Raw genomic sequence first — 60,948 nt, 5'->3', positions numbered from 1 at the left:
TGGAAAAGGACCTTTAGAGATCATCTAGTGCAAATCCCTCCTGTCAAAGCAGATCCACCTAGATCAGGTCACACAGGAATATATCCAGGTGGGTTTTGAAAATTTCCAGAGAAGGAGACTCCACATCCTCTCTGGGCAGCCTGTGCCAGGACTCCCTCACCCTCATAGTAAAATAGTTTTTTTCTTATATTTAAATGGAACTTCTTGCGTTCCAGCTTCTTTCCATTACTCCTTGTCCTGTCACTAGATACAATAGAAAAAAGTGACAAACTCCTGACATCTATCATTCAGATATTTGTAAATATTAAGAAGATCCCCCCTCGGTCTCCTCTTCTCTAGACTAAATAGCCCCAGTTCCTGCAGCCCTTCCTCATACAGAAAATGCTCCAGTCCCCTGATCATCTTGATGGCCTTGTGCTGGACTCTCTCCAGAAGTTCTCTGTCCCTCTGGAGCTGGGGAGCCCAGAACTGAACACAGTACTCCAGATGAGATTTTAAACTATTATTCATGTAGTACAAAGAGGTCAAAGACATCCAATTCAATAAAAAAAACCCCAACTTTTTGATAATTAGTTCTCAGAAGTAACATTGGATATTTGCTTCATTCTCCTCATTTCTTGAATATATGCCTTGTTGTTCTCTTTATAATATTAAAAACTCCTACTCAGTAAACTATAACTTCCAACAAAGAAACCCAATTACACAGAAACAATTTTTTACTTGCATAAATAATTCTGAGATAGCAAGAAATTCAATGATGGAGTTGTAGAGATGTAGTTATTTTCAGCTATTCAGTTGTCTCTCCCTTAAGCTCTTACAGCCATTCAAGCTCCCTTTATCAACTTGCAGTCAAGTTACTGTTTCTCCTAACATACAACTAATGAGCCCAGAGATTGTTGGCTCTTAACATGTGCCTGCCCAAAGATCAGCTATTTGTCTTAAATTGTTAATGTTTTGAAAATGGTCTGCATCTAAATTTCACTTAAGTTCAGTCAAGATGTTAAAATCAGAATACTCCTATGCCAAAGTACTCTGAAGTCCTTTCTCCTTTCTGTTCTCCAGGCATATTTAAGCAAAAGCAGGATGGGTCTATTCAAACGCAAAGTCGCAGCTACTACTTTCTTTTAAAGTGGCAGTCCAGAGCATCGACTAACTAATAAAAAATGCTACATAATGTCTTGACATCAGATATATGTTTTTCCCTATAAGAGTCCAACTATCTGGGTTATATCTGTGTTATCTTTATATCCTGCTAAATCTTAAATACTTTACTGAATAATGGAACCCTAGAGTATCCTACTGGAGTGGTAGAAAAATTAATTTCCTTTTCCTCCAGTGGAAAGAGAATGAAATTCAAAACTATCCCCTGAATGAGTAACACAGTGACTACAGAAGAAAGGGCAAGCTGGAATCAAGCTTCAAAGAATCAAGCTTCATTCACTCTGCAAAGGAATGATGTAAAAATCTATGTTCAAAGATTGATTCAGTGCAATGTATTTTAAGAAGGAAGCATTTTCCTGAAAAAACAGGTGACTGAAAGGGGAGTTTTATGATTTTCACCTACCCTTCTATTGACTGAATAGTCACAGGTTTTTTTGGTTTTTTTAAAAAGGTTATAAGTGTTGGTAATTAATGTTAACTACTTTGCTTCTCATTATGATCACAGATTCTCTGCACATGGAAGCTAGTTTTTTTGCACAGGGTTCTGGATACTAAGCTACACCTCAGATGATCAACTTTCAGCTCCCACAACCCATTATTGAATCTGTCCTCTTATGCTTGATAACATTTTGCAAATAATAAAATCTTGCCATTTTTTGACACTGATATATGAGGCAGTGTGTTCTACTTTGAAGTCAGAAAAACTGTGTTCCTATCTTCACTCTGCCTTTTCTTCTTTCTTGATAACCTTATCAAGTTGCTAAAATCTACCTGTAAAACAAAAACAACATCTCAACCCTGAATTAGTTCCTTTAAAGTATTACTAATCCTCATAAATTAATGTGTGCAAAATTTGTGGTTCCTTTTGTATCACTACATTATGTTGACATTAAGTTCTCACACCTTTCCATTTATCATATTGCTACCGTGTCCAATTGGCTCAGCCCCAGATATGGGTCTGACTTAAAGAAAGATTTGGGGAAAGTTTCAAGTAGCTTCTTACAGAAGGCACTATTACAATCCCTTCCCCATTACCAGGAATGGCTCCACACAAACCCCTAATGTTCCACCCCTTTTTAAAGAAATTATAGAATCCATTCCTTGTCCCTTCACCACAGCTAGAACTACAGAAATGACCCTCAGTCAACATAGCACAGTTCATGTTTTGCCTGTTACCTCTCTCAGTCTTTATCTTGAATTTAATCTGCAGTGCTCCAAGCCCCACTGCCTTGAGCCCTACGTTGGGCACCAAAAAGAGCTGTCATGGTTCAAACCCAGCTAACAATGGAGCACCACAGAGCCTCATGCTCACCTCCCACCCCCCCACCTCCCATTCCCACCTTTTGTAAGATGGCAGAGGCCCCAGCAAAATGGGAGGAAAAAAAGATAACCAAGGGCCTTGAGACTGAGACAAGTGCAGGGAGGGCTCAGTGCCAGTTACAGTTCTGGACAAAACAGATTCCACTACTCGATTTACGGAAGAAAATAAGAGCAGAAACAAGAAATCTACTACCAACTAGAAACAGGACAGAAAGTAAAAACAGCAGGATGATGAGAAAAATACAACTAGCACTTTAAGATCTCCTTCCTCTCCACTCCATTCTTCCCAGGTTCGGTGACCTGCTCCTCATATCTCCCGATTCTCAGCAGCACAGAGGGGCAGGGAAATGGGGGTTGTGGTCAGTCCCTCACAGATAGTCTCTGCTGCTTCTTCTGCTCAGAGGACAACTACTCACATTCTTCCCCTGTTCCAAAGTGAAGTCCCTCCCACGGGGTACAGTCTCTAACGAACCTCTTCAGCATGACTCCTCTGAGGCTGCTGCACCTCACAAAATCTTCTAGTGTGAGAGTCCTCTTTAGCAGCAGAACTCTAGACACCTCCTGGTCTAACATTGCCTCCCACAAAGTCACCTGGCATGGGGTCCTACATGAGCTGCCAGCAGTTCTCAGCTTCGCTGTTACTCTCCATGAGTTGCACGGGGAAAGCTGCCTTTTCACCATGGGATATGGGGCAGTCTCTGCTCTAGCACACCTTCTCCTCTCTTCCCTGGGTCCACATGGTTGCTTCTCTCTTCTCCAGCTCCTTTCACCATCTCCCAGAAAGAACAACAACCCTCCTCTTCTGGCTTAAAAAGTGATCGTGGAGGTGCCCAGTTGGCTCAGCCACAGAGGTGGGTCTGACTCAGAGCTATGGAAAGTTTCAAGCAGCTTCTTACAGAAGCCACCATTATAGCTCCTTACTCGTTACCAGGAATGGCTCTACACATACAGAATCACATAGAATCACAGAACGGTAAGGCTTGGAAGAGATCTTATGACACACATTTACATGAGTATTATTAGTACAATAAATAAAACCAAACTGTAACTGAAAGTGAACAAAACTGTTTGTGGCATTAGTTATGCTCTAGCAAACATGCATTTGCATTTGTTCATTGATCTTCCAGTTAGTGAAGCCATTAATTCACATTTGTTAACATATACTTCCGAGACCAAAAAAATTCTCAAGTGCTTCAGAGCAGTGACGAGGCTGTTATCTTCTGCCATTCAAAAAAACAAAAAAAAGGAGCTCATGAAGAAACCACGGGAAAAGTTGTCCCTCTTTTTATTCCTCTCATTAAGGTAATACACATAATCCCAGTGCAGATGTTAGTGTTCTGTTAAGTTGATGAATGAGTTTTGGATGTGATAATCTGACCAGAACAGGCAGGTCAAAATGTCCCTAATTAGTCTCCTTGCTCCCAAATGTAACACAAGCATCATGAACTTACAAAGCTGAAATCCGGAAGAGACCTCGGGATCTTCTACTTTTACCTACTCTATGTAATGGATCATTAAATATGAGCTGTTGATTACTATAGTGAGCCAAACAACTTTTTTCTAAAGCATAACTTGCAGAAAAGTATCAAGTTCTAATGTGCAGACACTAAAAGATGGAGAATCCATTGGGTTTTTTTCTAACAGTTAATTGCTCACATCATTAAAATTTAAGCCTCCTATTTGAATTTGTGTGGTTTCAGCTTTCATTCAGAAGCTGTGGGAATGTGTTCACTGATTTAGTGTAATAGTTTGTATATTCTCCTACTAAGACTCTTTATACCTGAACTACTTCTCCATTTTTCATTCTTGTTAATTAAAATAGACTGAACTCTGCTTCCTACTGCAACTCTTTCCTTCAGGATTAAAAATAATATCTGTGATTTTCCACATTTTTCGGGATTTCTGTATCTTTCAAGAATGCTGATGATATGTTGCTGCACTCTACCATAATAAGCAAATTGGTACCTTGATAAAGAATTTCAGTTATTTGTTAAAATATTGACTATTTAACTATTTGTTAAGCTCACTTTTCACTAGATCATATTTATCAGGTTTTCGGTATTGTTTTTTAGCTATTGATCTACAGATCAGGTTTTCTGTTACTTCATACAACGCTGACGTCAAGACTTTACTGAACTTCTGTGCATGGAGTCTCTGCTCTGTGGAGGCTGAGAAGTAGAAAAGAAAGAAGAAATTATACCTTACATTTCTTTGTGGCTATCTAAAGGACTGATATCAATCAGCTATGTTTCAAGAATATAAAAATAATTTCTTCAAAGAAACAGATAAAACCATAGTCTTCACGTACACTTGAGAATATCATCTAAACAATATTTTTTAAACATATAGGGAAGACAATTTGATATTAAACAAAGTTCCTATAAATAATGCATGTGTGTCTGCATGAAATAGTTATTCAGGGAAAGCAGTGTTTCCAGACATGCTGCCTAATATTAGCAATTGAACTGCTTGAAGATAATTTTCACTGAGAAGACCTCAAAAGTTTGATTAGAACAACGAAAAGCATTTGACATAGAAAAGAAGCACTGATTCCTGGAAAAGCAGGGAATAGGTTGAAGACGCATTTTTGATAGTTCCAACAATAATTCTCAATGAAAATGTTCCCCATGTGTGTCAAGGTACTCAGTGGTTTGTTAGATACTATATTTCGGTATGAGTTATGGTGCATTTGATATATTGCTTCCAGATGAATCATTGTTATGTAGTGTTTCCTGTTGATTAATTTTTCCAGACTGTGTCATCCAAGCCTGTACGACATCAGGCTGTATTATCACTTCCCACTTAATGACAGTGGTTTAAGGTTTGTAAAAGATACTCACATCTGTCCTTGGAATGGAAAAGTTGAGAACAGAAAGCCATGCTTTGAATTCTTGCTATCACTCATGAATAAACTTCATGTTATCCAGCATAATGAAAATACATGGAAATTCCAAATAAGGAATCATTGCTTTCAGTACTGAATGATTCTGTTGTCTTTAACATCAAAACTCAAAAAAATGTACAGTACAATTTCAAAAGAAGATGTGATGACTGAGTGAACTGGCATACAAGAGCAGATAAGATAGAAACTGCATTAGAAGATAAGCCAAGTCTATAAGGGAAACTCAGTATTAGATCGATGACTAACAGGAAGTCCTTGCATTATTAAGTCTTCAGTAGCGTTAACTGAAAGAAAAGCATTTACTTTTATGTCTCCCTTACTGATACTGTGAAAAGCATTGGATATGGAATATGGCACAGTTAATGTTACGTCCCATCTCTCCTCTTCTTGCTATGTAATCATATTAGTGTCAGTTATTGGAAATTCTCAAACCAGTACAAAGTTGAGGTATAAAGAAGAACAAAAGCAAGCTCACTGCAGGATCAGCAGCTCATTTGAAAATTCAATAATTTTCTGTCTTTGTCTCAAGAACTATCATAAGACTATGCAATTTTATGTATTAAAATTCATTTGGCAGCTCATAACAAAAATCTGAAACTTATTGCAGAAGATAAATCAGCGAAAGGTAATAGAAATTCTTTCCTGCCTCTACCAGGTTGCCAGTCACCCTTTCCAGTAATCTCTTTGAGAGACAAAATGTCCACAAGTAAAATGATGGTTCAGAATAGCCCAAAGATATAGATCTAAAAAAGCCTTCATTGTCCTTAAAGAGGCCCTTACACATAAAAGGCCTTGGTTCTAACTGATTTTCGATGGGATCAAGCCCAGTCATTGAAAAAAAACCAGTTCCTGAAGCTGCCTTGTTTTGATGAACTAAGCTACTGATCCTTTGCTGTTTCATCCTTTAATCTTGGCTGTGTTTGCAGGTGAACCAGGACAGAACTGCTTGAGTTCAGAGCAGCTGAACTCTGAGTGGTATGGGGCTGGGCAAATTAACTCATCATTCATTTTAGCAATATAAAAATTAAAGTTCTTGAATGAAACAGGGTTGAAGAGGTGCTATCGAGTTCACATTTTCATGAACTCACTCTCTTTTCTACTGACTTCATTCTTCACCCTGCTTTAAACCATATATTTCTTATTGATTCATTTGTTGGACTCTGGAAAATGACAACAGGCTTGTGAATTTGTAATCACTTTTACTTCATATTTATCACACTAAAAAGAAGCTGCAAGGTAGGAATGACCTCCTATGAAATATTATTCCCTTAAAATAAAACAGTTTATATCACAATCAGATTTCACAAGGTTATTGCTGCAAAACCTGGTGTTACTCGTCTTTTTTGCAGTGTGTTTATGGCCCAAGATGCCCTATGATCTGTCTATACAACAAAGGGAGATAAGATGCCAGTAGGCACAAGTATACAAGTATCATGACTTGTTTTAATCTTAGCAAGAAATAGGTGAGGCATCAATATGCATCTGCCACCTGAGCATGTATTACAGTTCCATACAGATCTGTACTAACAAGATGAAGTTCACCTCACCTAACTTAGGCATCAAGAAGTTAATCATTCAAGCCACCTTATATGCCAGTCAATAACCAACTTTAATTACATTATTTAGGTGCGATGAGTCAGATCTGCAGGTACTGCAGCTATTATTAGTATACATGGCAGGTATACTAGAGCTCACATGTCATGCTACATGCTGCAGCGAACTTCCAACTGTAGCACAGATGTTCTCCTCCCTGCTGCAATCACTTGTGCTTGCCCCAGTGAACCATGTTTGAGCCAAACACTTTTCTTAATCTAGAATATTCTGAGATTCTTGCAACTTTTCCACTTGGCCTACTGTATGATCTAAAGTTCACATCCCAACGTGGACAGCTAGGATTACAAACTTTGCAAGATCAGTCCCTAATGTTGAACTGTTGGCATTTGGCTTGTGCATTTTTTTTCCTTACATATTGCATTATCAAGAGACGCAGATCTATAGTAAAAGCCTTGTTTTAATGTGAAGTGGTTGGGAACAGATGAAAGGTTTCTTCTGTCCTTAATCTCTCCCTTGTTCTATAGAAACATGCTGCAGCTATATATAGATAACAGTGAATGATCACTTTTATCTGCCTTTAAGGCTGAAGTATAGCAAAGAGATCATGTAAGAAAAAAATGCTAGGAGAAGGTTGTAAAAATCCATATTAAAAGCTGAAGCTTGATAGCCAGAGGTTTGGGTGGAGTTTGGTTTGGTTTGTTTTCTCTCAGAGGACTGCAGTCTGGCTGTCTACCACTCACTTTGAAAGAGCAAGCTTTACAAAGTTCAAATCAAGCAACAAAACCTGCATCAACTGATTCTTGAAACAAATGTATTGAGAATGGACGAAATGTTTTATTTTCTTTTTTGCTAACTCTGTTTGTCAGGCAAGATGGGAAAGAGTCTGTGAACTGAAAGGCACACTAGCAAAAGACAAATAAGAGAGAAAATGAGTGAAACCAACATGCAAGTGAATGGACAAATGGAAAATTAAATCGGTCTCTCAAATGCATTAAAATACTCCTTTTCCATCTGACAATGTTCTCACTGCAAAAGCCAAGATATTTTTGACAGTATAGTTGTAACTGGGCGTCATGGTCTGTGGTTCGAACTTCTACACAAAGCTAGAGAGTAGCACAGACATTGGCACTTTATTTACCCTGTTTCAGATTCTTCAGCTCTAATATGTGCGTGACACTCAATGCTCTGATGTCCTGAAACATTTCAAATTACTAAACACAGTAAAGGCAACGAACTTTTGAAGACAGTCCCCTATATCCCCAGATTATCCAACTGATTATTATTATTTCCAAGGCTGGTTTTTAAGTTTTTTCTTACACAGATGTAAACATATCTAAACACACAAACATGTTGGTCACCTGAAATTTTACAGTTAATGCTTTCTTCCATCCCATATAAATTGTGCATAGCAGACAAAAGTTTGAAATAACTGTTATAGAAGTGATCTTAGAAGTCCTTAGGAATTTCAAGGACTGTTTTTAGACTACAGGACCATGGACCTTGTATTCCAGCTTTTTGTAGTCCTGTTTTAATCCCATGAGCTCAGCTACATGTACATTTAGTACTCTGAGACAAACTTTCAGTAAGTCATAAACATACACTTTCAGAAACACAAATACTGGGTTGTGATTTCTTCTTTCACGCAGCTGTAAAAGTAAAGTCCTTTTTGCAGCATTTCCATTAATATGCATGCATGTTTGATGAGCAGAGTCTGATCCAAACATAAAATGCTGCAAAAATAAAACATTGCAAAGAGATGTCTGGGTTTCTTAAATGTTTTAGGTTTTTAATTGCATGAAAAGTTTGAAAAGGGTTGGTCAATTAATTATTTAGAATATTAAAACCATAGCTGCATTGACTAGACTAGACTGTGCTAGGTAAAACAGGTGCTGGACTATGATTAGGAGTGAGAGTTCTCTTTTCCAGCTTTGCCTTTGGCTTGATGATACAATAACACAGTGTTTTTCTTGTGCCTCAAATGTATAGTAACACTGCATAGAAGACAAATGGAACTCTGCTTATGAAGTGTTCAGAATGACTTGAATAATGTTAGCAATTTGACAGTATCAATAACGTGACCACTACCAAATCAAGCATCAAAGAGACTGCATATTTGTGCATCTACTTTATTTTGCTATGAAAAATCCCCAACCAGCAATTCTGAGATATGATCTTTGCAAAAAAAAAAAAAAAAAAAAAAAATATGGGTTCTCTTTCTCTTATTTTCTATAAATCCAAAAGACATCTAGAAGGAGTGTTTCTGACAGGTGCTGTAGTGAGAAACTGCTTAGAAACCTTGAGTATGTAAAGTAATGTGCCAATGGACAATACATTGTCTAACGTACACTACTCACTAGATTACACTTTTCCTCTGTTCTTTCTTAACAACTTTTCTGCTTCTTTAATTTTGCAGGGATAAAAAAGGTACATTAATTAAGACTTTCCTTTAAAGGCAGAAGATAGAGATGTCCTCTTCCCATTAATTTGGCCCAGTCATTTCTTATTGTTAGACTTTCACTATGCAGCAATTGGTCCTAAACCAGCTGTGTATTGACATAACATTTTTGCACAGTCTTTCATGTACAGGTAAATCTCTTTGATGGAAAAGAAAAGATAAAAAATTTTATCTTCTCTAAAGCCAATGCTTAAGTACTAATAGTCTGTTACTGGAAATTTTGGAAGGTCATATGTTCTATTAATCCAGCTTTTTACATGAGGAAAATGATTTGAGAAAGGCAGCTGCTCCTGCTGCCTTTGTAATGAGAAAAAAACCAGAAGACCAATGATGAAGAAATAGACTGAACTAGCTTTTAAAAGTAGGTTTCAGTTATTTATTGAATCATATTTGATGGATTTGAAAACACAGATTGTAAATAAAGTTAACATTTATAAGAATAGTTACATAATCAGTGTTTTATCTTGCCCATTATGTTTCTTCATTCCTAACCTCTGTATTACAGCAGTAGTTTGGCATACAAAATGCCATACCTTGGCATAAAAGGAGGCTGTAATTTGTATAGAGATATGTGCTTCTCAAGACATCAAATCTACCTTAACAACCCATGTTTTCAGTCTCAGTCCACAAGGTATCACACCCTCTGTGTAGCCCTTTTAATATTATGTGTAGAAGAGAAGAAAAAAACCACAAGATACTGTTTGCCAAGACACATGTCCATGAGTTCTGTTGCTTCCACGGTTGATTTTTTTTTTTAAATCTAAATGGAGAATTTTATTTAGACACTTGAGAAGGCTGTTACACATCAGTACATTATGTGGGTCAGCTAGTAAAGCAAATAAACCTTTTTCCTTCCTGCAAGGAAGACTGATGTTTGGACTGGTGAGGCTTTTTAGGCCTAAAGCCATGCTGAGCAAAAGCCACTGTGATACATTCAGGACCACCTGATCAAAACCAGCTAGAGCTGTACACAGACAGCTAGGGCATTCCCGTACCGTTTTTACACAACACACACTGGAAACAAAGGTATAAAGATAGGTGATTTCATAGTATGAACTTTGACCTCTTACCTGCTCTGTGTCTGACAATAAGGTGTTCACCTGCACCACAAGTTTGCCTGGGCCATGCTGCTGCTGCTGGTCACTTTGTGAGGATGCAACTACTAGATCCACTTCTGAGCAGCAAACAAACAACTACTGGAGCCACTACTGAGTGGCTCTTGCAGAGGTACTGTGGACTGCACCTTAGATGAAACTATTATCATAATAGGAGTTTCCCTTGCATGATAGCTGGTGAAGAAGTCTAAATGTTTGTTCAGCAGCTTCTGCCTCTTCCCAGAGCAGGGCACAGAGGAGATCTACCCAAATGATGCTCTGCAGACGGAAGGGTAGCTGATGGCAGCTGTATTTGGCCAAAATGAAGAGAGAAATTTGAGGAAGAGGAGATGGCAGCCACATCCCAATCATGACCAGGCTGCTCACGGCACCAAGTGCCAGGGCGAAGTGCGGCATTTGTTGAGGAGGAGCCACGCGACACTGTCACGGGCGTTCTGTAGTGGCCAAAAAACGCTCGCAGGCAGCCTCCGGCTGCCCGGACCAAGGCCTAGAGCGCCGGGCAGAAGCAGCGCCCGCCCGAGGGCAGTCAAGGGCGAAGCCACCGGAGGGCGCGCCCTCCGTGGGCGGGACGGCGGCGGGGGCTCCTCCTCCTCACGCTGCCGGTCTGCGATGGGGCTCGGAGCAGACGGAGAGGTTTAGCCCCGCTCCATTCGGGCTATGAAGGGTGAGCCGTGAGCCATGCACTTGGAGAACAGCACGGACACGACGAGCAGCCCGGACCTTGCAGTGGCAGAGCAGGAGGGGCCGGGCGAGCGGCCCCTCTTCAGTGCCAGCACCTACGAACTGCTGGCGCTGCTCGTCGCCACTATCGGTATGCTGGGCTTGTGCAACAACTTGCTGGTGCTGGTGCTCTACTACAAGTTCAAGCGGCTCCGCACGCCCACCAACCTCTTCCTCGTCAACATCAGCCTCAGCGACCTCCTGGTGTCCGTGTTCGGCGTGAGCTTTACCTTCATGTCCTGCCTGAGGAGCCGCTGGGTGTGGGACGCCGCCGGCTGCGTCTGGGACGGTTTCAGCAACAGCCTCTTCGGTGGGTGACGGGGCCACTGTCACCTTTTATCTCTCCTTATCCCGCTGTGTCCCTCCCTTCAGCTGCCCTCACTGCCTTTGTCCGCTTTTCCGCGGCGGTTCCGCGCTGTCCCCGATCCCCACCTGACCCCAGGCAGTACGTCCCCTAGCCCCAACCGTCGCCTCTTTCCCTTCCTTAAGCAACCGCCACGTCCCTCACAGATTCGTCCCGGACGAGTTTCTTGCCTTGCTCAGTCCTTCATCCCGTGTCGGCTGGCGACCGCCCTCCCGGGCGGGGCGGGGGAAAAATGCACTCACAGCCGGGGCCCGGCGGTCGGCTGCGGTGCGGGGCGGTGGGGTGGGAGCCGCCGGAGATCGCCGGCGAATTTTGGAAAATCGACGGTGCCGAGGGAGATGATCCAGAGCAAGCAGGAGACTCGTCGGGAATCTGTTTCTCGGCTTCCCGCCCTTGCGACGGGAAACCCCTGGGAAGGGACAAGCAGCGTTGTTAAAAGGGGTCTTCGAGTTGCCCGACTGTTGCACAGAATCGATGAGCATCGAAGATTCTATTTTATATGAGTAAGCGCTGCGTTCCGTGGGTAAGGAGCAGGGACGAGACTGGCGATAGGGACAGCAGAGAGGCACAGGTAGAAAACTGGCCTTGTGCTCTTGGCCCGGGGAAATGGAGGGGGGTGCTGCTGCTCAGTGTGTATTTTGGGGAAACCACCGGTTCCTGGAAAATGGAACTTTTAGCACTTTCCACTAAGGAGTACTTCTGCTATCTTCGTTTGCCAAAAATGTAGGTTCTTTACTGTTTTCTTTCCTGAAATCCTTACATATCCTGTACAGAAATCTGCAGGAGAATACATTGTAGTCATAGAATCATAGAATGGTAGGGGTTGGAAGGGACTTTTAGAGATCATCTAGTCCAACCCCCCTGCAGAAGCAGGGCCACCTAGATAAGGTCGCACAGGAACACATCCAGGCAGGTCTTGAAGACCTCCAAGGAAGGAGACTCCACAACCCCTCTGGGCAGCCTGTGCCAGGGCTCCGTCACCCTCACAGTGAAATAGTTTTTTCTTACATAGTCCAGCTATGTAAGTGCAGGCTGTTAGTACAGTTTTGTTTCTACTGATAAAAGATGCTGCAAAAGAACAAGATCACGTTTCTAATAGTGAAAGTGTTTGTCTAATCAGTAACCACATGCACTAGATTATTACCACATGTAATTCATGAGCATTAGGTCATGTCAGATCGTTGCTTGTGGCAGAGGTGTACAAGTCATGGGTGCATCACAATGCACACATGCAATTTGTGTGCACTGAGAGCTGAATCTAAAAAGGAAAATTAAAGTCTTTACTAAGTTTTGTAGCTTTCCTGTGTAATATTGGTTACACATGGCAGTATAGTTTGCCTTTGATGGGCTGCTGGGACAAAGGTGATGATTTATTTGACTGCTGCTATGTGGTGCAGCAAAAATTTTATGTCTTGGAAGCTGTGGTGAATACAGGATGTTAGCTGTTTGTGTAGTTAGCCATTGGATGATTTCAGCAGTGCATAGCTCTCAAACATTTATTGCTAGTGTTATCGGGTAAAGTACTAGAGCATCTAGCTAAGATAAAGCTATCTGCATCACTTAGCAAATTCAAATACTTGAGAAGCTCAAACATCTGCCAACCAGATTCTGCCAGGCAGCTGGATGTTGATCTTACAGAGGAGAAGTGTAGTTCTGTTCCTATTGTTATGCCTTATATATTATACTTATTATTTTTAATAAAGGCATCTTCTGTATATGGGGTCAAAATATAAGGTGTATAGTAAGGATCATGCTAAAAAAAGCAGCTAGTAGTAGTAATCTCTTAATCATCCTCTAAAGATGGAACAAATAGAAACAATGAGGTGTAAATTGTCAAGCAAATTGCTTGATCACATGTGATTTTAACTTCTGTTTATTTTGGGGTGTGCTACATAATTTGACACTAAAAATGTATTCAGTGTGGATGCTTTTCTGTCTCTGTTTTTAAAAAGAAATTTGTTCCCAAAGATGTAAGCAAATTCATGGGCCTTACCTGTAAAGTAGTTGAGCTAGTATCGTTGGTTTGCAAATCTACATCTTCCCGCATTTGGTCATGTTATTTTCCCTTTCCCTAGTGCACTTCAGTGGGAAGCATTTTTGTTTTGATGTGTCAGAAAAGTGTGTGTTTATGTGTAGATTGTTATATGAAAGTGGTGGATAAATGCACAATTTAATGTTCAGGAATAACCAATGCCTTATTTTGCTTTGTTTAGCTTCCATGTAAAGTAATAGGAAATATTTAACTTACATGTTATAATTTGAGGCTAACCTAATAAAGTTATATGGAATCTTAAGTTTGCCTTTTGTAGATATTATTGTAGTTGTTTTCTCAGCTAACAATAGAAAGATTATTTTCTGTTTGTGAAGTGATTCCCCACCTGAGTAGGATAGCAGGGGCATGTCAATACTGAGAGAAAAAAAAAGGACCATTATGCCCTGCAGACAGCATCACACTGTGTTTGCCATCTGGACTATTGCCACCCCAGCTTCTATTTTCATTTTGTAATGTATCTATGAAGCCAGTAACAAATTGAAGGGATTTGTGTTTGGTTTTTTGGTTGGTTGTTTTTGGGGGTTTTTTTTTTGGTTGGTTGTTGGTTGGGGTTTTTTCCTCTACTGGTGCTGAAGATACTGATTGAAGATTTAATTCAGAATAACCAGGTACTATGTATATATAAATACATTAATTTTTTTATAGAAAGGCCCAAATCAGCTTTTACTTGTGGGGTTGGTGGTGAGGAAAGTAATGTAATGGAAGTCTTATATGTGTATTATCTAGCAGTGCATCTTAAAATGTAGCAGGAACCCCCAGGAACTTTTGTGAAAAAAAAAGTACATCTATTGATCAGAAGACATACAGAATTGGCAGCTTTTAAAAGTTAAATCCTCATTAATTAAGTAGATTAGTTACAACTTCGCAGTTTTCAATTGTTCAGTAAACCAGAGTGACCTAATAAAGACATTTCTATAATGGAGTAGTGATAGTTCTGATAGCATGGATATAGAGTTTACTAAATCGTGACAGATACTGTGAAGTAAGTTTACTGTTGTGGATATGTGCTGTGATTGGCTCCAGTCCAGCTCATTTGACATGAGATGACCAAAACCTGTTTTTTTGCAGCTATACAATTACGTTCTTGAGTATAAACTTGAACGTTGCTAAAGGAGCTTTCTGTACCAGCCCTTCAGGTCTACAGGCTATTCAATCTTAAACTCAAATAAGAGAATCCTTATGTAATTTTTTTTCTTGGAAGAACAGCCCCTAAGCCCCCGTACTCGATGTAAACTGTCTTCTGCAATTGTTGACCTATAAATGAAAGGTTCTTGTGACCATAAACAAGTTTGGGACACGTGATTAAAACTGCTTTTTAAAAAACATGCATTTTTCACTTTAAATTCAGAGTTAATTTTCAACAAGCTTTAAAAATCAGGTTCTTTACAATTGCTGTAGTTAAGAAAATCGCTTTGAAAATCATGATCATGCAGCTTTATTGTAAATTGTCACTTCTTGTTGTGAGATTTTCACTCATACTATTTTGAAAACCAAAATCAAGGTATGTCTATATTCCTCTTAAAAATGTTAATATTATTAAATACGCAGGTGGAATGTGTGCTTAAAGTAACTGACATAATCTACATTTTCATAACTCTTTGTTACGTGATGATAACCATTTTTCCCTCCCACAGCAACAAGGAGTACCTTTTCTACGTTTCCCTGGAACTTTGCATTGGAGAATCTGAAATTTCCTTTTACAAAATTACTTTTCATTTTACCAGCTAATGCCATGGTTTGGAGGAACTTAGAGACTGTAAGCAGATGTTCACAGTTGAGAAAGTGGAAAGAGAGCTGCAGACTGCCTGTCTAGGAATAAATAGCTATTTTTTGTGTTCCTGGCAAAAGTTACTTCTGGATTCTATTACCTTTATCATTAGGCAAGCCCACGTAGTAATATGTGCTGCTTCTGTTACAAGCACAGAACTTGCCATTTGTGCTACTGCTGCATATTTTTGGGGGCTTTTAGTTGAATCTGTGGAATGTGCAGAGATTTACTTGCTACAGTGCAAAACTGATCATTTTGACTACTGAATATCTTTCCTTGTCACACAAGTAATAATCCCAATTTTCTTTATTCATTAAATTCCGAAGTCAAGATACAGTTTAGGTATGTTCATCTTCAGAGCAGGGATCATGAAAAGAGCTTCTCTTTGCTATTACAAAGCCATTCTTAGCAGTTCATATACTAGTGTGGTGAAAATGGCATAGTTTAGATGACTGACTAACAATTTTTAGTCTAAGCTTTGATGACGTGGTTGTCTGCTTAGACTGTAATCCCCACTTAATTTAGTTATACTGAGTTCCAGTACTCATATTTGAACAAGTAATGTATCCTGGTGGAATCAGAATCATAGAATGGTAGGATTTGCAAAGGACCTTTAGAGATCATCTAGTCCAACCCTCTAGCAGAAGCAGGTTCACCTAGATCAGGTCACATAGGAACATGTCCAAGTGGGTCTTGAAGACCTCCAAGGAAGGAGAATCCACACCCTCCCTGGGCAGCCTGTGCCACTGCTCCGTCACCCTCACAGTGAAATAGTTTTTTCTTATATTTAAAAGGAACTTTTTGTGTTTCAGCTACATCCCATTACCCCTTGTCCTGTTGCTAGCTGCTATAGAAAAAAGGGATGCCCCAACCTGCTGACACCCACCATTTAGGTATTTGTAAATGTTAATAAGGTCTCCCCTCAGTCTCCTCCAGATTAAACAGCCCCAGTTCCTGCCGCCTTTCCTCGTATGAAAAATTTTCCAGTCCCCTGATCATCTTGGTGGCCCTGCACTGGGCTCTCCAGAATTCCTCTGTCCCTCTTGAGCTAAGGAGCCCAGAAATGGACACAGTACTCTGGATGAGGCCTCACTAGGGCAGAATAGAGGGGGAGAAGAACCTCCCTTGACCTGCTGGCCACACTCTTCTTCATGCATCCCGGGATTCCATTGGCCTTCTTGGCCACAAGGGCACATTGCTGGCTCATGTTTATATATGATATGCTGTTTTGATGCTAATATGATAGCTGCTTCAATTAAGTGATGTATTTAAACTGTGAGGGTCACCTTTCCATGGAGGTTTGAAGTCAACTCAGTCCCGGTGTCACCGAATCTATCACCCTCTCCTTATGTAAAAGCTTATAGCTCTTTCCCTGTCTGTAGTAAACCAAGCTGCAAGTAGTAGAGATCTGTATAATCGCTTTATCAGATTTAGTAATATAACTTGTGCCTGGGGAGGTTTGCTGTCTGTCACTGAGAGCATAGGTTTTTGGGGATAATTGCTAGAGAAGATACATGGCCACCAAACATACTCAAATGTCTTTAACTGACGTGGATACTCTTTTACCTGAAGCAAGAATTTGTTTAATTGTGGAATACAGGTTCAGGGCATACAAATTTTTGTGTGTCTGCTTGCTTTTCGCAAACATACAAACAGGATTTTTTATAAATTACAATGATTCTTTAAGAACTTGATGTACACAAGAGAAGTGTGTGTCCTGCCCATCCACAGGGAGTGGATATCTGCTTTAAGGCCTTCTGTTTGTAGGAGTAGACCCTGAGGGTTCAGAAATAAGCTAGTCTGATCATGTGGGACACACACACATATTTCCCAAGCATAAATCGCTTCAGGTACAAGTAATGGCAACCAAACCTGCCAGTAGTACTCTTTTAACTTTTTCTGATGTGTTTAATTGAGCAAGGGAAGAAAGGAATGGAAAAATTGGTTAATAACAAAAATAGTCATATGGAACAGCAACCAAAATAATGTCTGATGCAGTCTTGTCAGAAGATTTCATAGTAAGAATGTACTCTAGGGTAGGCTTTGTATTATTAAGTCTTAATTGTTTGTGATTGAAAGGCTAGTGTTACTAAAGTGTGATGAGAGACTTCCGTCTTTCCTAACATTGAGCTGTTCTTGTAACGGTAAAGAACCCCACTGAAGTAATTAATTGCCAGAGACTGTCCTGTGAATCTGGCTTCAGTTGCAGCCTATTATAAAACAAAGCAAAACCATTTATCTGCATGTAATTGCTAGCTATATCATCTAAGGCTCTTCTCTACTGACTGAAAGATACCCTGTGCCACCCTCTTACATTACTGATGTCTGTTGTATGCACTGATTTAATCTCAGTAAAAGCATTTTCTAGTTACTCGGCAGACAGTTTTAGGATCTTGCGTTACAGACAGATGGAGATTCAATCAGCATACTTTCAGCTTTGGCAAATTTTTTTTTAAGTGAATTAAATCACTTGAAGGATTGAACATGGAAGAGGTGATTAATTCCACTGCAGATTATAGGAGAGGTGTATATAAAATATACTTGAAGTCTGTTGTATCTAGGAGAAGCGATTTTATCTGCCTAAATTTGACTGGGGATGCTAAACTTTGAAAACTTAGAAGTGATACGTAGCTGTCACTTAAAATATGTTGTAACACCTAATTGCTAAATTAAAATAGACTGGTTATATATTTTGCAATGCAGAACAACAGACCATAATAGCTCCTTGTCTTGCCATGGACAAGAAGTTGTGTCTACTAAATCGCTGCTGTCTAGCTTTTCGAATGTGAGAGAGGAGAGGAGAGGAGGGACTTCAGGTCTTTCCCCTCTGATAAGGTATGCAAAATAATAATTCAGCACTTGGATTTAGGTCAAGGATTAATTGACATAGAAAATAAATCCTTGGATAGAAGTCATGGCCTGTCTCATTTGCTATATTATGCTATAGTTGCTCTATAGAGGTGCTCAGTCTTCAGGAACACATTTCTGATATCCACTCTATGTGAATTACAAGCTGTGTTTTTGTGGGGGGCAGTATGGGCAAACCATGCAGGTAAATTGTATATTGCATGGAGAAGGCAGAAGCGATTGTGATTCTTGGAACTAGTTAAAACTAACTTCTCTTCTGAAGGCATTGCAATATTTCTGTTGTAATTAAGGATTATAAAGTGCATGGAGAAGGCAGAAGCAGTTGTGGCTGGCTACTGGCGAAGAGGAAGAGCAGCAACACAGAAATTGCATGCTGGTGGCTGAAACAAGATGACATTTTTGTTTTTCTGCATTTGACCTATGTAGCTAATTCCTAAGTAGGAATGACCCCATTCATACTAGGGTAATTGTCCAGGCTTGAATGGGAGCTAAAATTAGCATCTGTAGTTTCTAAACACCAGAGTGTTTATGTTCATAATCAGTAGTGACAGATAGGAGCGTTCCCTGAGAATTTTTTCATCAGCACCTATTTCATCACATTAAAACATGTAAGTAAAAATAGAATCTAAATCATTTCCAGAAAAGCTTCTTAAGGAGTTAGGGGAGGGAAGTAACATTCAGTCCTTTCTTGTGTGCTGGGCCACAAAAACTGAATTGTACGTGGTAAATGGAGCCATCCACATGCATATGAGGTAGTTGGAAGCAGTGCAAGAACATGCATGATGTGAATATGTAGTGGGCTAAAAAAGGCAAGATTTTTCCAGGTAAACACTTCCACCAAAGTGTATGGCATTATGCAAAGCACTACATTTCTGTGGGGACAGCACAAGAAGCCTTGCATCTGGGTGCTCTTGGCAAATCTCTGACAGCATTTGACTTAAATCATGCTGTTATATTCTGTTACCTGCATTGTTACTTGCTATTTGCTAGCCAACCAAAACTGACCCAAAATCAGGGGTGCCGGGTGGTGGGGTGGGGGCATCAAGGAGGGGAAAGGAGACAGAGAATGTACAATGGAGACCTCTTTAACTTATAATGGCTTGAAACTAAAGATTCATGGTTGCTCCACAGGGTGATAATAGGTCAAAGGACTAGCAGCAGAAAGTGGCATGTGGGAGTAGTGATAGATACCTCGATCAACATCTGTATTAAATGCTTCAAGTTTCACTATCCTTGGTCTGTAGTCTCACATCTTTAATGGTAGCTGTGACTTGAGATCTTTTATGGTCATAGATATGCCTTTCAAATTTGTTTCTAAACATATGAAGAAGAAAAGCAATAGTTTTATTTGCTACTGCCACATATTCCCGTTGTTTCCCACTAAAAAATGCACTATGAAAGAATGTGTTCATAGGCAGCGGGATTGAAAAAGAAATAACAAAGATGGAGGAACATAGGATATGGGACAGGCCATATGTGTAAATAGAGACATGACAGGAATGGCTCTGAAAACAGACAAGATAATCTTTGAGTGTGACAAATCACAAAAACACATATTCTACTTTTATGAGATTCTGTGTGTGTGTGTCTACTCTAGGTAACACTGTTTGTGGGGTTCTTTTTTTTTTTTTTAAAAAAAACCAACTTCCTGCCATATCAACTAAAAATTTTGGGAGTCAGCTCCTGCCACCCCACAAAGGTATGGCTCCACTTGGAAAGGGCAAGCTCAGTGCTATGGGGGATCTGTGGCTTCAGGCCAGATATGTTACATAGCTGAAGGATATTCGGCCTGCCTATATGTGAAAAATCCAGGATCTAGCCTTGCAAAGAGATGATCCATACTAGAGTGACACATAGGAAAGAGAACCTGAAGTCTGCTCACTTAGCCAGCATAAAGCTAAACACCAAATGCATGCAATCATTCATTAAGAGGTAACATTAAGGACAACACGCAACCACTGCCTTACCCTCCTCCCTTGCCTTGCAAAGCTTTGATCTCACAGAATATGCAGTCTTATAAGTTGCTTAATTTCATGACATGATACCATTGATGCTAGGGATAGTTTCCACAGTGTTGTCAGGTACATGCTTACCAGCCTCTCTGCTTTATTTAACGTCTGAATAGTTAAAGAACACTTACATCTGTTCTTTAGCAGTAAAGTTCTGGGATTGTTTTGAAGTTTGACATCACAGCTAGTGTCAACATGGAGAAATTAATGTTAAGAATCGATCCATATTGGGAGAGCAGAAATCTGTATCTCGCTCCGTGGAAATCTCTAACAAGTCGGTTGTGTTTTTCACTCTTGATAATAAGTTGTTTTCCACACTTGTCTGTAGTGTGGAATTCCAATTGTTGCTAATACATATTTAAACCTTGTTTTTACTTTTGTTTTGACTTGAATTGACTAAGGCAGGTTAGCGTGATGAATTTATTGTTTGTTTTAGTAGAAGCAGACTTTCAAGTTTCTTTGTAATTTTTGTTCTGAATATGCAACTATGACTGGAAGTAGAGAAAGTAATACTGCTCAAATTTGCCTACGAGTTCAATAAGTAGACAGAAAAAGGATATAGCCAGTAAAGACATTTTTTTCCCTCTGGTTTAAGTATGAATGCAATCCAAACTAAATTGCAAACTCTCTGGAGGCTTTCATAATGTTTGAAAATCAAAATGGCTACAGGTATATGCAATCTCTAATTGTTTTTAAATATAGACTATGCTAAGAAGGCTTTTATTGACCACAGGAAAAGCAGACTCTTCAATGCCCAGCATAGATATCCCATCAGATCGACCAAATGCATCATATTTCAGATGTACATCTAATGGAGATGAATTTAATAAGCTTATCCAAACCACAAATGACAATGTTTTTGGTAGCTTTGTACACAGACCTGCATTTAAGCCCCTTAACTGTGATCATCTAACTGTTCCTGATGTCAATATTTAATGTTAATATTAGGCAACAATACAGAACTCTGAACTAGCCATAAAGAATGACCTGTTAGGATGTAAGATAAACTTTATACTAAAACGATGTTTTAAAAGAAGAAATCACTAACAGTGGAAAGATGATTGAGAGATGTTGAAATGGAGCCTAATATAGGACAGGAAGATTTTTAGAATCAAATAATGCTGGAAGCTTTGGATTAAAATCCCAAGTGAACAATGGATTAAGTCCTCATATGCATAGGCTTTATTAATGTTTAATATGAATTTTGCTTGAATGAAAACTTCAGGATTCAGTCATGAACCCTTTGCAATGAACCATAATAAATTTCATTTAGCCTTCTCTAAAGCCTCATTGACATTTACTGGGAAAAATCTGGAAAACACTACGTCTAACAAAACTGTGACACAAGTGAATTTTTATGTACTTTTTTCAAACTTTATCTGTCTGAAACCGTTTTTACACTTTTGCAAGTTATCTCGCAGAACAAAACACAACAGTCTAGAGGATTAGCTTTTATAGAAATTATTTTGATATAACAGCTTTGGCTTTAAGGACAAATTAGTAGGCATATACATTGTAGGCTTATTTGATAGTTGTTATTGATTCAGAAACAGTTTTGTTTAAAGATGGAAAGTCTAATTAAACATTGACTTCTAGACCTCTGCAAATAAATCTGCTAGGAGCAGGACTTTATTAGAAGCAGGCCCTTTAAGAAATGAGTGCTTAAATCCATTTGTGGGCAACTTCAAGATGAATGACTTCTTATTTAACCCTGTGAACTGTGCATCTAGGTAGGTCTTGTGAAAAGCTCTTATTTATTTCATGAAAGCTATGATTTTATATGGGATTTAACAATTAATTTGTAGTTACATATTTAGATGTCCTATTTGTTGGCTATCTTGTTAATGGTATTAACAGGTTAATAGAGTAGATTTAGTAGAATCCTGGATTACTATAGAGGAAAAAAGTAACTAACTTCAAATAATCTCAAAAGGAAATGCAACTCTTTCATTTGTTAATTATATAAGAGCTATAAAATGTCACCAGTACTCTCCAGGGTGTTGTATATGTCACAGAAGATGTTCGAAACCATCCCTTGACATCAGAGCTGTTCTACAATTGAATTGATTTCGCCTACCAAAAACTTACAGGTTCTGTCTTTCCCACTTGTCATTTAATTATCATTTGAGAAGAAATTTTCCATGCTTGGGTTAAGTGCAGCAGAGGTGCAGGTAATTACCCAAATTAGATATAACTAACTTTTGAAATGTTTGGGGTTTTTTTTTAATTTTGTCTTGTATAGAAATTGTTGGAACTTGTCAGTGCTATTAGCATATGGAAAAAAAACCTGAACTGTCAAAATGCACATTGCAAACTGTGCCATGTTGAGTTTGAACAGATTTCAAGATTTCGCTAATGTATCACTAGCTATGATGGGGGCAGCCATGTTCCAGCTTTGGTACTGAGGAGTTGTACAGAACTCTTGAGCATTTTCTGCTTTTATGGCTTTGCAGCTTCATAATAGAATTTGTTGCCAGAAAGTTTGCACGTGGAATAGCTAAAATTCCCAATAGCTGGGAAACTGAAATAACATAAAATTTTCCCACAGATATGAAAGTCAGTTTATACTTTAATGATTAGTCCAGAAGGCTATTCTAGTTACATGAGCTGCTTCTTTCCCACAGTTTTTGTTACAAATATCAGATATACTTTGATTGCAAATTAATGAAGAATGGAAAAAAAATGCATTGGGGGGGGACAAAAGTCCTATTAAAAACTAAGGATCTGCCCTGCCCCACAGAGGAGAACTGTGCAATCCACTGACTTTTAGTGGCATATAAGGTCCTAAGTAATTTTGATGATTTTGAAGATTCTGCCTGTTGAGATTTTTTTTTTTTTTATGGTCTACAGTTAGGAAGAAAAGAAATAGTTGAGATTTCTACAAACTGGAAAATCATTGCTAAGAGTTATGCCCATTATTTCTATCCAAAGCAAGAGCTTCCCAGTTTACTTGACACAGCAAAATCAAAGTAAGTTTTATCTTGTACAGATTTTTGCAAGCTTTATTTCATTTGGAAAAAAGACATAAATCATACAGTATGCCAATAGAATACCAGGTTGGAAGGGACCTCAAGGATCACTTGTTTCAACCGTTCATGGAAGAAGCACATTCTAGATCAGATAGACCAGCACCTCTCTCAATTAGTATTTTTATCTCAAATTTTATCTCCAATGCCCAAAGCTCCATTTCCTTGAGCCCCACGTTGGGTGCCAAAAAAGACTGTTGTGGTTTAGGCCTAGCTGGCAATGGAGCACCATGCAGTCTCTTGCTCACTGTTTCCCATCCACCTCCACACTCCTTAGCATGGTGGAGATCCCAGCAAGATAGGAGGAAAGTTAACCAAGGGCCTTGTGGATTGAGACAAGGGCAGAAAGGGCTCACTGCCAATTATGGTTCTGGGCAAAACAGACTTGGACTGCTCTTAGTAGAGAGTAAGAAAAGTTTATTCTACCACCTATTAGAAAGAGAACAGATAGAAGGCAAAAAGAGAGAAGGATGATGAGAAAAATTACAACCAAAAAAATACAAGATTTCCTTCCCCTCCTCCACTCCTTTCTTCCTGGGCTCAGCTCACTGTTCCCCATATCTCTACCTTCTCCCCCTCAATGGCTCGGGGGGGTGGGGCAGGGAATGAGGGTCGTGGTCAGTCTCTGACTGGTTCTTTCTTCTCAGAGGAGGATGACTCCTCACATTCCTCCCCTGCTCTGATGCGGGATCCGTCCCACAGGCCACAGTCCTTAATGAACCTTTCCAGTGTGAATTCTTCCCAGCTTTGTGGCTTCTGCTCACAGACTCCTCCAGCATGGGATTCCTTTGCGTCAGCAGCATTCCAGACACCTGCTGCTGCAATGCCACCCTCCCACAAATTCACAGCTTCTTCTGAGCACAGTCACCACCCCTGGTGTGAGGCCCTCTATGAACTGCCAACAAACCTCTGCTTCAGCACTCCTCTCCACAGGATGCAGGGGGATGGTTGCCATTTCCCCACAGGATGCTCCGGCACACCTCCTCCTCTCTTTCTTTGCTGACCTTGGGGTCCACATGGTTGCTTCTGTCTCCTCCAACTCCTTTCACCACCACTAGCCAGAAAAGAAGGAATAACAGGAAGAATGTTTCTCTTCTGGCTGCTTCTTCTTAAGAAGTGATCACAGGGGTGCCCAATTGGTTCAGCCTCAGAAGTGGGTCTGGCTCAGAGCTGGGGAAAGTTTTGAGCAACTTCCTACAGGAGCCATCTTTACAGCCCCTTCCCTATTACCAGAAATGGCTCCATACAAATCCATGATACCAGCTGAACGGATTATTCAGTGTCCAATGTTAGGGAATCCACCACTTCCTGAGGATATTATTCTGATGGCTGATTGTTCTCATTGTGAAAATTTTTTGTCCAATCAGAATCTCCCCAGGAGTAACTTGTACCCATTATTCCTCATCTTTTCCATGTGACTTCTTGTAAAAAGGAAATCTCCATTTTCTTTGTAGCCACCCTTTAAATACTGAAATGTAGTGATAAGGTCTTCCCCAAGCCTTGTTTTCTCAAGGCTGAACAAACCCAGTTCCCTCAGCTTTCCCTCATGTCACAGGGTTCTCAGTCCTTTGATCGCCTTTGTGGCCTTTCTCTGCACCCTAACCAGCTTGTCCACATCTTTTTGCATAGCAGGGACCAAAACTGAACACAATATTCCAGATATAGCCTGAGAAGTGCTGAGTAGAGTGCAATACTGACTTTATCTCTGCTAGTGATGCCCTTATTTGATGCAACACAGCATCTTGCTTTCCTTGCTGCAGCAGCACACTGTTTGCTTATATTGAGCTTCTTGTCTACCAGGGACCCAGATCCCTGCTCCCTAGCTGGGTTGGTCTCAGCCTGTACTGCACACCTGGATTATGTCTTCCCAGATGCAAGATCTTACACTTGTCCTTGTTGAACTTCATGAGGTTCTTATTAGCCTGATCTTTTAGCCTATCCAGCTCTTCCTACAGGATATCTCTCTCTTCCAGTGTCCACTTTCCCACTTAGTTTGGTGTCATCATCAAACTCCATCAGGGTACACTTGATCCCATCATCCACATCTCTTATGAAGATATTAAACAGCCTTAGGACCCATATTGATCCCTGTTATGTCAGGTTCCCAGTTTGGAAGTGAGCCATTTGCCACCACGTTCTGGGTGCAGCTTGTCTGCCAGTTCCCCACCTACTGCGCCAACCACTTATCCAGACCGTAAGGCATCAGTTCCTCTAGGAAGAGGCGGTGCAAAAATGTATTGAGTGCCTTGGAGAAACCCAGGTAGACAATGTCCACTGCTCACCCCACATCAACCAAGAAGTTTGTTTTGTTGTAGAAGGTGATCAGGTTTGGCAGGCACAATTTGCCCTTGGCGAATCTATGCTGGCTTTTCCCAGTTATGTGCTTCATTTGACTTGTGATAGCCCACAGGAGGATTCATTCCATAATCTTCCCAGGGAATGAAGTAAGATTGATGGACCTATGATTCCCTGGGTCTTCAAGCCCTTCTTGTAGATGGGAATGACATTAGCTTCCTTCCAGTCTTCCAAGAAGTCCCCCAAACTTTATGACTTTGCAAAGATTATGGAGAGCATCCTCGCAATGACATCAGCCAGGTCTCCTAATACCCTTGTGTGGATAATATTAGGGCCAGTTGAATTGTAGGCTTCAAGCTCCTGCAATAGTTAACACAACAACTCTTCCTTCACTGATGGTGAGTCTGTGTTTGCATCAGCCTGGATTTTTGTTTCCAAGGCCTGGGATTAATGTAAACTATATGGAAACTGTTCTAAAAAGACCAACTACTAGAGTGATATATACGTTTAAGTTAAGTCATGAGAGTTGCTTTATAGAATTTCTATATTAAACAGACAACTCTAACAAAGATATTTGCATTCTGTGTAAGTATAGTAGTATTTCATACACTTTAATATCTTTTTGGGGAGTAACATTGAAGGAGGGAAGAATAATAAAAGCAGTGTAATTGTAGAGATTCCTGTGATTAAAATAGCTTCTGAAATGCCGATGGCACTGCTCAGAAGTTGTTCCTTTGGCTATTTCTGTTCCACTCAGCAGTGTCTGGATGATGAGAAATACTGACTGTAGTTCAACTCTACTCGTTCAGTAAAAGTAATTTATTGGTAATGCCTCATTGGAGAGTTAAAAGGTGCTTATCTGTGCATTTAAAAACATGTTTACCCAGATGTGATGCTTTCTACCCATTGAACACATGAAATTTTGTTCTCTTAAGAATTCCTCTGTTATGTAGCCTACTGTGGAAGTAACAAGAATGGCAAAACCCAAATAGCTGTTAAAACAGCATTACAGCCCACTCCACCAGAATTAATATATTTTTTCCCTAGTTATGGAATTTGTCTTTCTAATACACATTTTAAAACTCATCTCCTTAGGGCAGGTCTCAGTATTCTTCCTCTTAGAGGTTTTTCTGCATGTCATTTACTACAAATAAGGGGAGAGCCATGGCTCCACAGCACATAAGGGTTTTTTTTTTTAACAAAATTCCCTGCAGTTTGTCTTGTCCTGCAAAAGCATTTTGTTTCCAATATCCATTTTAATGGTTAACTACTTCAAACTATACTTTTGCAGCAATGACCTTGTTACAGTAGAGATCCCACATCAAGGAGGAATTTGATATAATATGCTGTGACCTGTATTTCTTGTCTCATGCCTGCAGGCTACCTGACGCTGCTTCTTGAATACCAATGGAACAGGAACTTGCATTTCAGTACATACTGCCCAATAGGCTAACCAAGACCCTTTTTATGATTAAGGTAGAGAACTCAGGTATCCCTTTAAAGAGCACTGGTTTCAGACTGAAAGGATCTTGGTGTAAAACTGTTCAAAGATCTCTGTGTAAGTACCAATTTTAGATACTGAACTTCTAATGACTTCTTTAAGAATGTCAAGGACTCAGTGAATTATTGCTTCTGAGCACCTGTGCTTTCAACCAGGCGTGTGTGCTTTACATTACTTTATAATGTCCAGAATTCAGTACTCATATATAAAAACTGATGGGAAAATATTAAGAGTACAGAGGGACGTTAGTCATTGAATACCATTGTAGCAAGAAGGAAGGTGGTAAAGATCAAGATATTAATTTAGGAATTCTGACTTGCCATCCTGAGGCGCTTCCCTTTCTCCCCACTGGTCACAGACAAAACCTCAGTGCACTATATAAGCAAATTGTGCCTACAGCTGAGTGATGTGGATTCTCTTCCATAAACATATCTATGGATAATTTTAATAACCATCAGGGAAAATTTTGCACTCCCTAATGCTTGGGCGCAGAGAAATTGGCAGTGTACTTCTTGTCTTATCTCATCTTTAGGCAGTAGACTGCATTTCGTTGCGTGAAGCATTTAGCTGAGCTAGTGTAAGCGTAAAATAATACCTATACAATTCTGTAATGATACATATTTAAATAAATAAATACATGTAATTATTTAATTTCAGAGAGAGTCATGACAATGTGGCACATTTTTCTTTAGAGTGGGAAATCCTTTCTGTTAATCAAGAAAGCTTTCTAAACTCGTTACCTGGAAAAAGTGATCCTTTAATACTTGTGGGATAAAGAAACTTTCTTAGAGATTGCCTTGATTTCATGAACTTATACAAGTGTCTGGATAAGGTAATGCTGACAGCTGAAAATAATCTGGGATTTCTGTTATAACATATTAATAACATAACCATATTAATAGTGGGATTGAGGTGGACAGAAAAGGAAGAGAGTGCATAAATAATTGGAATGAAAATTGTGATATTTTACGATAGCAAGAAGATAGGAAAGTGTAGGCACAGATGTAGCTTGGACCAGCCAGTTTGAATAAAAATGGTAGGGATAAGTTAACGCAGCTGGCGTGCTACTTCAGAAACAGGTGCTGCAAGTTAATCAATTGGGCCCTGGGTGATCTCATGGGCAGAAGCAGCATATAAGGAGGTAGCTAGCAAGGAAGGGTGGCTTCGAGTCAGCTCTGGTGGTTGTACTATGTTGCCCCTGTACGTCTCTGCATGTGCATTACTACCCTGATTTTTTAGGGATAGTAAAAATTTGTGTATTCCATGGACTGGTGGATGGCTTAATATGACCCTTCTCTAGTTGTTCATTTACTAATTCATGAATGTGGGCGAGCTTTTCTTTGCTTAGCGGCCATTGATCAATCCAAACTGGTTTATTTGTGAGCCAGGTTAACTTCAGGATTGGTCGCCCATCAATGGCCGCCATTAAAAATTTTCATTTGACAAACGAAAGCCCATTTGGCTTAAGGCGTCTCTACCCAAAAGCCAAACTGAAGTATTCATTACATAGGGCCTAATTTGCACACATCTATTCTCTTCGCCCTGTATACATACCGAAATCAGGTCTGTGCTAATTTTTGTCATCTGTATTCCTCCTACTCCAACAACAGGAGTGTCTAAATTCTCTAAAGGCCAGCTTTTTGGCCAATAGGATAATGGAATAATAGTAACATCTGCTCCCGTATCTAGTAATGTGTTGTACCCAACCATGTGTTCACCATTTGGATGTTGGAATACAACCGTCTGAGTGGGCTTTCCCTGTGAAAGTGGCACCGCCAGAAGCAGCATATAAGCAGGTAGCTAGCAAAGGAAGGGTGGCTTCGAGTCAGCTCTGGTGGTTGTACTACGTTGCCCCTGTACGTCTCTGCACGTGCATTACTTAGACCCTCTACGTCTTTGAGTGAATATTGCTTGCTCAACAACAACAGGAAAGGTTACTCAAAATAACCTAATGTCTTCTAGATGGGATTCTTTCAGCAACACTTCCCTGTTTGTTTTTTGGAATAGAGAGACTTCCAAGAAATCTTGAGAGTTCAGGCAGGAATTCTCTGACTCATTTTGTTCACATTAAAGGTACGTATCTATGCTTTCAGTTTTCAAAGGCTTTTTTTTACTTCAGCCTCAACTCTGAATTCCCTAGGTTTCAAACAGATTTTGTTATTGCCAATTATCTCATTTTTATATGGCAGCTGCTACTTTATAAAGAAACCCAATCCCTCAAAAAACAAATCACAAAGTGACAAAAATCACACTAAATCACAAACACAACACTCACCACCACGCCACCACCACCCCCTGCAAATCCCAACAACAACAAAATCCATGGAGCATGATCTCTTAACTTAATAAGTAAAGTTTAGGAAGAAGCTTGGTCTCTTTATTTTTTTTTTCTCTTGTTCTACTTCTGGGCCTACTTCTACCACCCTACTCTGAGTAGTTTTAAAGTTAGTGGTACCATCTGAGTTAGTAGCTAGTGAGTAATGGAATGTCCCCCAAAAAACATACTGGTATTACATTCATAATATGAAATAACTAATTTTGAGTTAACCTCCTAGAAAAGGAAACATTTATCCAGAGGACTTCAGTCCAATTTACAACATTTGTGAATGATTTAATTGATTTTTCATTTTCATTTTTCTTACAGGCATTGTTTCAATCATGACTCTCACTGTTCTTGCCTACGAACGCTACATTCGAGTAGTCCATGCAAAAGTAATTGACTTCTCTTGGTCATGGCGGGCTATCACATACATCTGGCTCTACTCATTAGCCTGGACTGGAGCACCTCTTTTGGGCTGGAACAGATACACACTGGAAATTCATGGATTAGGTTGTTCAGTGGACTGGAAGTCTAAAGACCCCAACGATACCTCTTTTGTGCTCCTTTTTTTCCTTGGCTGTCTAGTTGCACCGGTTGGGATCATGGCCTATTGCTATGGCCATATTCTATATGCAGTAAGAATGGTAAGTTAATTCTTGTCTTAATGTAATATTTTCAGTGAAAAATGTTGATGCTCTGTATGAAGTTTGGATCGGAGCCTAAATTTGCACTCTTGCTTCCTATTAAACTTTTGAATGTGTAATGTTCATCCATGTCAGGCACCACTAGAAAGGATGTAGGAGAACCAACCTAGAGCTACCAAGATCTATTAGTTGTGCAGTCTTACTGGGAGGCAGGTTAGGCAGCTGCTTATGCTCACTAATCGGAATCAGATCCTGCCTTGAAAAAGGGGAAAGCCCCTATTGTGTTAGGAGTTCTCCTGATTAAAGATCTCTCTCCTCCAGGTAACCCTGTAAAAGTCCTCCAAGGGGAGATTAAACCTTGTCAAAAATTTTTTCGATGTTAAGACAACCTGTTTTAATTTAGTCCAAATCTTTAATGTCAGAAAGTGGTCACGTTCTGTATTCTCTGAGTAATTACTCTGGACCCATTCAAGTTTGTGGCCAGCAGTATTGGCACAATTAATAACTGTCATGGAAAAGGCTCACATACCTGTCCTATCTTCATTTGGTAACTTGTCCAAGTAACACTGTGAGCCTGCTGTCTAGTATTCTGCTATGGATTGGTTGATAATAAGATAAACATGAGCCAGCAATGTGCCCTCGTGGCCAAGAAGGCCAATGCCATTCTGGGATGAATCAAGAAGAGAGTGGCCAGCAGGACAAAGGATGTTCTTCTCTCCCTCTACTCTGCCCTGGTGAGGCCTCATCTAGAGTCCTGTGTCCAGTTCTGGGCTTCTCAGCTCAAGAGGGACAGAGAAATTCTGGAGAGAGCCCAGTGCAGGGCCACCAAGATGATCAGGGGACTGGAACATCTTTCATATGAGGAAAGGCTGCAGGAACTGGGGCTGTTTAGTCTGGAGAAGAGGAGGCTGAGGGGAAACCTCATTAATGCTTACAAGTATTTAAAAAGTGCATGTCAAGAGGATGGGGCAACGCTTTTTTCTGTAGTGTCCAGTGATGGGACTAGGGGTAATGGACAAATGCTGAAACACAAAAACTTCAATTTAAACACGAGGAAAAGCTTCTTTCATTTGAGAATGAAGGAGCCCTGGCACAGGCTGCCCAGGGAGGAGTCTCCTTTGCTGGAGGTTTTCAAAACCCATCTGGACACATTCCAGTGTGACCTGATCTAGGTGGACCTGCTTGAGCGGGGGATTTGGACTAGATGATCTTTACAGGTCCCTTCCAACCCCTACCATTCTGTGATTCTGTGATTCTATGATTTAGATAGAGATTTCACAATTTTAGGGTAAAACACTAAGTTACAGAGCAGTACACAGAAATATATAATTATGAAATTTTCTTCTCTCTAAAGATTGATAATGACACAAATGACAGGATTGTCTAACTCATCAGACAAAGGACTAATAAATATAAACTGAACTTGTTTATGCCAGTGGAGGAGGGAAAGTTAATTTTCTAGCATGTTTTGTTACATCACTGTATTTTTTTCAGTAGATTTGCTGTTCTGTTTTTCCTCAGATTATATTTTCAAACTTTTTATACACAGTAAAGGTTTGTGGAGCATGATATAAACTTCAGAATAATTGTGGTTCACATGGTAATGCATGAAACGTCTGTGTCTAAAACTAAATTAGTGAATTAGTTAGTTATAAATAAATGTAGAACTATTCAGTTTCAAGTAAAATCTAGAGCTATTTTACATTGTCTTCTTATCTTTTTCTTCTACAGCTTCGCTGTGTAGAAGATTTCCAGACTATTCAAGTGATCAAACTTCTAAAATACGAAAAGAAGGTGGCTAAAATGTGTTTCTTAATGATCTCCACCTTCCTAATTTGTTGGATGCCCTATGCTGTGGTTTCCCTCCTGGTAACATACGGCTATAGCAACCTTGTAACTCCAACAGTAGCTATCATCCCATCTTTCTTTGCCAAGTCCAGCACTGCTTATAATCCAGTCATTTATATCTTCATGAGTAGAAAGGTGGGTATATTAAAGATTTTCTTATTTGAGTAATTAGTAGCCAATGCCACTGTTGTGGAGTTCACATGAGATTTACTTTAATTTGTAAAGTCTAGGTTGTTTAAAAATTTGAACAGCTAGGATAAATGCTAAATATCTAGCAGAATTAAAATCGCTGATGGTGCTTAAAGTACTACCATATCAGAAACTGGATTTTAAACATCTGAATTAACACATGAGCACTCACATGAAATGGAGGGGAAGAAGTGTCAAAATTTAAGTGTCTGGTTTTGACATTTTGCCCATGAAATGGATTACATCTAGAAAACCCCATCTGATTCACTTCCTTACCACAACAGAACTCCACCAGAGAAAATTCAGAATACCTGGTATCTATTTTGTAGGAAGAAAATACTAGCCTCTGACTTTTCCATTATGGTAACCCAAGGGTTGAACAACTCAACATAGCGTTTCAAATGTTAGCCTAGTAATGTTTCTCAGAGCTTCATTGTATTCAAAGCCAGGATCTCATGTGGATGACAGCAAAATGTTATTTCAAGACAAGTTCTATACTGCTAAGAAAACGTATTATCTATCAGGAAAAAAAAAATCATTTTTGTTTGCTTTTGTAGTCTTCATTTTGAAAAGTAGACTGCTGTTTTAATGGTGGTAACTAGCTCGTGTCAGTGCTTTACAGAGCAAACGGAGAATGGAAGTATTTGGAGTTATCAGTGGCATGTCAAATAAAAAGGAAACAAGAAAACTGTAACTCATCCAGTACTGGGAAGATCATATCATCATAGAATGGTAGAGGTTGGAAGGGACTGTTAGAGATTATCTAGTCCAACCCCCCTGCAGAAGCAGGTCCACCTAGATAGGTCACATAGGAATGTGTCCAGGCGGGTCTGGAAGACCTCCAAGGAAGGAGACTCCACACCTTCCCTAGGCAATCTGTTCCAGTGCTTCATCATCCTCACTGTAAAATAGTTTTTTCTTATATTTAAGTGGAACTTTTTGTGTTCCAGTTTTATCCTGTTACCCCCTTGTCCTGTTGCTAGGTACCATAATAAAAATGGATGCCCCAACCTCCTGACGTCCACCATTTATATACTTGTAAATATTAATGAGGTCCCCTCTCAGTCTCGTTCTTCTCTAGACTTAACAGTCCCAGTTCCTGCAGCCTTTCTTCTTAAGGAAGATAACCACTGAATGCAGTTAAGTAGTGTTGGTGAATTTATCATGTTCACATAGCTTCACTTTAAGTCAGTATAACTTTCATTAAATGGAAGTGTAATCTTGTAAAATTCTGAAACAAGACTGTATTCAGTTAAACATCTGGAGTTTAATAGAACCACTTGACAAAGGGTAAAAAGTCATGAATGATTGCTTGAAGGATTTCTCTGCAGTTTCATTACCTTTTATCTTGTTATAGAGATGGAATTTTTTGTGATGTCCTTCACTGGTTAGCAATTGCCAGGCAGCAGCCTGGGCCAGTCAGCAGACTGTAGGGATAATTTAGCCAAGTCAGTGGGTCCAAATAGCCAGATAGGCAACCAGGCAAGTGCTGAAGTGCAGCTCAGGCCAGAACTGAGGGCAAGGATGAGCTTAAATGTCATTCCTGAGTAAAGGTAAGAGGCCCCCAATGTGCAGCTTTTCTCCCACAGTTAATTTCTGTCTGATCCAACAGCTGCATGATATCAGAACTGGCCTGGATATGGGGAGCTAACAATCATGTTCAAAAAGAGTGTTTTTCAACAGAGTGGGTTTTCTTTACTTCAGTCATACTGAATCTGAACCTAGGTGTCAGTCTGAGTAGTTTATCTGAAAAAGATTTTGTTTCATCAAGAAGTGAGTCAAACTGATACCAGGCACAATACCAGTAAAGGCACAACCAGTATAAGAATGAATCAGCTGAACACACTTATTGGGGACTCATTATGAAGTACTTCTCACTCACCTCTAATTCCAGAGTAAGACCAACACGGTAATATTTTTTCTCATCTTCTGGGTTATTTTGCCCTCAGAAAGAATCTTGAAACTAATTCTTAGCTATAATATCCTTGTTCTATCTGACCTATTCTAACACACTTGTACCTTCTCACTTCTATGCCACTCAGAAGTATGACATTACTTCTAAAATCTTCAAGGCCTTCACATTAAGATGCACTAGATTATCACCTTGTAATGTTTTTGTTCACCTTCTCAACAGTACCTGTTGCCTCCTCTGTGTCAGAGTAGGATTCATTTCTTGTAACTAAACCTTTTACAAATTGTCATATCAGAGAGCTTCTGCATAATAGCTTGAAAAACAAAGTCACTGGCCATCCAGAATAATGCAGAGTAATCCTTAACACATATAAATGGAGGGTATTGAGAAAGATGTCCTACTCCTTTTCAAAGAAAAGATGGGTTGTTTCCCCAACAGCCTTGATTGTGGTGGTTTTGATAGTTTTTTTGAGTGGTTGTTTTTATTAATCTTCTTCATACATTCCTTTTTATAGTTAATTAAAAGAAGAGGAAGCTGGACATTTATTTATTGAAAAAACAGAGAATTTTTTCAAAGGATCATACTTGAGCTTTAGATGTTCGCAAATGTGGAACTACTGAATAAGTACACCCTTTAATGCTCATACCTGAATGCTTTGCTTTGTGAATGGGAGACCATAATTGGAGCTTTGAAAACAACACTACTACCAGAATTACCATTCTATGAATGACATGAGCTTCCCCTGAATGCCTTGCAATATCTAGTCACAAAGTACAAACTTCTTGTATCATTAGTTAGCTGAAAGGCTTCTGTTCCTTCCGTATTCAAGGGGAACATTCTAGTTTTGTGTTACCAACCTTTGAAATGTCATTTTACACCTATGACATTGCATGCTTTCATTAAAAAAGACAATCATGTCCAGAGATGGACAATAGAACTGATGGTCTGGAGAAAAAATCTTTTGAGAGGCTGAGGAAGCTGGGGTTGTTTAGCCTAGAAAAGAAGAGGCTGAGGGGAGACATGACCACTGTCTACAACTATTTGAAACGGGGTTGTAGCGAGTTGGTTCCCATCTCTTCTCCCAAGTACCAAATGATAGGACAAGACAAAATGGAATTAGATTGCACTGGGGAGGTTTAGTTTGGCTATTGGGAAGAACTTTTTCACCAAGAGGGTTGTTAAGCATTGTCACAGGCTGCCCAGGGAGGTGGTGGAGTCACCATCCCTGGAGATATCCAAAGGACATGTAGATGAAGTTCTGAGGGATATGATTTAGTGATGGGCTAGGCAGTGTGAGGGTAGTGGTTGGACTCGCTGGTCTTAAAGATCTTTTTGAACCAAAAATTCTATGATTATATAAAAATTCCAGACCCTGGAGTTACTTAACAGGAAGAAAACATCACTTTGTATCACCTTCCTCCCCTTGTTCCTTCCCTCTCCATCATCCTGTGAAGTATTTCTGAAAATATTCTTCCCCTGCTAGGTCAAATGTGGGAGTTTTTAATATGAGATCAATACTTACAGCACAATTGGAAGCCTAGTCGTCTTAGTCTTTGCAGGTAATATTTTAAATGGTATTTTGATGCCCTCTACTGGCTGGGTGATCTTCAGCTCTTTTGCTTAGAGAAGAAAGTACCCCCTGTAAAGCCATTGTCTTTGTTACAGCACTGAAACCGACTGAGAACAAGGTGCAGATATGCAGAAATTTGAGTCAGTTACTCTACTGCTGTCTTCACTGGATCGTACATGGCAGTGAACACCTAGGAAGTGAATGCTTAGGAAGGTATAACTTCATTCTGGTTATTCTCTCTTGCAGTTTCGACGATGCCTTTTGCAGCTCCTGTGTGTTCGCCTGATGAGATTCCAGAGAACTGTGAAAGAGACACCAACGACAGGGAATGACAAACCAATACGACCAATAGTTATGTCTCAGAAAGCGAGGGATCGGCCAAAGAAGAAAGTGACTTTCAGCTCTTCCTCTATAATTTTTGTTATCACCAGTGATGACACTCAGCAAATAGATGACAACAGTAAACATAATGGGACAAAAGTAAATGTCATCCAAGTAAAGCCACTATAGGTATGAGCTGAAGAGAGAGACATGAGAGTGAAATGGACTTCAAATAGTAGACTGCTTGGGTTGGAGATTGATGAGTTCAGTGGCAGTGTTTATGGGCTGCCAAATGAAACCACATTCTTAAGCTGTGGAATAGTGAAGGGATTCTGCATCTGAAGCTTCACAGGCAGTTCAGTTTTGGTCACAGTACTGAAATCTCTGCATCTGTGCCAAAAATGCTAATAGATGTTTTTGCTCTGAGTTTTCTTAAAGCATAATGTAGAATTTCCCATTCAGAAGAACTTGGTCAGGCTGGAGGAATATGCAGACAGAAATGTTACCAAGTTCAGCAAGAGCAAGTACAAAGTCCCGAGCCTGGGATGAAAGAACTGTGCTGCAGCATAGAAGGCTGGGCCCTGACTGCCTGGGATGTAGCTCTGTGGAACAGGATGTGGGGTCCTGTTCCTCAGTGAGTGGGGTATGAGCCTGCAGTGTGCCCTGGCAGCAAGGAAGGTCACCAGCATCCCAGGCTACACTAATGGGATCAGAGCCAATAGTCTGAAGTGATTATACCCCGGACCCATTCCTCATTAGATCACATCTGTATACTGCATCTAGTTTTGGAACCCCAATGGAAGAAAGACATCAATATACTGGGGTGAGTTAATTGGTGTCCTCTAGGATTGTCAGTTGTAGTGCTTGACCTGTGAAGAGAGGCTGTGGGAGCTGCACTTGACCATCCTGGAGATGGAACATCTTCAGGAGAACCTAATAACAGCCTTCCAATAAAGGTGGGGAGGTTTTCAACCAGAGGGAGCTAGGCTCTTCAGTTTGATTCATAGTAGGAGGATCCTAGACAACAATCATGAACTGAAACAGAAGGGATTTGAATGGGATATGAGGAAAAATTTTTTTATTGTGAGGACAGCCAAGCAGTGGAACAAGTCAGACTAGAGATTTCCTGAGGTTCCTTCCAGCTTCAGATATCCTGTGATTGCTGAACTTTCAGCATTCCAACGCACAGAGGAAGAATGTTCAAAGTTGGTTGCAGTTTAGCTGGTCTGTATTGATGCTTTGCAGGGTAAGATATGGGAAAAGTAATTTAGACAGTGACTGGGATTATGTTTAAACTGGAAGCCCCTAGAAAGCGGTCCCTGTGTACTCGGTGCTTCGTGGTAGTACCCCTGAGCTGAATAGTGAAGAAAACCGTATAAATCAAAGCACCAATGAAAAAAGGTCAGTGAAAAGGGAGAATCTGGGTTTTTTTGTTTCTTTGGGGTTTTGAATCATAATCTTATATTAATCCTGAACCTGCTCTGGCACTCTCATGAAAGTAACAGTTAGAGAAGATCAGAGTAACTTTTGCCTAAGTTGCAGTGTGAGCAGTGATTGCCTTACATGGAGCTCAGTAAACAGAATGGATAGATATTTTAAGGGTTTTTTCCCTAGTCTTCCTAAGTGTTGCTGGTACAAAATGGTAATGGGATTCTACTCAACATGGCTTCTTGTCAACATTGTGTGAGTAAGTCTGAGAACTGATTTTAAGTTATGTCCACTTGTCTTCTACCACATTCATTACACTGGTGTAATTTCTCTGCCTCAGTCTCCTAAATGGACGGTGTGGATCTGTAACATGCAGCTTTTCCATTTCTGGCAGGCTGTAAGAAAAGCAGTCAAGAAACTACTAGCTTCCTCTAGGGACAAATCTTTTGAGAGGTATAAAGGGAACGTGCTGAATAACGGTTAGCACTGTAGCCATTGATCCTACAGTTAAGAGAAAAACACCCTTAAAAATAAATGCAAAAAAGCAGGGTCTAAGTGTAGAAGCTTTCAGCTAGTTCCTGGGAGTAGGGAGTAACGTCAAGTCAAAACAATTGGCTGACTTTCTGCTTGTGCCTGTGCCTTTGGAGAGGCAAATTCCTTATATGTACACCCCTCTAGAGCTTTGGCACTGGTAACTGTCTCTGTGTTATGTTTAAAAGTGCATCCAGAGTCCACTCTGATTTCTAGATTAAATCATACAATCTCAGAGAAAACAGATGCTAAATACTTGTCTTCGTTATTTTCATGTTTGTAATTTTTATTTTGCTGAAAATGCATAGATAAGATGTCAAAGGCCTGCCTTTACTAAAGCATGTTCATTGCAATCCCACGAACTGTGTTTTGTGCCAGGGATCACTACATCTATGCACATGTGTAGTTATGAAGGGAGAAAGGTGTACATTAGCATTCCATCTAATGATTCCATCCTTTTAGAGTAAACATTTGGTATTTTAGTGTTTTCTGTATATTGATTGAACCTTTAATGAGTGATTAAATGTACCTTCTTTTTATAAATGTGTTCTTGGTGAAATACTTCTTTTCCCCTGCTGGGAGGGAGATGATTTGTTATTGTCACTTGTTGGATAGGGCTTGAATGGTAGCATTATGCCGTGAGAACACAACAGCATTTCAGGATTCTGATCAACCTTTGTAAAGAACAAGTATAAGGTCTGTAGAGAAAAACTATCCATTGTTCGTAAAAATTTTAGTAATTAACAATAAGAGCTTCAGTAACTGTATTGAAATTGCTTATTGGTACCTATTGCTGCAATAATGTGTGATAGAATAGTAATCATATTTACTTGGAGTAAATTACAGAGAATAAAGGGGAAGACTATTAGCATTAACTGTTCTGAAGGTAACAGACTAAGAAAGAGGAGAAGGAGAAAATGTGAACAACAAAAGGATAAGAAGAGATGAGAAAGGTACATTATTTATGGAGATTTTAAATAAAACAGTTGGTAAGAACTTTCATGATCACGTCATGTGAAAGGAAGTGGCAGGTGTTGTGAGTACCATGATAGCCTCACAGCCAAGGTATTGATTGATTTAATGCATTACTGGAAAAATACATATGATGATTTAGCTTGAATGCTGTTTGTAACCTGCAAATACAGGGGCCTCCATTAAATTGCCCCTCAGAAGCTGTTGCATCAGGACTCTGTTGGGAGGCATTTTGGCATCTCCATGCTAAAGAAAGAATCTCCTCTCACCCTGTGATTTGAGGCAGTCATGAATCCTGAAGGTGCGTCCACCAGCCTGCTGGTGCAGGGACCTCTGCTGCTGCCCTGGACTCCACAGAGGCAAGAAAATGTGGGATGTGTGGTGCAGATCTGCTTCACAGCCTTGTGACCTTCCTCATTTTTCAGCTCCCAGAAGAAACTAAATTTATGCTGCATGTATCTGACTTCATGCAGAAGAGTCAAGTCTTATACTACAAAGTATTATCTTTTATCACAAAGATGACATCAGTATTCAGAGACATTATCCTTTGTCTCCTGCTGCTGTTTCCTGGTAGCATACTGCAAGAGCTGAGGGAAATGGATATTCAAGCACCATATTGTGCTAAATCATCCAAAAAGAACAGCCTTTTAAGAATACATTGATCCTTGGCTTATATAAATAACTTTCAGCTCAAGTATGGAATTTGGCTGTATAATATTCAGAGGTAAGAGATGAGAAAAATCTGACCGTGCTTGTGGGAGATTTCACAAATTCACATTTGACCCATGTATAAACATCTCAGTTTGAAATCTGTGAACAGGTGTTCCTTTTGTCAGTCTATTTCAGCACAGTGAAGGAGCCTTATTTTGTGCATCTTATAAAGGGAAGGAGGAGAAGGGGAGTGATGCTGGAACAGTCCTAGAGGGTCAGGATGCCTGTTCCTGCTGCTGTTAAATGTTGGCAGTAGGTGCCCCTTTTGAGTTCATGTTGGCACATGCCCCAGTCCCTCCCTCCGTGGCAGCAAAAGCGGGATGAAAAGCAGGAGAGAGAAGTGCACAGTTGAGCTCCCTTTCTTCTGCCACAGGCAAGTGCTAGAGCCTTTTAGTCTGGCTTGCCTGACACCGAGACTGCTTTGCCTGCTGCTCTGACCCGGCTCTGTGTTTCATTTATCCAGCTCAAGCTGAACATTATGACGCCTTTCTCTCTCTCCCCTTACCAGATTAGTATTGAAGAATTACTTGTAGCACATTAAAGCTAAAGAGGAAATTAAATTGATTTTCGGCACAAATTAGAATGCAGGTTATTGGCAGCAGACGTGGCATCAAGCGCTGCCTGGAGCTGTCTCTTGTGGCTCTGATCCCGGTGCGTGATCAGCAGTGTCTGCGCTCCCTCTCGTGGCCTGCTCAGCCCTGTGGCTACTGATATAGAAGGGCCTGCTTAAAAACCTACTTGCTTTATACATTTCCCCTGCATATGTGAAGACTCACTGTTTCATGTCTACTATATTTTGTTTCTATTGCATGTACTTCTGTCTTTTAAAAAGTATGGGAAATAGATATCTGTATATAATAGGATATCTGGGCTGTCACAGTGATAATTTGAGGAGCTTATGTTTTTGCACATTCTGGAGAATGCAGCCAGATAGGAGGCTGATTCTATAGATTGTGTTGGTGTGGTGCTGAAGTGCCGTATTAAAGTGCTTCTAAATATATTTTTTACTTTACTGAAACTCCTTCCAAGTGAAGGTAAAATTCCATCTATCACTTCTCAAAGCTGCCTTAGGTCTGTTGTGAGGGAGAATAAAGTGGACGCATGCTGATTAGCCATGCTAATTTTCACCAGTCTATCTCTACAAATAGATAGTTGAGACTGAGGCCAGGATATAGTGTAGAATTATTAAACCTTACTTAATAGGCCTGCTGCCATCTTCTTCTTTATTTATGTTAACTGAATTTATATTACATTAGTGAGCCTCCGGGTGTAGCTAAAATAGGATTGTGTTTCTATAATGGAAGGTTCTGAGACAGAAATGAGAAAACAGTCTTCATCTTCACATAACCTATTGTCTTCATGGTTTATCTAATCAATTTGTATCAATACACACTCAATACACTGTTCTTTTCTTTTGATTCACTGTGCAGGTGTGAGGTAGGTATTGAATAAGTGGGATGGACCATGGTCGATGTCTTGAACAATGTGCAAATTCCATGTGCAGTTACTCTTTTCTAAGGCATGCTGAAGCCTTCAGAAAGAGGCACTTATGCAACTGGGTAGTATTTTCTATCCTTATGCCAAATTAACATTTATTTTAGCACCCTTTCAGTAATGTGTCTGCCAGTTAGGTGGGAGGAGACCTTAAAGTATGTTTGATGGGCTGTTGAACACTAATTCTAAAATATCCTAAAGGTAAAATACAGAAGAGGATTTTTGTCCACTTCTGAATCCTTTTTCAGCACTGGGCTTAAAAGATCTTTTGGGTAGATAGTACAGCATCTACGTGTGTCATGCAGTACCTGTCTGCATCTGCATTTCATATGATTGCTTCTGTTAATCATGACTTGAAGTTTTGTAGAGATAGTTGTAAAATAAGCATTTTCTTTAAACTCATCGGAAAACAATGAAACTTTACAAATCACAGAACTAGGTACACTTTTCACTTTTTCATTTGCCTGGAAGCTAAATAGTAGGATAGGAAGATATGAGAGGGGGGAAAAGGTGTAGGTGTAAGAAGATGTTATTTTCTTTTAAAAAATACTAGAAAGATGCTTGATGTTTCTTCTAGCATGAGATGATGGTAGCCATATGACTAGTACACACTTAGGATGTTTAAGAGTATATAACAATGTTTAGAGATGCTCAGTAAATAAATAATTCAAGCAACTTATCTATTTATAGCTACACAAAATAGTCCAACTCAATACCAAATGTATTTTAAAAAATTCAGTAAAAGCTTAGATATAGCTGTCTCTCTTCTTCCTCAAAGTTACTTCAATTAAAGTTGATAGTGTGTCTGGTTTCCAGAGAATTGCTATAAAATATACTGACAGCAGGAAGCATTTGCTTTGGTAACTGCATTGAAATAGCTTATTGGTACCTATTGCTGCAATCCTTTATTATAGAATAATAATAAATAATCACATTTACTTGGAGTGTCCTCTTAATTACATTTTTTACATCCATTTCAGGGTATTGTGAAAGACATACAGCTATTAAAAGAAATTTGGGAGATTATACGCTGCCAATTTCCAAGGTGAAATGAGAAATCAGTGATTAGAAATTGACATGTTGCTGCCTGAAGCAAACAGAACGTTTCCCAGGAACAGTATGTCCCAAGCCTTACCTTTTGAACATTGTCTCCTAATAACTGGTCCTTGAAACACTACAAAGAGGCATATGAATGATCATGTCTCTCTTGGAAAGATAATGATGAAGATCAGAAATTTTCTTATATGTAAAGTATGGGAAAATTTGGTAATCGTATCTTCCCTTCTTTATCTAGACATTTATTCATTGAAATTGTATTTTTAGACGAACAAAGCGTTTTTTTTTACTGAGTGAAATCCCTTCCACATTCCTTTTTTTTTTGTTGTTTTTTCAACCAGTTATAATATTCTGTCATCAAGGTTGCATTCTTTTATAACAGAAAGGCTCAAATGTGTGGATTCGGGTGAGTAAAAAGGGAAGCACAATATACCTGAGGGCTCTGCCTTATTGTAAGGAGAATAGCAAAGAAGATGTCAATTTGGCAGGGAGGAAAGGAACTGAACTGATACCTGCAGAAATTCGTGAAGTCAGACAGCATTGGCATGTACGTTAATATATCTATAGATTTATTTTCAACATAATAATGGTTATGTCCAAATATAAAGGGTTCATTGGTCAAAAAAATATGTCAACTTTTATTGGAACTGGCTTAGATCTGTGTCAGTTGCATAGCAAGACCATTTTTTATCCAAGTAAGTTGTCACCCTGCAGAGGGAGCCGTTGGGTTATGAAGCCAAACATTTTGCATTTTTGTTATGGGAGTTTCACTTTTTTGTGTGTTCTTGGGTTTGTTGCGTTGTTTTTTATTGTTGCTGGTTTATTTGTTTCTTTGTTTTACAGTGAGCTCTTCTTCAGGCTTTGCTACGTTTTGCAGAAGGTCATCTCTTAACTGTCCTTCTTAGCCGTGGCAATTACATGCTTAGTGCTCTCTCTACAAATGAAGCAAGATAGGAAAAGAGGTTAATCCTGTTCCAGAGTACCAAGGACAATACTTAATTTGTATAAAATGCAGCAGATCCCATAAAGGTACAAATTGTCTCAGCGTCATATCTGAGTATAGACTGCTCTGTGCATTCAGCTGTGACTGAGGAAAGGAGAATTGAGTTGCTTCCATGGGAAAGAACATTTGCCACCAGCGTAATGTAACATGTACAGAGAAGAGACAGTCTTTTCTTCACAGAATTTTGTTTATTGCTTTTTCTATTATTATTCTATTTCTATTATACTTTACCCCACCATTGCTAGACTTCCTCAAAATTGGAATGCTGCTCTCCTGGTTGTTCTTTGCCAGTCTACTGAGGTGACTGAGTCTACCACTGCCTTAGATGTTGGCAGTGTGGCAGATGCTGAATTGTGATTATGTCAGATTGACAGTTGCTCTTGGGAATCATAGAGTCATGGAATGGTAGGGGTAGGAAGGGACCTCTAGAGATCATCCGGTCCAACCCCCTGATAAAAAAGATCACACAATAACATGTCCAGGCAGGTTTGGAAACCTCCAGGCTGTTCTATTTGTATTACATGTGGTCTCAACTGAAAGATACAGACCTATTCCAAGAGATTTTTATTTTCAAACAGAGCTTTGAGAGATCTTTTATGCTGCAACACTGTACCACCTATAGGTTAACACCTTACCTCTTGCTGTCAGATATCCCCCGTTAAAGTAATTATTTTGCTTTCTTCATAAGCAAATGTGCTACCAAATTAGGAAATCCTCTCACTTTGGGACTGTACAAGTATAAAAAAATATAACAAGTAATTTTGACCAAACCATGTAAATCCATTCCCTAGTATTGAGACACTTTTCCCTTGATTTTGGAGTCATTTAGCATCTGAGCAAGGATGTGTTTGTGATCTGCAGGACTTGCTCATGGTGTCTTTCTTAGTGTCAGTGTGAGTCCAAGAAGAGCTGCTGTTTTTTCACAAATCCAAACATTAGATGCTCTAGTCAACTGTAAATTTGTTCTGCTTAGAAGTAGTTTTCTTATATTTTCTGATTTACATTTGTTCTTTCCCAGTCCTCTTAAAGCTGTCTTTATATACTTTTTGAAATAGGTCTCTGGCTGTTCAACACCCCAGTTTAGATAATTGGAGAGTTATGTCCTCATTGCATTTTTCCATTTTAAAGGAGAGAGGAGTATGCTTTATTTTAAAACCTGATAGTTTTTCCCTGGCAGGTTTTAATTTTCAGTCCAAAGCTCTCAAGTGTGGCTAAATTTGGTCATAATTAGACTTAATAACTTATAACATCTTTCCTAGTCACACTTTCCCAAATCTTACTTGCTTAAATGTAAGGACAAGGATTGTTAATATTTTCTCAAGCTGAAGAATATACATCAAAGGTCTGAAAAATATGCTGGAGGAGGAGAAAATACCAGTGAGACAGGGAGACTAGGAAGTGATACTGCTGCTTTAAACTCTTTACCCTATTCCTTTCCCACCTGGTGAAACACACTCTTCTCTTGCTTCCCTTCCTCCACTGGGTCACTTTCTGTTCCTGTAAAAATGAATATTCATAAAGACAGGGTAAACTTTTTTCCATATCCCTAATGGATTTGGTACACTACATGGTCCTTGGAGTGTAGTTCAGTTTGCTTCATAAACATGGAAGTCTTTCACAGCAATTTCATGTTCCTGTAAAACACAATGTTAACACTTTAGTTAGGTTTTGGCTTTATCTTTTCCCTAGTCCAAGTAGATCTCTGTAGCTCAATCATCTCATTGCTACTGTAAATGGCCTTGGAAAAGATAGGTCACACAAGCAAAGTCTTTTGTCTTGGGTGCTTCCGTATGAGTCCATGATCGTGCTCCTTTCCACTACATGTCTGGAAAATAACAGCAATATTTTTCTGACATCTGCTAGATATATAGAAACAGTTTGTTGCACTATGTTTTGAACAATGTTACACTGTTGTTTAGGCAAATGTGTGGTACAGACAATGGTTTTGCTCAAACCATTGTTGCTCAGGTGACTGATGGCAAGAACCTGCAAAACTCTTTAGTTTTGTAGGCCCTCTGTAGCTCCCACCTGAATAGGTATTGATCATCTACATAGTATTCTCGCAAAGCAGCAGTGTTATTACAGAACCACAGAATCACAGAATCTCAAGGGCTGGAAGGGACCTCAAAAGATCACCTAGTCCAACCCCCCTGCCAGAGCAGGACCACCTAGAGTAGGTCACACAGGAACTCATCCAGGTGGCTTTTGAATCGGAAGTATTGCCTCACTTGGTCTCTACAATGTCATAAAAAACCAAACCAAACCAAACAAACCCATAAACAAGTAAAAACCTCCAATCCTCTCTGAAATTGCATTCATCGTAAGATCAGCACAATGCATTCCTGATTTCTCACTTGCAAACATGATCTCTGTGGTACAGCACAATCAAAGACTAGAGAACCAGAGTGCTGCTGCTTTTGGTTAATGGGTTTCAGAGCTTTCTCTGAAGTAGTTCACAACTTCTGCCAAGTAAACCAGTCATACTCTCTGCAGGATGGATCCTGGCTGTCACAGCTGGGATTCAAAGGCACATTCTACAACATACTACAGAAAGATGGCATAGTATTGTGCATGTAGCATGACTGTGACCAAGCACTGAGTTCAGGTTTTGCACTAATCTCTGTAGACTCTCCTCTGGTCTATTCAAGACAAACAGGTAGATACAAGTGGTAGAGATGCAGATAATGTTCATGCTGCATTTTCCTCCATATTTATCTTCTCATTATACCTGAGGAACTGCTTTTGGTTGATCTTTGCTCTTTTTTGCCTTGTTATTGTATTTTGTAGTTAATCTGTGTGCACATGTACATATAAAAATACATTTACACTGAGACTACCAAGTACCTATTTCATAGCTGCCCTTAGTCAGTCACCTGTGAGACACAATTCAGAATTGAATTGTGAATGAATGAATTTCAGCTTCTTTCTGACTTAGAAAGTTCAAGTTGTGATTTTAACATTGCACTAAAATGTGGACAAAGGGAAACAAGTAAAACTGCAGGAATGACTGCAAGAAGCAAGTCTCCTGGTTAGGTAACGACCAACCCAACCAGCACTCCATGATCACTGCAGAACAGCACGCAAAAGATGCAGCAAACATGAGAGACTCAGGGTCTTTGGCAAAGAAGAGTCAGGTTAGACATAGTAACTTTGGTGCAGGTTGCAAAGAAGAGTAACTAAAACTTGGGCTTGTGAAGCTGAGTGGGTCTGAGAAGCCAAGAGGAGAGCTTGTTCTTCATGGGTAGTCAGTGAACAAAGGTTCAGTGCACCTGGATCCTGAAACACTGGCCATGGAGTGTAAAAATCAGTATCTGACTGGCCCCCATCATGGGCTGTATGGATTACGCTGGAAGAAGCATGTCTTTGTGATGTTATATGAAGTTGCTCAGAGAGAGCAAGAAGGGAGGACTCATTACCTCTTCCTATTCAGTATCCCTGAAGGTATGTGTTTGAACACGAGTGTGCAGGACCTCTGGATTATTTTGTGGATAGCAATTTCTGTGGGGTTATGTATGAGTCTGTAGAGGCCATCGTATCTCATAACCTTTTGAAGTGCAAGAGTGAAAGTATCATCTATCCTCAGTTCCTTCACCAAAATCAAGAACCACAACTATGAGATAATGGGAAAATGGAGAACAAGAATATCTTTGGAGTCTATCTCAACACCATGCCTCAAAGACATTATTTTCACAAAGAAGAACACTTTTCTATCTCCAGGTGACTAGATGCTCACATCTTACACATCATGGAAGAGACATTGCTGCCTGGAGAGTTCTGGAAATTATGAGATGCAGAAGAGCTTTGCTAAAATGAGCATCCCTCCCTCCAGCCTCACATGTGTAATGGTGAGTGAAGAGAGATGCAAATTTCTGAAAAAATGATGCTTCTTAAAATAACAAATGAGGCTGCCTAGGCCCTCTGTAAGTGGATAGCTATGTATGTGTGCACGGACCTACCTTAACTTGAAGAGGATGCTTCATTGTTTTTGGAGTGTAGAGAGTTATTCAGCTTATCTTGAAGCAGATGCATGTGTTTGATTGAAATGCTAACTTCTGTGTATTCCACTGACAACGTCGACTGAAAACTGTATTGACAGTGATGCCTGCTCCACACTGCATGACCACGAGTCGCTGTTCCACAAAAGTTCAGGTCTGCTGTTGGGTCTGTATCATATTCATCAGCTACTTGTGGATGTCTTGGGTACTCTAGGGTATCTCAGGCAGCAGTAGGCACCTACATGGATTCAAAAGTATGGAGGCTTCGTACAATAGAAACCTATACATTTAGTTCATACCCAAGCATCTAAATTTTATATGCCCAAAATATAGATGTCTGAATGTGGGCTTGAATCTTCTCTCTCCTCACTCTTTAACATGACTCTGTCATTTCACTTCATAGATAAGTTTTGTTGAGGGCTTCTATTTCCTCCATTTCTCCTGCTGCCACCCTCTCTCCTTCTTTCTCTCTGTTTTAAGCAGAATACTATGAACACCTGGACAGCCTAGTTCTCTGGCAGCAAATTGCCTAGCATCCACACTGTCAGATATAATAATGCTTTATCTAGATGCATGATCTGGCCCAGTTTTTCACTGTTTTGTCAGGTGGCTGGCAATTTAAGGCAAGCTCTTGTCTGGACTGTACTCTGTGTGTGTACCATGATCACTGCTAATTTCTCAGATGAGTTTGACAGTAATGAATGCAATTCCACTAAATGGTGTAATTTCCTTGGAATAGTGTTTTCTGACTGAAAAACATTGCATTGAAATGTTTTTGGCCAGAACTACTTGGGAAGAATGAAACAAACAAAAGTCTTTCAGTCTTTTCTATAAATAAAAAGTCTTTAAACATTTTTATGCTGTCCCAAGTCTGTAGGGTTTTTCATCATTTCAAAGCGAGCTGCTGCCAGAGCATTATGGACTTCAGCCGGAAATAGTTAATGCTGCTATAAAAGTAGCAGAAAAGATGGAGGGAAACCATTGAGAATACTGCTACTGAAAACCATGTTCTGACCAAAATAACTTCCCTTAGGAACAGATCATTAGCCTGAAAAAGATGATTTTGACTTTTCCACAAAGAGTGAAGCACCACCAATTGAGAAATGTACTATTCCTGAGAATCTTTCAAGCCCAGTGCTGTTTGTTCTTTCATACTTGTGGCAGTGTTCTGAATCTAAAATAGTTTTCAACTTGTTTTTATCAGTTTGTTGGCAACCAATGGAAAGCAGACGCAAACTGCTGCCAAATCAAGATTGCAGGGATTCTCATGCATTTAGTATTCTGGGGAAACTAAAGGCATGAGATACAAGGCAAAAGGGATGACAACATGAAGCTTCTCCAGGAGAATCTATTTTGCATCCTGAAATAGTGGATATCTCCATATGACTCCACCATCACTGTACTGTCTGATCACCCCAAAAGATGCTCACGTTCCTCCACAGTGGGACAATGCTATATCTCATGCAAGTGACCAAACTGAAGACAGGCCCCACAGGAAAGCCCAAGGTGGCAGAAAGCATGTTTTCCTGTAGTTCAGTGCTCTATGAACTCTCCTACTCTTAGAAAGACAGCTCCTCCAACAGAGATTTGAATTGCTTTTTCTTGCCAGACTAGAAGATACTGCTGCTAACGAGTAAGGAGAATAAAGCCGTTCCTGCACTGGGAGCCATGGGAGATGGGGGGCAGGACAGAGATTTTCCTAATAGTGGAAGTAATTGTGTTTCATTGAATAACTTGCTATCCCAAACTTTAACACTGCTTTCCTTGGCAGCTATTTTGGGATTCAAGAACATTTGAAAGTTACATTTAATTCCACTGTCAAATTATTTTATTAATCTTCATTTTAAAGGCTCTTGTAATAAAGGTCACAAAATGCTAATTATAAATTTCCTGGGTCACTGCCTTTCAGTGGCTATTGCTAGAATGACAACAATGTTATGACTATAATATGGACTAAATATCCTAAAATATGTTTTTATCCTACTACCCTAGCAAATGTGAAGATCGCAAGGCGTAATGATTTAGCAGACATTCTTACATGGCTTAATCAACCACTGAGTTGATATAAGAATTACTTTCAAATATAGTTGTTAGCAGTAATAGCAATATTAGACATTTGTTTTCATCATCTAGTGACTTAGTTTTGGGGAACACTGATAGACATAATGGGTATTTCTTTCCATAGTGCAGCACAAAATAAGAAATTATTCAAAGCTGGAACCTTTAAAATGCTAAACAGATAAAAGCCAGGTTTTTTTTTCTTGGAGGCAAACATTTCCATAATTTTGTGAAAACTGAGCACAGGGGTCAAGTGCCTTCCCACCTTATTGTCTTATAGTCAGACTTCATCATCTGTCAGATTTCCCTACAATCTCATACTAGACTCTTGGTATTACATTGCACCCCCTAACAGTAGTAAGATTTGGAAAGTTATTTGCAAAAGAATGACTAAGTTCTTTGAGGATGAACTTTTTGTTTTCATATTGTGCCCATTCCGGTTAATACTGACCCTAATACTGACAACTTACATTACAAACCATGATATCTCACATGGGAAAGAACAGTTTTAGCATCCCTCACTGGTTACATAAGAAACCTAGCTGAAGGAAATTTTATCACATGGAGTCATAGCTCCAAATGGACAAGACAGATAACCACAGAGACAGTACAGATGGCCTAAGACTGACCCTGAGTAAAAAAACCTCAACCATTTCATGTTCATGAACATGAATGTGTCATGGAATGCCTTGGTGGCAATGCTGGGACCAATGCTTCAGCCAATGCAGTGTGGATAAGCAAGCATGTAGTTAAGCAGGAAAATAAGTGTAGCTTGTAACAATGTCTTGCAAGCACTTGGACAAAGCAACACTTGGAGAAAATAGGATGAGAGGGCAAAATCTGTTTGTAGCTGTAAAAAAAAAAGTTTTGGTCTGGGTAAGGCCACTGGTTAGCAGTGAATTATGAAGTATCAGGGCCAGAAAGGACATGGCAGTAAAGGTGTTACTAGGGAACTGGGGAGAGAGGTCTATGGCAGAGAGGTGAACAGGTGGCGAGAGCAGAGGAAGCTTAAATAATCTGGCAGGAATTTGATTCTCATAGAAATAGCTGTCTTCTCCCTCAGGCTATCCTTTTGAAAATAGGATATCTAGTGATAGTATAGCTCCTTTGTTGACAATATACTGAAGCTGTGGCTTAGCTGCTGATTTTCCACAGATGTCACTCAGAAAACTCTGAAATCTGTACCAAAAATAAACAAGAAATTCTATTTAACGTGGGATGAATGACAATTAGTTGCTACAACTGAGTTTGCTGAATCAGAGAATACATCTCACAGGTCAGTTGGTTGATATCAGTGGTGCTTGCTCACCACAGAAGAGGTTAAAGTCAGTGGGAGATGGGTATAAACAGTGCTTTTCAGAGTTAAACACAGTTGCTTAACAGATTAAATTGCCTTGACTATCTGTCAGATTTTTTAAAAATGGTTATAGTATTCCTCCTCCTTGTCTTTGCATTGGTTTTGACAGCTGTTGTTGTTTACAGAAAGCATTAGGAGAGAAGCTAAGCTGCAGACACGGCAGAGTTCCTCAAGGTCAGCTATTATGTAGTTGTTATCTATAAACAGCATTGTGCATATGTCAAGGTCCATGGGCTTTTCGTTCCCAGCAGCTGCCATTTTCTGTTAGCGGTAACTGGGAGGTAAATCAGGGCCTTACAATATATCAAGCCACCTAATCAGAGCTGCCTTTCTCCCACTCCCTTTGGTTTGCATGAGCACTGAGAAGCAGTTAGTATGACTTTCATATTAATGCCTAAGGGTGCTTGAATATCACAAGGGAGCACTGGAATTCAAGGGCAGAAAAACTACAGCACAAAGGAACACAAGTATTTTGAGGCTTTAAACACAATAATTGAAACCAAATAAGAGACAAATGTATCAAATACTATGGGCTGTTTGCAACCCTCTCAGTAAAACAAAGTAAGATCAAACTTCTCAAAGCTGTCTGCAACAGCAAGCTGAGATCCACACTGGGTAATGAGATGAAGCTGGAACACAAAAAGTTATACTTAAATGTAAGAAAAAACTATTTTACTGTGAGGATGATGGAGCAGTGGCACAGGCTGCCCAGAGGGGTTGTGGAGGCTCCTTCCTTGGAGGTCTTCAAGACCCACCTGGACATGTTCCTATTCAACCTGATCTAGGTGAACTTGCTTCTGCAGGGGAGTTGGACTAAATGATCTCTAAAAGTCCCTTCCAATCCCTACCATTCTATGATTCTATGATTTTGCATTAACATTTAAGGAGAGAAAGGGCTGCCCTTTCCTGTATCCTCTAGCACTGAATAGGTCTAGCCACAAGGCAACCTCAGGCCTGATTTTGATGCAGTGATCTCACCTGGAAGTGCTAAATAATGACACAGGAGACAGAAGAAAAACTGCATCAACAGGTGTCCATCTGTCTGGGTCTCTTAACTATCTTTAGCACATATGTAACACTGACAAAGGAGAGCTCAGCTATTAGTGCTCCATGTCAGCTCCTGGCTCTTCACATGGACCTCTTCCTTTTTTTCCTCTTCCTCTACCTTTCCTGTATTGAACTTGGCAAAGTTTGGGTTGTTTTTTTTTTTTTTTTTCCTATCAAGAAAATGACAGTTTTGTTGCACAGGCATCTTGGGCCCATGAAGTTGCCTGTGAATGAGGTCATACATTTGCATGATTGAGTCAGCAGCATCTGAGATCTGAAGGATCTTAATCTGGAGCTTAATCTGAAAGATCTCAGACATCTTTGTTAATCCTAAATCAAATCTATCCAGTTTCAGGTCTGCATTTCTTTAAATAACTACTGGTGAATTGCTTGTAGCTGTGGGGTCTCCAGTGACAGCCAGTGTTCTGTGTCTTGTCATGCCATGCCTGCACTCCACTGCATCTGATGTTGCCATTTCTCAGGTCGTTTTCTCTCATATTGAACATGTATTTCTCTATTCTATTTTCTATTCGATTCTATTTGATTATGTTAGATTCATGAATATCTTATTCTACATAAAATGTTTGCTTTTACTTCGAATTATTATGAATATAAAGCTTTGGTTATGCATGCAAAGAAAAGAAAAAGTAAGCCAAATGAACCACAGTGACCTAGTAATTGGAAAAATCCAAGTGAATCAAATGAAAACAAAACTGGAAGCAAGTCAAGACAAGTCCTTATAGAGCAAGCCTGACAATCCTCAGTTGTGAGGTCATGCAGACATGCTATGAAGTGCGTGGCCTGTAACTAGCAATGGCAACTTTTCTGGCATATGCTGTTTGTAACGCACAAGCAAAGATGCATGTTTGGCTTCTAGCTTTTGGGTGTAATGCTCCCAGCTCATTCTAGTACCTCCATTCCTGTCTTCATTTACATCTGTGACAATGCTTTTTCTTTGGCATTAGCAGTAGTATATGCTGTCCTGGATTTCTTTTCCAAACTGCAAAATGTCAGGAAAGACTTTACTCTCAAACCAGTAACCTCGGACAGAGACAAAGCATGGAAGGTTTAAGCAGAAGAGAAATCTAATAAGTGAGGAGTGTCTTCAGTTAGAAAAGTTAAATCATTTCTTGTGATCTTGATTGCCTCTTCTTACCTGCAAAAGCCATAATGAAACATCTTTTCTTTGAAGCCAGATTTGCCTTCTGAGCTCATGCTGGGAGTTCAGCTTGTTAGATATGAGAGGATATTCCTCTAAGTGGAATACAGATTTTGTAGAGGTAAAAACTGGGGCAAGCTCATATCTAATGTCATTCTTTAAAGATGCACCAGTGCTGAACACAGTATTTAAAAAATATCTACTGGAAGATCATTCAAAACAGACGATTATTAAATTCTGAGGGAATGACATGTTCTGTTTCATCCTAATGTCAACCTACAGTCATTGTGCACTGTGGGGTCATCTTCAGCTACAAAAGACTAATGAAGACAACATCATTTACTTTAGAGAACATATTCTTTAGTTTCAGTGACAAAACAGCTGGAAGTTTAACTTATTTCTTTACTCCCAACTGTGGAAATATCCTGTGGAGAGAAAGCACTGCCTGACATGAGGTTACAGCATAAAGAAATTGTGGATTTTCCAGTTTTTAATGTCTTAAATCCATGGTAGAGTGGTGTTCCCTCAACGCATTCCTGTCAAGCAGATGTGGCAGCTAAACCAAGACAAATGGTTTGACTACTGTCAGCAGAGAGATGTTACAAAGCCTTCACAGGTATCATTTTGCTGTCAACTGCATCAGAGGTGTCATGAATTGAACTAGCCTGCAAAGTGAATTTTCCTCACCAATTTAACTCACTGCTACTCAGCAGCATGGCTTAAAACAAATGTTGAGATACTAATCATGAGATATTGTAAGCCGAGATGTAATTGCTCACATTGTGAGAAGCAAAGGCAGCAGATGGGACAGAGATAGGATCCAGAGCTGGGGAGAGTATAGAGACCGTTTTGCCTCTTCTGCTGCTGCTGAGTGATCAGGAGGTGAGTCAACAGAAACCATTGGTTCTTGGCTTCCCTCTTTTTCTCCTTCTCCACCACCTCCTTTCCCCATCCTCCTCCTGTCTTTTTCAATACCTCTCATCCTATGTTTCTCTTTGTCAGCAAGTGGCACATGCCCTCAGTGACTTTCCAGGACTTCCGTGAGGCAAAGCAGGCAGTGTGTCCACAGACATTTTGATATTTACAAGCAATTCTGCCATCCTCCACATGCCCTTTTGCCTGTGCCCAGAACGGTGCTGCTGATGTGAGGGACACATCAGCAGCTGCAGAGCAAGCCTGTATGGAACCTTCTGTGCCATACATGCTTAAAAATAGGCAGGTTTTCCAAAACGTCCAGTCCCTTGCAGCCTGTCTGTCACAAAGTAGCAACCGCTTCTGCAGCTTTCATGCATCTGTTGGTGACTGCCTTGATAATATAAAGGTTTACTCAGAAATGTCACCTTGGCAAGAGAATCACTAAGCTTATTGCCATCAGGTCCTAACTCATGTTGGCATTTTGTGTGACTGATGTACACATAGACCCACCTGAGACCTGTAGTGAAAGGATCCAAGTTCAGAAATGAATTATCAGGTCAAAGAAAGCTAGTATAGTCTTGAGGGCATTGGAAGTCCCTAATGCCATCCTCAGCTTTATAGCATTTGCAAACATGGTTTAAAGTGCAGCTTCTCAGTCACCTCCACACTTTGCCCTCTTGTCTCCTCTGAATTAGAGGGAACACAAAAACTGGTTTTGTGTTCACTTCTGTGGGCAATCTTGCTGTGTTAGAAAAACATGCTTCAGTAAAAAGAGCTAGAAAAAGAGAGGCTTTGGACTCACACGTTTGTCCTTTGTAATTAAGTGTGGTGGGAGGCACAGAGTTGTCAAGGAACTGAGAAGTAGATTTCAGTGACAGATTTTGAAGGGTTTATCTTAGTGTTAAATCTTCCAGTTTAATTACCAAAGAAGCCATTCCTCTTAGAAATGCTAAGCTCTGTGATAGCTTGCAAGCTTACAAGTGCAAGGAAAAGAAAGAGGAGAACAGGAAATGTTGCTGGAAAATTTCATTAATGTGCAGAGCTGTCTAATAAGTAAGTGCTTGTATCTATTTATCGTCCTGACAGCTGCTTCCCTCATCTCCTTCCCACTGTTTGTTGACATCACATTTAGTTCTTCATTTCAGAAAATGGAACATTAAAGCGATAAAAATTGGTGTAAAAAGTGACTGGTATGGGGAATAACAGAGCTAGTGAAAATGAAACCTTGCATTGATTTTTCCTGAAAGGGAAGGTGACCCTGCTCTATGTGAAGCTGTAACCATAGCAGCAAATCTAGTCATTGGGGAGGAAAAGAAAAAAAGGTGCTGCTTTTACAGTAGGAGGTGGAAATGGACACTCTGAGCTGAATGTTTTCAAGCCCATGATTGGGAGCTAGAGACATTTTCATTTAATAGGCTTTGACTCTCAAGATGGATTGTGCTACTGTATTTCTTGCAGAAAAGATGTCAATGGGAAGAGACCACACTTGGTAACTGGGCCACAGCAGCATAGAAAGCTGAGGGACACTCGCATTAGAAGAAAGCTGAGTCCCTGATGATGATGGTTTCCAATAACAGGTGTCAGGGATACAATACAGTGTCCCAGATACATAGGGACCAACTGTTATTTAGATAAAGGATCTTTACATCATTGGCTGCATAAAGAGACCTTACACTGAAAAAAGACCTGGATGTAACCAGGCCATAACACTTTTGGGGCACTATACAGCTCTCAAGTTCTTTACAAAAAGCTAATTCTCATTATCACCTGGGAAAGAGGTCAGCACAGATACTGAGCTAGCAAAGTCAGCTTCTTTGCCTGAAGTTGGAGAGAAAAATCTATGTCAAAGCTAGTGTGGGAAAGCATGTTTTTGAACCTTAGACCATTCCTGATCCTGCACCAATTGCCTCAACAGCTCCCATAGTGCTTTCCTCAGCTGTGCAGGCATGGCCACAGTAATTGCTGAAACACATTGCCCTAAAATGTGCTGCTGCTTTTTAGTGGTTGTAGGGATTCCTAAACATGAGAGAACTGAGGGGTCCTGACCTAGAAACAGGCAGCTTACTCTGGTTTGTGCCATAGGTCAGCATAGCACAGCGCAACTCAACTCTTGCGGTTACACACTCTCCTTTGCACCCTGTTGTGGTTTAACCCCAGCTAGAACGTAAGCACCACACAGGCATCTGCTCACTCCCCTCCTCCCGGTGGGATGGGGAGGAGAATCAGAAAAAGAAGTAAAACTCATGGGTTGAGAAAAGAACAGTTTAATAGCTAAAATGAAATGAAATATAATAATTACAATAGTAATATTTGTATATTAATAATAATGGTAATGAAAAGGAAAATAAGAGATAAATACATCCCAAGGGAAAAAAAACCCCACTCCAGACATAACTTCCAAGTGATGCTCAATGCAATTGCTCACCACCCACTAACCGATGGGTGAATGATCCTCCCCTCCCTGTCAGCTCCCCCCAGTTTCTAAACTGGGCATGACATCCTGTGGTATGGGATAGCCCTTTGGCTAGTTTGGATCAGCTGTCCTGGCCATGTTCCCTCCCAGCTTTTGGTGCACCTGCTTACTATCAGAGTATGGGAAACTGAAAAATCTTTCAGATAAGTGCTAATTAGCAACAACTAAACCATCAATGTGTTGTCAACATTGTCCTCACACTAAATCCAAAACACAGCACTGTACCAACTACCAAGAATAAAATTCTATCTCAGCTGAAACCAGGACACAGCCACAGTCAGAACTGGTCAAGGGCTGATTCCCATGAAACACTGAGCTCCTGCTTGTCTTCTCAGACTTGCTTTGGTCACTTTTCAAAGTCTTTTCTGTGCACTAGTGCATAAACAAAGAGGGCTGGAGTGTGAATTCTCCATTTTAAAGAAAATAAAAGTTTGTAGTATACCCATATCTATGAGGTACAACCTGTTGCAACCTGCATAGTGTAACTCATCCTTTCTTGCATGTAGGATGAGTGCTCTCTAAACCCATAGCTGCTTGGTACACTGGGGTAGTTATTGGGAAATGACAGACAAATGACCCAAACTATTTTTTGGAATATTTTTAACAAAGATTAATGCACCTAAAAGTTTACAGAGCAGTGGCACAGGCTGCCCAGAGGGGTTGTGGAGTCCCCTTCTTTGGATGTCTTCAAGACCCTCCTGGACATGTTCCTGTGCGACCTGATCTAGGTGAACCTGCTTCTGCAGGAGGGTTGGACTAGATAATCTCTGGGGGTCCCTTCCAACCCCTACCATTCTATTATTCTATGATAGCACCATAAACTGGTTTGCAGTCCTGTAACCCAGAAGAAAAGTTCATTGTTATATTGAAATGTTCCATATATTAAGCACTATATGCTTAAATTGGGATCTCTGTCTCTGTAATTACATCAAGAAAAGTTGACTTTGACTCCAGAAATAGAAAACTTGTTTCATAGCAGCACTTTGATTCAAAAACCATTTTGTAATCCCCACTGTGCTAACTAACCACGGTAAAATGAGAAACACATGTCCTTATGACGCCAGGTAAGAAAGTGACAAATATACAAGCTGCTGGTTCTTCTTGGTTTTGGTGAATGTTGCCCCATAGACATAATCAGAGGAAACAAGAGAAAGCAATATACAATTTCAAGTGTAGCCTTCAAAAGTGAACAATACCAGAAATTCTACTCACTGACAGAGCTAGGCATGCTGCATGCTTACCCCAGTGGGATGCATGCTTTTAATATATAATATCAAAAAGTTCCTTTCTAAAATCCAAGCATCAGGTCCCAAACTTTCTTACTGGTTTTACAAAAGGCTGTGGCCTTGTTTGTACATCCTAGAGATGTGACCAGAATAAGACTTGCTGCAGAGAGGCTAGTCACATTTCCAGTAGAGTAATTTAAAAGTTTCTCAGCAGGTGACTCTTGTTGCTCCCATAGAAACATCCACTGGCGTTTATATCTACAACACTATCCTCTGGCATAGCCCAAGCTAAATAGAAAAGTGACTTGCAGCAGCCAGTAAGGGGAAAGGGAATTTGCTTCAGTAAGTACTGAGGAATAAAAGAGTCTGGAAAAAGATTGGTTTGAGGATAACAATCAAAGGTAAGAAGCAGAGGTCAGTGAAAAAGGCAAGTGTGAAAGCTAGAGAATGAGAGGAAGGGAGAAAAAGAAATTAAAAAATTATGGCAAGCAGTTTAATGATCTTACTTGTGGATTTCAAAGAGAAGGATCAGACTTCTTTCACTGATAGATCCTTGCTGGATACTTCACTCAGGTCCTCTGAAGATGCATTTTCCACCTTGACAACTAACAAGTGATTGTGCAGGCTGACTGGAAACCTCTTTTTTAATAGGCTAATCGCTATTGGGATTTTTCTGACACCATTTCTTCTGAGGAGAAATTGGAAGAGAAATGGAAAGAGACAATAAAAGCAGATCTCTTCGCTTTCCCACTTCTCTTTCGGATGAAACTCGGCTTTTCCCACCTCATAACTAATTCTGGTGCTGTGTATGGAATATATATCTCCATAATAGTAAATGGGAATGGGGAAATGGAGAAATGATCACAGAAAGGCAGGAAAAGAGAAAATAAGCAAATGAACATTCAGTGGCAGGCCAGCATCCACACAATGGAGGACATGAGAAAAAAAGAAAAGCAATGTTATTTTTTGAGGGAAAACAGCTGTGCAGATAGATTTAGGATAGAAAATATCAGATCAGATGTGGATAGTTAGAAGATGCATAAAGCTAAGCAAGATTTTGTCCCAAACTTCTACTCAGGCAGTAGATAATACTTTCAATACTGTTTCAGTTTTAACAAATTGCTTTTAAAAGAAAAAAGCTGCAACAAATAACTTTCAAGTAAAAGCTTTAATTAACCTGTATCATTGGAGTTTTTTATAACCTAAGCAGAACTACTAAAGACATTTCCAAATGACCAAAGAGGCTTGTTAAATGCCTTTGGCAAGGTTAACTTTGTGTGAGTCAGATTAGCATATTGAAAAGGCATAATCACATGCCTAACATGAGATTAAAATGTCCAGTTTTACAGAAATCTTTGATTTTTGCTATATTGTGATCAACTGCATTCTGCAGTCATGTTGTACAAGTATTTTATTAATTGCAAAGCCACGCAATATTAAATACCTTCTAGTGGCATGTGTTGCATGCATATCAGTCATAAAATCCTCATTTTGTGTAGTAAAGGTGATACTAGTAGCATGCTGAAGGAATGTTTCTATGCTGAGAGCTTGGAATAGTCTCCAGAATGCTCTTATGTGCACTGATCTGGATAGTCATAGCATTAACAAGTTCTTTGGGCTTTGACATGGCTCAATTTCAAGAAGGATAGTAAATAACAGTGAATTTGTGCGTTTGAATGTGTGCAGAATGGAAGGAAAAAATACACATACTTACATAGAGGGCAAAGGAAAACTGCTGTTGTAGAACATAGGTCTTAATTAAGCAGTTACTTAGTGGAGTTATTGTACTATATTAGATACTTTATACAAGAATCCATGTTTTGGAAATGCTAATCTCTGATTCTCATAACATGTATGTGTTCCTTAGATCAAAACTGCATTAAACTCCCAAAAGCTCTTAGGACATGCCTGCATCTTCCTCACTGACAGCTGTGTGGTCACAACCTGAGCCAAGAGGGGATCAATAAACTCATGAGAAAGTCTTTTGATGGAGGTGACAGAGTGGGACGCTCACGTAGGTAGAAGCCTGAGGCAGGTACCTGTTAGTCTGAGTGTACAGAAAGTATCTACTTCAAAGACAAGGCATACTATGAGTGAGATAAATCATAAATTGCTTCAAAACTAGCCTTCATTACAAACTTTTTCTGCTTGTCTCCTCCTGTGCACTCTTCTTTGTGACTCGGGAGCATTCATGTCAGTACTTGACCAGTGGTTAGTTTCACCATATTAAGAAAGAAGTTAGATCACAAAGGGAATGGTGATTTCCTCTAGTTTTAACTGGATAACTGCTTCCATACTTTTAATTCACGATGAAGATCTCAAATTCTAACTTAGAGTACAGAAAAGAAAACCTTGCTTTGTACAAACTTAAGGGTGAACACTGCCATCGGTATGAGTAGGAGCTGGAAGAGAGTTGTGGTCCAGATTTTTGGGGGTGTGAGCCACCTATTCACTAATTAGGCTAATGGAGTTAAATGAGGGAAATGTTAAACTACATCTATCAAAATAATGAATAACATTGCAAATCAAAATTGTACAAATCACAGTTTTACTTTCTTTTTAGATAGCCATTTGTTCTTCCATACAACTCTGCTAAGTTGTTCCTTGTCAAGGTTGTATTGTGTCACTTTGTTGTACTCATCATTTTGGCTCATGAACAATAACTCCTCAGAGAAACCTTTTTCAGTTACCATCTTGTTTTTGTGAACATATGGCTTGAATGCTGGCCATCTTTTCTCATCCAGTTACCTTATCCAGTTCAGAGTAGAAATGCAGGCAAATGCCAAAGACTTAAAAGCATTTCCAAATAAGAAGCTAAGCAATGCGCGTTATTCAGCATTTGCTGGTTTCCTTCAGCAATGTCTTTCACCTGACAGTGAAGTCAAGTTTTTCACAGACAGAGGCTGCTCCAAGAGATATCATGCAGAAGAAGAGGAAAACTTCACTTCATAATGAGGTGGGAATAAAATTACCCAGCTGACATACTGCAATGTGTATTTCTAAAATGCTGAGGAAATCTGGTTTTCTTACAGCTTGTAATTCCTGTCTGCTGACCACTCCATTATTTGTAGTGTGTTAAATATCATTCTGTCACTAATAAAACATATCAAGCATTGCACTGGGGCTAGATCTGACAGTAACAATGCCCTTTGTTTTGTTTAAGCTTTAAAAATAAATTGTGAAGCTTTTCAGCATTTCTCTCCTGAGAGTATGGCTTCAGCATCTTGCTTTCAGGCCACATAAACAATTGCATTGTATTGTTTCATGGCAGCAAGAAAAGGATGTAATTGAAAAAAATACTCTTGGACTAAGAATTGTGTCCACCAGTATGTATTTAAAATTACATGGTTATAGTAAACTTGTATCTGTGCAGGAAGGTCCACCAGTCCCCACCTCCTGCCTGCCCTTCTGTCCAGCTGCCACCATCCTCTGTCCACAGCCAGTGGGCCAGAGGAGCACCTTGGAGCACAGAAGATGGAACAGCTCTAGAAGAGGACTGAAGCATATACTTCCATTGATTTTCCATTCTTGTATCTTCTTCATTAGCCTGATAAATTTTACGTATATGGAAGTTCACTTTAAATTCTAGCCCTGCACAAAGGAACTTT

At 39.8% G+C, this 60,948-nt stretch overlaps 1 protein-coding gene across 1 annotated transcript; it reads left to right on the top strand.

The window, feature by feature from the left end:
• The first annotated feature begins 11,185 nt into the window (after positions 1-11,185).
• OPN3 (opsin 3) lies at positions 11,186-36,104 on the top strand. Its single transcript, XM_061990442.1, has 4 exons — positions 11,186-11,537; positions 29,756-30,075; positions 31,807-32,058; positions 35,841-36,104. The coding sequence occupies exons 1-4, from the start codon at positions 11,186-11,188 to the stop codon at positions 36,102-36,104; spliced, it is 1,188 nt and encodes a 395-aa protein (XP_061846426.1).
• Positions 36,105-60,948: the final 24,844 nt, after the last annotated feature.

The sequence above is a fragment of the Colius striatus genome, chromosome 2, assembly GCF_028858725.1.
Source record: "Colius striatus isolate bColStr4 chromosome 2, bColStr4.1.hap1, whole genome shotgun sequence".
In the NCBI taxonomy this organism is placed as follows: domain Eukaryota; kingdom Metazoa; phylum Chordata; class Aves; order Coliiformes; family Coliidae; genus Colius; species Colius striatus.
Note: the sequence above shows the minus strand (reverse complement) of the source record. Positions and strands in the feature narration are given on the sequence as shown.

Coding starts and splice junctions, on each gene's coding strand:
- OPN3 (XM_061990442.1), top strand. CDS start 11,186: ATGCACTTGGAGAACAGCACGGACACGACGAGCAGCCCGGACCTTGCA. Junction 11,538..29,755: donor TTTCAGCAACAGCCTCTTCG/GTGGGTGACGGG, acceptor TTTTTCTTACAG/GCATTGTTTCAATCATGACT. Junction 30,076..31,806: donor TTCTATATGCAGTAAGAATG/GTAAGTTAATTC, acceptor TTTCTTCTACAG/CTTCGCTGTGTAGAAGATTT.